Source organism: Oryx dammah, unplaced genomic scaffold (genome assembly GCF_014754425.2).
Source record: "Oryx dammah isolate SB20612 unplaced genomic scaffold, SCBI_Odam_1.1 HiC_scaffold_4, whole genome shotgun sequence".
Lineage (NCBI taxonomy): Eukaryota > Metazoa > Chordata > Mammalia > Artiodactyla > Bovidae > Oryx > Oryx dammah.
Window position 1 is genome coordinate 49,317,962 of NW_024070188.1, and position 72,089 is coordinate 49,390,050.

A 72,089-nucleotide genomic window follows, 5' to 3' on the forward strand; every position below is an offset into this window, starting at 1 on the left:
GGCTTTTACTACCTTCTAAAGAGTTTTTTTCTCTGTGAAGGTGTCTTCAGAGAAGGGGTGCTTCTCAGAGACAGAGAAATCTCCTTAGTCATTGGTATGTATTCTTGTCTCTACTTTCCCTGAATGCCTTAATGTCTGGCAATGTAACAAGCAAATAGTGCTCAATAGATGGCTATTGAACAAAATAATTAATAATTAAATGTAAAATAGAGCTAGTTGATTCCAAAATTCAGGGATAGAACTACAAGAGGGCTTTTTTCTTTTCATCATGGGAAAAACAATCACCTTTATTTTAAATTCTTTTCATTGAAGCAAAAGTATCCCCAGTATAAGGTTAGCAGTCATGAAAAGGAATGGAGTATGATAAAGACCCCGTTTCAGCCATAGGTGGTCCATTCTATCACTCTCCAACTCTTCTGTGGTTCCTAAATATCTCTATTGCACACCATCACTTCCTTTGAAGATTTCCAAGAGAGCAAGAACTCTATTCAGTAGGTTGCTTTGTACTTTAATCTGTAAGCTTTGCCTCTGGAAGTTTTACTTTTCTTACACAGAAAATCACAGCCATTATTAAAAATCACAGAGACGGAGCCAACAAGGGCTTTGATCATGATTACTTTGCCTACAATTGTTACAATGAAAGGAAATACAAAAATTTCACTGGGGCATTTCAGTGCACATCCCATAGCTCAAGGTATCCAAAGTGAGCTTGGCATTGGTTGCCTTGTTGGTACATGAACTATTTTGGCACATTTTTCTTCCTCTGCTGTTGAAACACCAGTCACACACTGCTTGCCCAACTGAGGTAGAACAAGAACCCCATTGCCACATTTGTAGGTAGGATGGTTTCAATCTGGAAGTGCCAAAAAACTCAACATGTTTAAACAATGAGGAACTATGTTGGCACTGGCTGGAATACAGAAGTCCACAGATAGGGTAACTTGAGAAATAGTGTAATTTAGTGGATCCAATTTCTTTGGCCTTAGGGTTCTGTCTCTGAATACTCTGTATGTTGTTAAATGCCCCATCCTTAAGGTGAAATCAAAGTGGCTGCATCACTTCTGGACCTTAAATCTATGCAAGGTAATTTGTTGTTGTTCAGTCCCTCAGTCATGTCTGACTCTTTGTGCCTCCATGGACTGCAGCACACGAGGTTTCCCTGTCCTTCACCATCTCCCGGAGCTTGCTCAAACTCATGTCCATTGAGTCAGTGATGCCCTCCAGCCATCTTGTCCTCTGTCACCCTCTTCTCCTCCTGCTCTCAATCTTTCCCAGCATCAGGGTTTTCTCCAGTGAATCAGCTCTTCACAACAAGTGACCAAATTATTGGAGCTTCAGCTTCAGCATCAGTCCTTCCAATGAATATTCAAGGTTGATTTCCTTTAGGATTGATTAGGGTTGATCTCCTTGCAGTCCAAGGGACTCTCAAGAGTCTTCTCCAACACCACAGTTCAAAAGCATCAATTCTTCAACTCTCACACTTCGTTATAGTCCAACTCTCACATCCATACATGACTACTGGAAAACCCATAGCTTTGACTAGACGGACCTTTGTTGGCAAAGTGATGTGTCTACTTTTTAATATTCTGTCTAGGTTTGCCATAACTTTTCTTCCAAGGAACAAGCATCTTTTAATTTCATGGCTTCAATCACTGTCTGCAGTGATTTTGGGGCCCAAGAAAATAGTCTGTCATTGTTTCCATTACTCCCTATCTATTTGCCATGAAGTGATGGGGACTGCCCTGTTACCACTTTGCCAACAGTATGAAAAGGCAGAGTAGTAATAGAGGAACAAAAATCTGTCCTTTTCCTGTGGTCTCTCTTAAGATAGAAAAGATATTTTCCAGAAGTTTTGCAAACATCATCTCACGGTCACATGTCCAATCTTGAACCAATCTCTTACTCAGGAATTATGCCATCACATTCTGAAACTGACATCATCCCTTGAGTCACGTGACTTCTATACAAAGTAGGGGCACGAAACAGGCATCAAGGAGAAAACTGTCATTGTCAACCACATCATCACTGTGCCAGGACTATATATAACAACTGTTAAGACAATTCTGAAGCTTTAGCGAAAGATGACATTTTTTTCTTTAGAAACTTTTCCAAAATAACAAAAAAGATATGAGTATGGGGGCAATAATCCCATATCACATACTATGAAATATCTGCAAAATATTATAAAATCAGGATCAAAATAAATAAGGAGCTTAAGAGATAACACAGACTTTCTCAGGTCACTGGCAAAATACATATGAACTAAAAATGTGTCACTTTGGGAAGCCTCATCCAAGGATCAAGAGCAAGATTTGGAAGCTGGGGATTGACTACAAAAAAAGCAGGTAATGTGATGGACAGAGATGGAGAGACATAAGAGCCAAAGTGCCCAGCTGAGGGTATCTCATATACACATGAAACAGAACATACAACACAGGCAAAAGCACTCAAGTACAATAGAAGAAAGTTCTTCTGGAGAAATTGACAGAATTGAATCTACAGGTTGAAAGAAAAACCTCAACCCAGAAAAAATAATATGGAATAATCAATACCAAGTTGTATCCTGATAAGATTACTGATCTTCATGAATAACAACATACATATACCTATGGCTGATTCATGTTGATATATGGCAGAAACCAACACAACATTGTAAAGCAATTATCTTCCAATTAAATAAATTATCTTCCAATTAAAAATAAATAAATTTTTAAAATTACAAAAAAGAACAACAAACTAATGTTAAATTTATCCCAAGTAGAAAAATAAGTTTCCAGAAGCAGAAATAATCCAGTTGATGGAAATTATCTGGTGGTCTAGTGGTTAAGACTCCTTGATTTCACTGCAGGAGACATGGTTTCAATCCAGGCTGGGGAATAAAGATCCTGCATGATGTGCAGCATGGTCAAAAATAAATAAATACTTAAAATAAATACTTAAATAACATCTGATCTGTAAAAATCCTTTAAATAATTAAGAAATAATCCACTTGACCCCAGAGGCTTATCTTCAGTAACGATGTGTCATAAATAGCAGATCAGTATCTGCAAACTTCAAAGGGAGATAAAGTATATTCAAGAATTGAAGGAGGTTAAGAAGAAACGGGGATTTTCTTTGGATTGAATGTGGTCAGGAAGCAGGAAGTAGGAGTAATTTGAGACCTGGGTACCTAAAATAATTGTTAAAAGTGAGAAAAAATGAAGCAAAGCTAACATCGTGATTGGTAAAGTGTCGACAATCACTCATGCTTTACAGAATAGGGGGATGTTTGATCATTTTTGTGGTTTGGACTATGTTCAGGTTTTTGTTTGAAGATGGTTTTCTATGAAGTTGTTTATACTGAATGTCATACCCTAGTTGTGAATATCAGGCCAGCTCCTGGGGTTTGGGGGCTGCCACCTCCCACTCTTTTGTCTGTAGTCAAAAGTTGTGTTGTGAATATGAATATTGTGTAATGTCTTGGAAATTCTGGTATTCCTTAGAAACTTGCAAAGAAAATCACTAACTTACAAATCTGACTCTAAGATTTTATTATGCTGCATGTCTGCTGTTCTAACTTTGTGAGTGTGGGATTTGTGCTGCCCTAGTTATAAAAATTGTAATAGTAGTAATAATGACAGCTACCATTTATTGTGTCTAATATGTGCCAGACAGCATATTAACTGATCTATACTTGAATCTCTTTTACTTCTGTTAAAACCCAGTGAGGTAAGTCTAATTATAGATAATTATAAGCTTGGAGAGTGTACATAACTTCCCCAAGGTCACACAAAAAATAAAGTGGCAGAAACACAATACCTTCCATGTCTCTCTAACCTCAAATCCCATGTCATTTCTGTTGTTAAATGTTATAAGGTTTCAGAAGCCTGTTATTTTCTATTATCAAAACAGAACAGGAAATGCTAAAGGCAACAACAGCAGCAATGGAAATAATAGTATAGGAAGTAAATTTCTGTAAAAAACTTTGAGACCTCCTCTTTCCCCAAGATAAATTTTTTTTAATCTCAAATTTACTGGAATACCTGATATTTCCATAATGACTTTCCTTTCATTATCTTGTTCTTTCAGCTGATCCCAAATAATTGCTTTAGAATAACTTTCTTCTTTTCTAGATTTCTTGTCCCACTGATGGGTAAAATTTAGGAAATAAATTTCTCCAAAGCACAGTGAGGAACCCATCCACAGATGATTACAAAGAAAGAAGATCCTGACCTCCGTAACTCAGACAGCCCTCCTCTGCTGGACCCTTTTGGTAACAGACTGAGAAACTGGGATATCAAGACAAAACATGGTGACATTTTTGGCTGACAATTCTTTTAGAAGATTTTTCTTTTATGAGTTGCCCTTGAACTAGAGCATTGCATGAAAGATGCCATCAGGTCAGTAAAATTTCCCAAGAATTAGGTCACCAAGAAAGCTTTATCTTTTACAAAAGTTTACCCACATGCCCATGAAGGGTCATTACTGCTAAGTGACGGATTAGTGGTTAAAACTGCCACAATTTCTCATACAATCTCCCCTGCGTTATATACTAATTTCCTTGGTTGATCATGTCTGATTGTCCTCTAGGATGTTGACAAAAAGGCAAAGGATAGAAAGGGGTTTAGGAGTTACAATAAAAGGAGAAGGGCTTCCCAGGTGGCTCAGTAGTAAAAAATTTGCTTGCCTATGCAAGAGACACAGGAGAGGTGAGTTCAGTCCCTGCGTCAGGAAGCTCCCCTTGAGGACAGCATGGCAACACACTCCAGTATTCCTGCCTGGAGAAGCCCACAGACAGAGGAGCCTGACCGGCTACAGTCCATGCAGTCTCAAATAGTCGGACATGACTGAGCATGCATGTACTCTGCACCATAAACGGGGAACCTGGTTTGGGAGACCCCAGCCTTGCTGGTGTCTGTTTTGGCCTCAGGCAAACCCATCATTTCCAGGAGAAGATGCTCTAGCCTGCGGAAAAGGAGATGATTGACTCCAGACAATGCCTGAATGAGCCTTTTAGTTTGAACAATGCAGAATAAAGAAAAAGAATGGGAAATGAGCTGCTCAAGGCACTGGGTGACCCAATCAATGGGAACAAATAATTATTTGAATTTATTTAATTGATGAACAGAGTCGATATTTATCTGTAAAATTATTACAGAGGGGAAAGTTTGGGGGCTTTTTTTTTTTTTTTTTTTTTTGGTCAAATGTTTAATGCAGCTGTCTCCTATCCCTCTGAGTGCCCTGCGATGGCATTCCTTTCTGGGGCCTGGACAGCCATAGCTCCATTCCGAATCCACTTGACTGTAGAAATCCAGCCCTTTACAAGACTTCCCTCACTGATTATTTCTAGAACCTACAAGGAATGCTTGCAAGTTCTACACACCTGTCCTGGCTTATACCTTACCACAGATCTATCCCTCAATTCTCCAAAGCATGATTTCAACCAGACAATCATGTTTAAGCCCAATCTTAATGCTGATAAAGAGCTTCCCAGGTGGTATTAGTGGTAAAGAAACTGCCTGCCAATGCAGGAGACATGAGAGACTTTGGTTCGATTCCTGGGTGAGGAAAATCTCCTGGAGTAGGAAATGGCAACCCACTCCAGTACTCTTGCCTGGGAAATTCCACAGACAGAGGTTGCCTGGTGGGCTATTGACCCTAGGGTTGCAGAGTCGGAAATGACTGAGCACACACACATACCCTCCAGGGGTCTATATTATGACCCTCTAGAAACCTTTGTTGGGATAGCTCCTCTAGGCCTTCTTGCGCCTGCGCAGACACTGCTCCGGGTTGCTCTTCCCGCCGGCCCTGGCCTCGGGTGTGGGTGGCTCCTCCCAGCTGCTGCCCCTGGCCTCGGGCTCGGGGTGGCTCCTCAGGGTCACCGCCCCTGACCTCCGACGCGGGGTGTCTCCTCCCGGCCGCTGTCCCTGACCTCGAGTAGCCATCATGATCAACAAAACAGTCCGAAATGCAATACTTGGATGCAATCTCAAAAAAGACAGAATGATCTCTGTTCCTCTCCAAGGTAAACCATTCAATATCACAGTAATCCAAGTCTATGCCCCAACCAGTAATGCTGAAGAAGCTGAAGTTGAACGGTTCTATGAAGACCTACAAGACCTTTTAGAACTAACACCCAAAAAAGATGTCCTTTTCATTATAGGGGACTGGAATGCAAAAGTAGGAAGTCAAGAAACACCTGGAGTAACAGGTAAATTGGGCCTTGGAATGTGGAATGAAGCAGGGCAAAGACTAATAGAGTTTTGCCAAGAGAACACACTGGTCATAGCCAATACCTTCTTCCAACAACACAAGAGAAGACTCTACACATGGACATCACCAGATGGTCAACACCGAAATCAGATTGATTATATTCTTTGCAGCCAAAGATGGAGAAGCTGTATACAATCAACAAAAACAAGACCAGGAGCTGACTGTTGCTCAGATCATGAACTCCTTATTACCAAATTCAGACTCTAATTGAAGAAAGTAGGGAAAATCGCTAGACCATTCAGGTATGACCTAAATCAAATCCCTTATGATTATACAGTGGAAGTGAGAAATAGATTTAAGGGCCTAGATCTGATAGACAGAGTGCCTGATGAACTATGGAATGAGGTTCGTGACATTGTACAGGAGACAGGGATCAAGACCATCCCCATGGAAAAGAAATGCAAAAAAAGCAAAATGGCTGTCTGGGGAGGCCTTACAAATAGCTGTGAAAAGGAGAAAGGCAAAAAGCAAAGGAGAAAAGGAGAGATATAAGCATCTGAATGCAGAGTTCCAAAGAATAGCAAGAAGAGATAAGAAAGCCTTCTTCAGTGAACAATGCAAAGAAAATATAGGAAAAGAACAGAATGGGAAAGACTAGAGATCTCTTCCAGAAAATGAAAGATACCAAGGGAACATTTCATGCAAAGATGGGCTCAATAAAGGACAGAAATGGTATGGACCTAACAGAAGCAGAAGATATTAAGAAGAGGTGGCAAGAATACACAGAAGAACTATACAAAAAAGATCTTCACGACCCAGATAATCATGATGATGTGATCACTAATCTAGAGCCAGACAGCTTGGAATGTGAAGTCAAGTGGGCCTTAGAAAGCATCACTATGAACAAAGCTAGTGGAGGTGATGGAATTCCAGTTGAGCTGTTTCAAGTCCTGAGGGATGATGCTGTGAAAGTGCTGCACTCAATATGCCAGCAAATTTGGAAAACTCAACAGTGCCCACAAGACTGGAAAAGGTCAGTTTTCATTTCAATCCCAAAGAAAGCCAAAGCCAAAGAATGCTCAAACTACCGCATAATTGCACTCATCTCACATGCTAGTAAAGTAATGCTCAAAATTCTCCAAGCCAGGTTTCAGCAATATGTGAACCGTGAATTCCCTGATGTTCAAGCTGGTTTTAGAAAAGGCAGAGGAACCAGAGATCAAGTTGCCAACATCCGTTGGATCATGGAAAAAGCAAGAGAGTTCCAGAAAAACATCTATTTCTGATTTATTGACTATGCCAAAGCCTTTGACTGTGTGGATCACAAGAAACTGTGGACAATTCTGAAAGAGATGGGAATACCAGACCACCTGACCTGCCTCTTGAGAAATCTGTATGCAGGTCAGGAAGCAACCGTTAGAACTGGACATGGAACAACAGACTGGTTCCAAATAGGAAAAGGAGTACGTCAAGGCTGTATATTGTCACCCTGCTTATTTACCTTATATGCAGAGTACATCATGAGAAACGCTGGACTGGAAGAAATACAAGCTGGAATCAAGATTGCCGGGAGAAATATCAATCCCCTCAGATATGCAGATGACACCACCCTTATGGCAGAAAGTGAAGAGGAACTAAAAAGCCTCTTGATGAAAGTGAAAGAGGAGAGTGAAAGTTGGCTTAAAGCTCAACATTCAGTAAACAAAGATCATGGTATCTGGTCCCATCACTTCATGGGAAATAGATGGGGAAACAGTGTCAGACTTTATTTTGGGGGGCTCCAAAATCATTGCAGATGGTGACTGCAGCCATGAAATTAAAAGATGCTTACTCCTTGGAAGAAAAGTTATGACCAACCTAGATAGCATATTCAAAAGCAGAGACATTACTTTGCCAACAAAGGTCCATCTAGTCAAGGCTATGGTTTTTCCTGTGGTCATGTATGGATGTGAGAGTTGGACTGTGAAGAAGGCTTAGCGCCGAAGAATTGATGCTTTTGAACAGTGGTGTTGGAGAAGACTCTTGAGAGTCCCTTGGACTGCAAGGAGATCCAACCAGTCCATTCTGAAGGAGATCAACCCTGGGATTTCTTTGGAGGGAATGATGCTGAAGCAGAAACTCCAGTACTTTGGCCACCTCATGAGAAGAGCTGACTCAATGGAAAAGACTCTGATGCTGGGAAGGATTGAGGGAAGGAGGAGAAAGGGATAATGAGGTTGAGATGGCTGGATGGCATCACTGACTCGATGGACATGAGTCTGAGTGATCTCGGGGAGATGGTGATGAACAGGGAGGCCTGGCGTGCTGCGATTCATGGGGTCAAAAAGAGTTGGACACGACTGAGCGACTGAACTGAACTGAACTGAGAAACCTTTGTTGGTGTCTCTCTCCTTAGGCCATGACCTCTCTCCAAGTGCCAGTGGCAACCTGACCCTTTTTCACCCAGTCCAGAGGCTTCCTCTCACTCCCAGGTTCAGAGCAGTGTCTGCTGGGATATAATTCCTCTCCTAAAGGGAGACTTGTCACTGGGATATGCAACTCAGCCCCCTGACTTTTACCACTCAAAAAAATAAAAATTTTTTTTTGCTCATCTATTTTGCTCATAGAGCTAAAATAGATATTTTTCTAATACAAAAAAGGACAATTTTCTCTTAAAATTGAACTCATATATCTGTCTCTAGTAGAAGTTTCAGATTTTTATCCCCCATTCCTGTCAAAGAATATCGAATCTCAGGTATAGCAAGCACTCTGTAAAATGAGGCACAGGAAATATATCGTCAACATTACCATAAAGGTTATCATCTCCATTGTTAAGACAAAAGGCAGCTGATCCTATCAAATTTTCTAAAAAGCAAAAATAAATGTTGATGGCTGTATTTTCCCTAGTATTTTCCTTTCTGGAAAGGAAAATCCTTGTGAAAGATCCTTGGGACCAGAATAATATAGTATTCCTGACATAGAATGAATGAATTATATCAATAAGTTAATAAATAATTTAATAACATGAAGGTGCTTTTTTTTCCTAGTGAAAAATTAAGCACATGTTCAGCCATCTTTAATCAAACAGTAGAAGGCTCTTGTGTGCTCCCACGCACGCTGCAGGAGAACTGGGAGCCGGTCGTGTCTTCTCGATGAAGTCAGCACCACTCAAAGCCACGGTCTTGTGTTTAAAATTCTTACTCAAGAGCTTCTTTCATTACCCAGCCTCTTCTGACTCCTCCATTTGCCAGAAGCCTTTACATTATCAGGGCTTCCCAGGTGGTTCAGGGGTAAAGAATCCTTCTGCCAATGCCCAGGAGACATGGGCTTGATCCCTGGGTTGGGCTGATCCCCTGGAGGAGGGCATGGCAACCCACTCCGGTACTCTTGGGCCTGGAAAATCCCAGGGACAGAGAAGCCTGGCGGGCTACCTCCGTGGGATTGCTAAGTCAGTCACAACTGAGCACACAAGCATGCACTTTACATTATTCAATGATTATCTCTGTACCTCATGTTTCTTTTACTTCTTTATGGAACCAGGCTGGAATTCGGTTTCGCCAATTTCATTCAGTGTGGTGTGCTTGTAATTGATGTCAATGGCTTCTTGGCCATCTACAGTTCTCTTCCCATTCTCCTAAGTTCTATTTCCCTTGTTGAGAGGGTCACTTCTTTCGAGTCATGTGACTCCTTTCACACACACTCTGTCCTTTCACTGCAGGGTTTTGCATCCTGACCTAGTCCCTGGCCAACAAGATGACAGCCTCCTGACTATTCACATGTAACTCCTTTCCTCTTTTTTCTGAAATCCTCCTGCCTTCATCCCGCTCCCAGGGCCACTTTAACTTTCTTGTCTTAACTTTTATGATAGCTAACAGAGTCAATGTATCTGTCTGAAATTTGTCTCTAACAATTTATCATCTGGAGTCATGACCTTTAGCCTTTTGAAGTGATGGAAAATTCCATTTGTGTTAAAATACTACAGCACGGCTTCTGTGAGGTCTCACCCAATTTCTAACCTAAAGGTACCATTGGCTGCATAATCTCATTTTGGTTTTCATGGGTTTGTCTATTAAATTTTGTCTTTCTTTTTTGAAACATCACCCTGATTCGTATCTAGACTGTCTGCTTATCTTATTGCCATCTTTAATGTAGCATTCCCATAAAGTAGTAGGAAGGGAGCTGGGTTTGAGATCAGCAAAACCAGAGTTAAAAATATATCCCTTCAGTTCAGTTCAGTTCAGTTCAGTCGCTCAGTCATGTCCGACTCTGTGACCCCATGAATTGCAGCACGCCAGGCCTCCCTGTTCATCACCAACTCCTGGAGTTCACTCAGATTCACGTCCATCGAGTCCGTGATGCCATCTAGACATCTCATCCTCTGTTGTCCCCTTCTCCTCCTGCCTCCAATCCCTCCCAGCATCAGAGACTTTTCCAATGAGTCAACTCTTCTCATGTGGTGGCCAAAGTACTGGAGCTTCAGCTTTAGCATCATTCCTTCCAAAGAAATCCCAGGGCTGATCTCCTTCAGAATAGACTGGTTGGATCTCTTTGCAGTCCAAGGGACTCTCAACAGTCTTCTCCAACACCACAGTTCAAAAGCATCAATTCTTCAGCGCTCAGCCTTCTTCACAGTCCAACTCTCACATCCATACATGATCACAGGAAAAACCATAGCCTTGACTAGATGGACCTTAGTCGGCAAAGTAATATAATAGCTAAAGTAATAGCTTTTGAATATGCTATCTAGGTTGGTCATAACTTTTCTTCCAAGGAGTAAGCATCTTTTAATTTCATGGCTGCAGTCACCATCTGCAGAGGTTTTGGAGCCCAAAAAAAATAAAGTCTGACACTATATCCCTTAACACTCACATAGTATTAGGTAAGTTCTTTAACCTCCTCTAAGCCTTAGCTTTCTCATCTTTAAAAGGATACTAATACCGACCTCACCTAGTACTTGTAAGGATTGGATGAGATCATGAGTCTGGGTGTAAACTCCTCAGGTCTGGTGATTAGCACTCTACTCATATGAAAGGACGGAGAAGGCAATGGCACCCCACTCCAGTACTCTTGCCTGGAAAATCCCATGGACGGAGGAGCCTGGTAGGCTGCAGTCCATGGGGTCGCTAAGAGTCAGACACGACTGAGCGACTTCACTTTCACTTTTCACTTCCATGCATTGGAGAAGGAAATGGCAACCCACTCCAGTGTTCTTGCCTGGAGAATCTCAGGGATGGGGGAGCCTGGTGGGCTACAGTCCATGGGGTTGCGAAGAGTCGGACACGACTGAGCAACTTCACTTTCACTTTTCACTTTCATCCTCTGGAGAAGGAAATGGCAACACACTCCAGTGTTCTTGCCTGGAGAGTCCCAGGGACGGGGGAACCTGGTGGGCTGCTTTTTATGGCGTCGCACAGAGTCGGACACAACTGAAGCGACTTAGCAGCAGCAGCAGCATATGAAAGGAGCAAGGTTAGTCAAATGATGCTGAAGGTAAAACTTGAATACAATCAGATATTTGCTGTCCCATTATCCTCCCATCCATTGCATTTGGAAAGCCTCTAATACCTTGCTTATCTGAGTGTAATAGCTCTAGAGTTTCTGTGAAAGCAGAAATTAGAGGCAACATACTAGTATGAGGGGGCAGATAAGGGGAGCTACATTTGCATATCTCAGAAGTCTTCTACTATTCATAGCGCAGAACTGATGAGACTGTGAAGTTTACGAGAACCTAAAAGTTCCACTGAATCCCCCACCTCCAACCTATACCAAGTCTTGCCCTGGTTCTGCCGCTGGTTGGGTAGAAAAGAGAGAAGGAGCCATCTCTACTTTGTAAAGACAGCCATTAAACAGACCATCCCATGGAGCCTTTGGACATGGCAGCCAAAAGAATACATTATGTTTGCTCTTGCTGAGCATGTAGGAAATCTTCCCCTATGAATACAGGGAAATTGAGAAGCACACAAAGAATTTTGAGTAAGACCATTTCCCATTTTAAGCCTCATTATATGAGAATATTCCACTCTAGAGAGTAGCAGTACACTCAGTCTTTTAGTTCTTTTGGAGTTTGTAATGTTCTTCCTACCAAAAAGTCTTAATGTACCATTCAGAATAAATTCTCCTCTCTCAGCTTGCATCATAAATTCCAATCATGTTGAGATCTGAAAGGCCTCATCGTCACTCTAATTTTTGAGAATGATCATTTTTACATACTCACTGTGTACCAAGTACTGGGTTAGGTACATAGCCACAAAGATTATATCATGCAGTTGGAGTCATCAAAAGCTTATACTTTAGGTGGACTGGCAAGAAAAATGTAAAAGAAGAAATAAAGAGCATAAATTCAATGTAAGTAGATCAGTGCAGAGGATTAGAGGCAGTAGAGCTCCTTGTGGGGTTTGTGGTTGCAGCACAGCAAGCTAATTCTTCCTCCCATCACCCCTAACACTCTTGGCACCTCCCACAGTATTTGGCCTTCTTCCATTAGAAATGCAATTCTGAACTTTAGCTGGGATCAGACTCCCAGCCTCCCTTGCAGCTAAGTGCAGTCATGTGACTAAGGGCATCCAATAAGATGTGAGTGGTAAATGGTGTGTGCAACTTCCAAGTCACAGTCTTCAAAAGAAGCTTCTTTATCCCCAGTTTTCTCTTTTGCCTTAACCATGGTCTGAAATTGTGCCTTTTACTCCTACTGAAGCTCTCACCATGTGAATGAATAAAGCAACAGGATGGACGATCTCTGAATCATCTCATAGACAAGACTCACCAAGTCATCCCAGACTGCCTGCCAGCCTCTAGATTATTACATAGGAGAGGAAAATAAATCTCTTATTTGAGTTGTTAAAAGCCTTAGTCCCTTTATAATGGTGGCTTAACCTGTACTGAGTAAAAGGGAAGCTTCATGATGGAATGGTTTGAAGGTTGTCTTAGATTTAGATTAAAGGAAAGTGAAAATGAGAGATGCGAGGAAGAAAGAGAATGAGAATTCCCCCTTGAGGCAGAAAAATAAGAACAAAGATGTGGATATTGACATGCTTGTAGAGGGGTTGATGGATTGATCTTGTTGAAGCTAAAGATGCACATACAGGAGGAATAAAAGATAGAGTTTAAGTTTAGTTTGGGGTCAGATTGTGGAAGCACTTGAATAAGTGAAGTAAAATTCTTCACATGGAAAAAAGGATCAATATTTTATTAGAAAATCTGTCTGAAGGGCACTGAATGGCCAGAGGCAGCTGGGAGAGATATTCACCTAGGGGAGTCAAGGAAAGATGGATCTGAACTTGGACAAAAAGGAAGAACTGATTCTAGGGAGACATTTGCTGGCCTTGGAGACTATTTGGATAGGTAGAGGTGAGGTTTTGAGGCTGCATGACTGGAAGACAGTGATATCACACAGGAGGTACTTCAAAAATATACATATAAAGAAAGCTTCAGTTTCTGAAGATAATAGCAGTGCATCCATGAAGAAATATCCAAACATACCAGCAGAAATACAGAATTAAAGCTTTGGGGATCTGTTCAGGTTCAGTTCAGTCACTCAGTCGTGTCAGACTCTTTGCAACCCCATGGAACGCAGCACGCCAGGCCTCCCTGTCCATCACCAACTCCTGGAGTTCACTCAAACTCATGTGCATGGAGTCGGTGATGCCAGCTAGCCATCTCATCCTCTGTCATCCCCTTCTCCTCCTGCCCCCAATCCCTTCCAGCATCAGGGTCTTTTCCAATGAGTCGACTCTTTGCATGAGGTGGCCAAAGTATTGGAGTTTCAGCCTCAACATCAGTCCTTTCAATGAACATCCAGGACTGGTCTCCTTTAGGATGGACTGGTTGGATCTCCTTGCAGTCCAGGGGACTCTCAAGAGTCTTCTCCAACATCACAGTTCAAAAGCATCAATTCTTCAGTGCTCAGCTTTCTTCACAGTCCAACTCTCACATCCATACATAGCTACTGGAGAAACCATAGCCTTGACTAGACAGACCTTTGTTGGCAAAGTAATATCTTTTTAATATGCTATCTAGGTTGGTCATAACTTTCCTTCCAAGGAGTAAGCGTCTTGGAGATATATAATTAGAGGAATCCAAAAGAGAGATGAGGAAGACTAAGGGATTAAGCCTTAAGAAAGAGGATGACAGGGAGGTAGATGGAAAGCAGGGTTACTGAAGTCAACAGAGATTTTTGATGAAAAAAGAGGGAGGGGGCTAATTGACACAGAGTAGGTGACAGGGAAGGTAACGATGGAAAGAAATTAAACTTGGATTCTGTATTCACATTCTCTTTTCCTGTATATCCTCATATCTAGCTTTACTTAAAATCTTTTCCCCCCTAAAGTCTGTTTTTTTTTTAATTTTTCTCTGCTGCCAAGACACTCATCACGTCCTGCCTTGATTTACACAAACTCCTTCTCATTGGCCTCTTTCTCATCAATTCCCTTCTCCAGTCTTTGCCAACTGTGACTGCCAAGTCCATTTTCCTTTCCTGCTGTTCAGACTCTGTTTCTCCCACTCTTCTTTGGCGTCTCTTCACCTTCCAGCCTCCCCACAACTCTGCACCTGCTTACAACTCTTTCTCATCCTTCCTGGGGCCCCCGGCCAGCACCCCACCCCCCCAACTCCTTCCTCTGGCCCTGCCAATGCCTCTGGCATCTTGAGACAGCAGATTCAGGCACTGGTAACTTCAGGCCAACACCCTATGTCATCCTCCCACACAGAGCTCCCCACTTGTGCACATCGATGCAGCTCCTATTTCTGCTGCAAAGAAACCCAGCACATCCACTCCCTTTCTGAAGCTTGCTCGCTCTAATAACTATGCTGCATGCTGCTTTCCCCTAGAGTATACAAAAGACTATTGCTAGTATTGTACAGTTTTCTGTCCCTACTACCTCTAGGGTCATATATTGTTTGTTCTGGAAGAACATGATTTCATTACTGTCAGATGATTTCTTTTCCTTGTAAAGCACTTTATTGGTATTACCTGGGGGTACTGCATAAAAAATACAAATCTCACAATGCCCAACCGGTTGGTCCAAAATCACCGTGAGTTTTATCTCAGGAATACCTAAAACCCTATCTGTCAGAAAAGGGAGAAAATTAATATACAGAAAGGAAGCTGTGATGTTCCTATTGTCCTCAACAAATAGTGCACACCAAAAAAAAAAGTATCCAAGTGAAAAAGAAGCTCAGTGGGCATTGTTGGTAGCTCAGCATAATTCCTCTAAGTGATGAAAACACTCCTCAAGGACATATCTACTGTCATCATATAAAGAGAACGTTTGTATTACTCCCTTTGGACTTTTACTCATGCAAGTTTCACTTAGCAGAGATAGTAATGCACTTTGTTTTTGGTGAAAATACTCACTACAGAACCTAGGGACTCTTATTATTTCAAATAAGATCTATATTTATAAATACATGGACAGGTACGAAAAAATAATAAACTAGTACACATACCTCTAAGAACACGATTGAAATAATTGTTGCTTAGTCCTAAATTTTCTTCCTAACAAGAAAAAAACCTGAACACCTATCATTTATTCAAATGCACGGGGTATTTTCACAAAATGTAGAAGTTGAATATCAAAGAAAGAAGTGTTCCCTTTTGCAATTTATTTCCTTTAAATGGTAAAGAAAAAACCTTGATATTCAACATCCTAGTTCCCTTTTCAACAAGAATCAGAAAAGCTGTCAAAGGCAAACTGTTTTCCATCACATAAATGACTTGATCACAGATAATAAAACTGCACAAAACTCCAAGTCTAAATAACCATGTAAATGGGTTCTATGTTTTTTTGAGACAGATGGTGGATCACAACAGTGATGGGTTATGAATTCCAAAAAGATTGTCTTCCAGAATATAACCAAAAATGACTGGAGAAGATTTAAAATATAAAGTGGAACAACAACAACAAAAAAAAAAAAGCACATCAATTTTCAAGAGATCAAGAAGACAGAAACAGAGAATATATGGATTATATTAGAGTCACTCTGGGAAGAAACCCATTTTGAGTTGAAACATTATGCCTATGTTAACTGAATAAAACTGAAATGCACTTAAACAGGACGAGTAATTCCATGACATACTCAAAATGGTTGAAAACTGCAACCTACTCTGTCTATCAACCACCTTATTATTTGCTGCCGGCCCCAAATTATGCCCAACAGCCCCTGTCATTGTTGTATGAGAGTGAATTAGGAACTATTATGGATAAGAATTAAGGCCCGATTAATGAGATCTTGCATTTCAGTAGGACTCAAAAGAATGCAGATTAATGATTAAACTACCCTATCTAGGAAAGCACCAAAATCATTGTCAAAAGGCCAATAATAAGTGAATTCCAGGAAGGCATGGGCAAATGTGATAAAGCAGAAAAAAAAAATCAGGAGTGCCAGTTTCAACATGGACTCCCTTGATATGTATGCTTAGGCCACTGAGCTACATTTTTTCATATGTATTGTATACACACAATCACCGGTTCCTGCATACATCTCCAATCTCATCTCCCACTACTCATTTTCTCTTTCTGTGCACTTCAGCTCAGTTAACCCTTCTTCAAGATGTGCCATGTTACTTTCTGACTCAGAGGCTTCACAAATACTGTTCCCTCTGCATAGGCTCCCTTCTGCATTAAACAGGGCAACTCCTATGGAGGCTTTATGTCTCCTTTAAATGTCATTTCTCTTACTACAGCTTCACAGAAATTTGCAGGTTTCTTTCAATATATTCATCTCAGTTGTAGTTAGTTTGTAGTTAGTTTTAATGGCTGTCTTGGGTAATTGACCAACTCATAGAGAAGGATCTTATCTTTTGTGGGGGGTACAGTCTGTATTCCTAGTGCCTAGTACAGTATCTGGCCTATAGGAGTAGCCCAATGAATGTCAGTTAATTGACAGGACAAACGAAGGAGTCTCTTGGTGAGAAGGGTGTCATTTGAATGCTGCATAAAATCCAGCTGCTGCATCTGCAGACCAATGCTTTGGGATCCAAGAGGAAGTCCTCTTTTTGGTGTGGAATTGCTTGGGTTCTTTTTACCTCCTGAACCCGGATGCAAACTTCAAGACTTTGTGTGTGTGTGTGAGTGTGTCTGTGTTATTTTGGTGACCAGAAGTAACAGATGCCTGGAATTTAGGAGTAGATGAGGACTAGAAGATGCCTCTGGCCTGCTCTACCTGGAGAGGAAAATGACGGGTCCTATCTATAGTGGTGTTACACCCACATCTCCACTTCAGAGAGTCACAGTGTACATACAGCATGTCGATAGGAAGTCTTGCACGAAAGTTTTCAACTCATTCAACCATGAAAACCTATTTTTCAGAAAACACGTGTCCCCCAGGATAGTCTTACTAAGGCTGCTGTATCAAACAGCCTCTAACCCTTAGTGGCTTAAAAATAACATGGTTTATTTCTCTTTCACACGACACATTTACTGTTCATTGACTGGAGATGCTGCACTGCATGGTCTTCACTCTGGGATCCAAGGTGTCAGAGCAGCCACCTTGTAAGCATTTCTGGTTGTTCTAGCAGAGAAAAGTGAGCTCTGGATGTTTTCACAGTGAAATGTTCTAGACTGAAAATGACATTTGGAATTTGGGCTCATAACTCATGGACCAGGACTAGTCATGTGACCCCACCCAGTCACAAGGGTCTGAGGAGGTACTACCCTCGCACATGGCTGGAAAACAGATAGTCAGAAACATTCACTAAATAGCACTGACAACTAAACCTCCTAACCTGACTGAACACGAATAAGTCATTGAAGTATAGTTGGAAATGACTGCTGTTCATGGTTTTGAAAATAAGAATTGATAGTAATTACTATTGAAGAATGTTTACCATCTATGCTAAAGTTACATGACCATACGTAGTCAGGAATAAGAAATAGGAAGGCTTATTTATTTTCATACTTATCTGGAGGAAAGAGGAATGTCTCTCTCACACACCACACACACAAAACAATTCTTTTTGGACGATTTTATGAAAACAATTTCTTTTCACTTAGTCGCTAGTGGAATTCCTACAACAGATAACAAAATAATTTCCCAGCCAATTCTTCATTGCTTCTCTCAAATACGAATGAGTTATAACAGAAAGCATGGAAAATTCCACAACACAGCCTACGTTTAAGCTACCAGAGGGAGGTTTACCATAAATGTCCATTCACAGAGTCTTCCTCACAGATGTGCAGAGTTAACAAATCCCATTAATTCCAACAAAGTTGACATACAATTCACCTAGACAAAAAATTAAGTGTATTTTGTACTTACTATCATAGCCTCTAAAAATTAATTTCTGATGAAGTCTACCAAATCAAATTATCTAATGTCTTAGTATCTTGGTTGATAGCTGATCACAACTGTATCAGTTAATGACACCGCATGGTTAACGACAAGAAGGCAGTGATGGCATTGAGGTAATTTTGAGATGTTACCACCTGCATGCCAAACTCAACGAAGGCACTTATCAGTAGCCATGCAAAACTCCTTAATTCACTGTTTCTATAAATTACAGGGCATGTTAAATTCTTGTCATTTACTCAGCCATCCCCAAATTCCTTCCAAGTTCTTCTTTATATACTCTCTATATGCAATCATAGTTAAATGGCTTAATACATGTAAAATGCTTTGAGCAATGCTTGGCACATAGTAGCTAAGCACTTACTAACTGACACTTAGTGTCAGTTGTTTTCATATTATTATTATTTTATGTCTTAAAAGTGATGCTTTGCATGTCTCCTGCCCTTCAGGGATGCAAAAATTTGGTTTGCTTTAAGCAAGTTCATTCCAGTGCTCCCAGTGAGGAGAAGGTCTAATATGCAAGGTATCTTCTATATGGTTTTTTTTTCTTGCTGAGGACCAAACAGGCAAATCACCTTAGAAGTGATGAAAGTGATTAAAAATGTATTTAAAAGACTTTGTGTATGTACCTCTAGATAAAGTGATTATCTGAAATGGTAAATGTTGAGAACAAATTTTTAAAATTTTGATAACTGTACCACGAAGATGCACTGATTAAAAAAGCCCCTTCTCATACTGCATTACCTTCAGACTATAATAAATCATGATACTGTTAAAGTATTTAACTATATATTTTATTTTTGTAATAATGAATCTGATATGCTCTAATCTCTGGTTGGTTATACATCTCCATGCATCATTCATTCCATTCACTTAAAGCATCATCTTCATGTCCAGGTATATCTGTTGGTGACTGGTCAAGAGAAGTTGAATCTTTGTATCTCATTGAACTCAGCTCAGACTGTATCTCAGTTGTTGAGGCCTTTGCCCCCCAGAAATCTTTGACTGCCGTCCTGGAAGAAAAAAAATTTTTTTTAATTTTTTGAAATGAAAACTAAAACTTTAGTTTTCTATATATAGAAGTGTCTCCTTGTTGTTGTTGTTCAGTCGCTAAGTTGTGTCTGACTCCACAACCCCATGGACTGTAGCCCACCAGGCTCTTCTGTCCATGGGATAACCCTGGTAAGAATACTGGAATGGCATGTCATTTCCTTGTCTGAGGGATCTTCCCCACCCAGGCATTGAACCCAGGTCTCCTGCATTGGCAGATGGATTCTTTACTGCTAAGCCATCAGAGAAAGGATTTATTTTTATTTTGCAGTGCATCAGCTGCATTGTGATAGTAGATGAGCCCTCAGATATACCAGGGGGTGATACTCATGTACGTATTAGAAATACTCTCAAATGATGAACTAGTAGTTCATAATAACCACATTTTAAAGTTGAGATTATTTTCAACTAGTATGCAGGTCAGGAAGCAACAGTTAGAACTGGACATGGAACAACAGACTGGTTCCAAATAGGAAAAGGAGTACGTCAAGGCTGTATATTGTCACCCTGCTTATTTAACTTATATGCAGAGTACATCATGAGAAATGCTGGGCTGGAAGAAGCACAGGCTGGAATCAAGATTGCCGAGAGCAATATCAATAACCTCAGATATGCAGATGACACCACCCTTACGGCAGAAAGTGAAGAGGAACTAAAGAGCCTCTTCATGAAAATGAAAGAGGAGAGTGAAAAAGTTGGCTTAAAGCTCAACATTCAGAAAACTAAGATCATGGCATCCAGTCCCATAGATGGATGAAACAGTGGATGGGGAAATAGATGGGGAAACAGTAGAAACAGTGTCAGACTTTGTTTTTCTGGGCTCCAAAATCACTGCAGATGGTGACTGCAGCCATGAAATTAAAAGATGCTTACACCTTGGAAGGAAAGTTATGACCAACCTGGACAGCATATTCAAAAGCAGAAACATTATTTTGCCAACAAAGGTCCATCTAGTCAAGGCTATGGTTTTTCCAGTGGTTATGTAAGGATGTGAGAGTTGGACTATAAAGAAAGCTGAGCGCTGAAGAATGTTTTTGAACTGTGGTGTTGGAGAAGACTCTTGAGAGTCCCTTGGACTGCAAGGAGATCCAACCAGTCCATCCTAAAGGAGACCAGTCCTGAGTGTTTATTGGAAGGACTGATGTTGAAGCTGAAACTCCAAAATTTTGGCCACCTGATGCAAAGAGCTGACTCATTGGAAAAGACCCTGATGCTGGGAAAGATTGAGGGCTGGAGGAGAAGGGGATGACAGAGGATGGGATGGTTGGATGGCATCACTGACTCAATAGACATGAGTTTGGGTGGACTCCGGGAGTTGGTGATAGACAGGGAGGCCTGGCATGCTGTGATTCATGGGGTCGCAAGTAGTCGGACATGACTGAGCGACTGAACTGATTTTCATCTAGACAACACAAATATTAATTCAATAAACTTTTTGCTTTAACAACTACTACATAAAATTGTGAAAACTGCATTTAAAAATTTTCTCATGGCTGGGGATCAAGTCATGAGATCAGGTAGCTTGAACCAGGATTGTCTCAGGAGGGATGAAGAGAGTTGGACAGTCTTGAAACCTGCATGAGAAGCATAATGGACAGGGCCTTAGATTCACTGGACAGGGAGGGGCAGACACGCAGATTTTTTAAATCAAGGGTAATGGTTTAGTTGCAGTTCTTCACCTACCAGTTTATAATTATGAAGATCAGTACAAAGATCACAAATATGCAGATAATAACTCCTATGGTCAGCACAAAAACTAGGACTGCATCAGTGTCTGGTTGGCTTGCTCTTTTCATCTGTAATTCTAGAGAAAAAAACACATAGTAATGATTATTACTACTGGGAAAAAAAGAAATGAACATCTAAATGAGAACTTTATATCTGGAAAAATGCTCTAGAAATATACAGGGAGAATTAGTGGAAAGTGTTAATGAACTTTCTCTGCACGTTAGAAATGTTCTTTACAAACATGCAGAAAGGTTCAAATAATCTGACAATAAACATTCTGCATTTCCACCACCTAGACACTACCATCAACATTTTAACTATCCTTCTATTCATGCTTCTATCAATCCACTGATCCACCTTTTTTTTTATGCATTTCAAGATAATTTGCTAATGTCTGCATACTTCTTACAGAATTCAAGAGAATATCATTAACTAGAGTTCAATATTTGTTTATATTTTTTCTTCTGAGGTAAAATGTACGGACCCTGAACTGAACAACAATCTTAAATATGTTATTTAGTTATGGAAAATGCAAACACACATATGTAATTCAAATCCCTAAAAGCACAAAGAATATTACTCTACCCCAGAAAGTTTCCTTGAGCCCCTCCCAGTTAATCCCTGCCCAAACCTTCAGGCACAACTACTGTCCTGATTTTCTTTTCCACATAGATTGGTTCTGCCTGATCTAGAATTTCGTAGGAATGGAAACATTCATTATACTTTCTTTTGTGTAAGGCTTTTTAACTCAGTATAATGTTTTAGAGATTCAACCATAATTGTTGCATGTATCAATAGTTTTTTCTTTTTTATTACTGGGTAGTCCACAGGGTCGCGAAGAGTGGGACACGACTGAGCGACTTCACTTTTACTTTTCAGTTTCATGCATTGGAGAAGGAAATGGCAACCCACTCCAGTGTTCTTGCCTGGAGAATCCCAGGGACGGGGGAGCCTGGTGGGCTGCCGCCTATGGGGTCGCACAGAGTTGGACACGACTGACGCAACTTAGCAGCAGCAGCAGTATGCTTCAATCATTCAGTCTCCTGATGGACACCCACACTGTTTCTGTTTGGGGTTATTATAAATAAACTGCTATGAACATTCTTATACAAGTCATTCTGTGAACACACACTTCCACTTATGGATAAATACCTGTGAGTGGAACTGCTGGGTCATAGGGTAGAGGTATGCTTAGTTTTCTAAAAAATTACAGGATCTTCTCCCAAACTGATCATACTTGTTATACATGGTTTATTAAATTTTTCGTGGATTTTATCTTTTCATTTTTCTAGTGATTCCTTTTAAAGAGCTGAAGTTTTTAAATGTTTTAATGTAAGTTTCAGGTGTACAGTATTATAATTTGATATCTGTATACAGTGACTCCCACCACATGTCTAGTTATCATCCACCACCATAAAGTTGCCTCTCCCCATCATCCATTTCACCTACCCTAAACCCCCTTCCCCTCTGGCAACCAATAATCTGGTTCTCTGTATTCATGAGTGTGTTTCTGTTTATTTTTTTAAATTCAACATACGAGTGAAACCTTTATATCTGTCTTTCTCCATCTGACTTTACTTCACTTGGCAATAACACCTTTCAGGTCCATCCATGTTGTTGCAAATGTCAGGATTTCATTCATTTTCTGGCTAAGCAGTATTCTATTTTGTGTATGTGTATGTATACATATCTCTATCTTGGTTGTTATAAATAATGCTTCAGAGAACATAGAGGTGCATATGTCTTTTTGAATTAGTGTTATGTTCTTCGGATAAATATACAGAAGCGCAAAAGCTGTGTCCTATGGTCGTATTATTCTTAATTTTTTGAAGACTCTCCATACTGCTTTTCATAGTGGCTGTACCAACAGTGTACAAGTCCATATCCTCTTCAACATTTGTTATTTTTTGTCTTTTTTGATAACAACCATTCTAATAGGTATAAGGTAGTATCTGTGGTTTTGATTTGCATTTCCCCAAGTAGTGATGTTGATCATATTTTTATGTATCTGCTGACCATCTGTATGTCTTCTTTGGAAAAAATGTCTATTCAGATCCTCTGCCTGATTTTTATCAGGTTTTTTTTTTTTTAATGTTGATTACTGTGAGTTCCTTATACATTCTGGCCTATTAACCCCTCATCAGAGATACCATGTACAAATGTCTCCTCCCATTCTGTAAGCTGTCTTTTTGTTTTGATGATGGTTTCCTTTGCTGTGCAGAAGCTTTTTAGTTTGAAGTAGTCCCATTGTTTATTTTTGCTTTTGTTTCCCTTGTCTCTGCAGTTAAATCTACAAAAACATCACTAAGACCTATATCAATAAGGTTACTGCCTATGTTTTTTTTCCTAGGAATTTTATGATTTTAGGTCTTAAGTTCAACTCTTTAATCCGTTTTGAGTTTATTTCTGTGTACGGTGTAAGATAGTGACCTTCTTTCATTCTTTTGCATGTGGCTGTCAAATTTTCCCAATACCATTTTTGGAATATGAAGTTTTAAATTTTATGAAGCCTAATTTATCAATATTTCCTTTTATGGTGACTGGTTTTTGTCATATCTAAGAGGGAAGACCTGTCTACTCCTGAATCATACAGATACTCTTCTATGTTTTCTTTTTTAAGCTTGATTATTTTAGCTTTTATTAATACATTTAGGACTGTAACACATCTCTAATTTTTGTATATGTTTTAATATCCAAACACCACTTTTAAATCAGCATTCTCTCCCATATCTGTCTGCTCTTCCTTATTAAGGAGACAAAACAAGTCTACCATATGTATTATAACACTGCTACATTGTAAGCTGATAAAATTGCGATTTATAGCAAATATTACTTACTTTTGAATTATATACCTTTCTTATGGCTCTTCCTGGTCCCTAAATCATAGACTCATAAAAGATTCATGTGGGGAAGGTCCAGAAAGATCATCTGATACAATTTTTATACAGATAAGTAAACCAACATCCAAGGAGATTTAATGATTTGTGAAAACTATGTTTTATGTATTTTAATATTTTAATTTTGATAAGTGCCATTCTAACAGGGGCTTCCCAGGTGGTACTAGCAGTAAAGAATCTGCCTGCCTATGCAGGGGCTGCAAGATTCGCAAGTCTGATCCCTGGGTCAAGAAAATCCCCTGGAGAAGGAAATGGCCACCCACTCCAGTATTCTTGCCTGGAGAATCCCATGGACAGAGAAACCCAGTGGGCTACTGTACATGCAGTCACGAAGAGCTGGACATGACTGCCTGCACACACACACACAACACTCTAACAGACTTGGTCTCCTATTCAGGCAATCTCAACTGCTTGTTCATCTTGATTTTCTTTCTATTCTTTAAATACTATGAAGTATAATTTTCCATTTTTCTTAGTAGTTCAAGAGCTATAAACTCAATTTAGTAATCTCATTAAATACTTCCAAGTATGATAAACAATTTTAAAAAGTTAAAAGTTAGTCACTCAGTCGTGTCCGACTCTTTGTGACCCCACGGACTGTAGCCCACCAGGCTCCTCTGTCCATGGAATTCTCCAGGCAGGAATACAGGAGTGGGTGGCCATTCCCTTCTCCAGGGCATCTTCTCAACCCAGCAATCAAACCCAGGTCTCCTGCATTGCAGGCAGACTACCGAATGAGCCACCAGGGAAGCCAATTTATATCATATTTATATTCTAACATTGTTAAATTTAAAAGTTTTTAACTTTTGATAATTTTAGACTTATAGAAGCAGTGGAATTTTTAAGCTCAACCAAAAAGAAAAAAAAAACAACCTTTTAGGATTAAAACTTGAGGGGAAGAAATGCAAAACTTCTTTCCATTTATCCACTACCCTGAAATACTAGTCAAGAGAGGTGGAAAATGAGAGGTATCAAGATTCTGGTTCATTTTAATGGTAGTCTTCTTGCAAGGGTCCCTTAGAGTACTTTTATGTCTAATAAAAAATAGTTTCCATTTCTGTTGAAATTTTCTAATGAAAACAGACTGAATTTTGATGCTCTTACATTTTAGAAAAACTAAGCTTATGTTTGTATTAGTTTTTGAAGGCCACCATAACAAAATACCACTAACTAGGGGACTTAAAAACAACAGAAATATGTTATCTCACAGTTTTGGAGGATAAATGTTTGAATACCAGGCATTGGTAAGGCCGTGCTCTCGCCAGTGGCTCTGGGAAGGAACCTTCCTTTACTCTTCCAGGCTCTGGGAGCCCCAGATGTTCCTTAGTTTGTGACAGTGTAACTCCAGTTTCTGTGTCCGTCTTCATGGCTGTCTTCTCCCCATGTGTCTTGAGTCTTCACGTGTTCTCCTCCCTCATGTTCTGTGTTTCTGTGTCCAGATTTCCCTCTTCTCATGAGGACACCAGTTAAACTGGGTTAATAGCACACTCTTCTCTAGCATGTAAGATCGTGTCTTAACTGAATTAACTATACCTGCAACAACCCTATTTCCAGACACCATCACACTCTTAAGGTAGACAATTTTGGACTTGAAAATATCTTTTTAGGGGGACATGATTCAATCAAAATAATGCCTAACTATAAAAGACAATTATTGTGGAAGTGAAAAATCTGTCATATGAGGGAATGGATGGGGCATTTTCATTAATTAAACCATATCTACCCTGAAAATATTTTAATCATGTATTTGTTTCGAGCCAGTACCATACTGTGAGGACATTTATAACCAAAACATTTGTCTGATGTCTAAAACAGCCAAAAGGGTCTGTCACAGCAGTATACCCAATTGTCCTTTTTAAAAGCAACTAATAGATACCAACATTTTCTGAAAACATTTTGTCATCTAACCAGTGCATGTGCTAAGATGGCAGAGACACCCCACCAGTCCTGGACAACTATGAGAGAGCAAAGTCAACTTGTCTCACTTGCTGACATTGGGGACCGTGCCCCAGTCCTTAGCTTACACCTGTTGCCTCTGAATCACAGGAAGAGCTAACCACCACTAAGCAATCCTAACAAGGACTAAGCTGGGGGACACGAACTGAGAACAGCTCTCGAAACCTTAATAGCCTGAACTGTGACTCACTGAGATCTTTTTTAGTTGATGATGTTCGGTCCTTTTTTGCCTTTTATTGACATTATTCTTTTAATACCACCTAGTATATCCCAATATAGGACTACGGTTATTAGCTTTCACTATGAAGATTTTTTTTAAGGACCCTGAATAATACATTAAAGAAAGTTTACAGTTTATTTTTTAAAATCACCTCCAAAATACCTCACCTTGTTTCCAGTTAAAGGGCAGTGAAATGGTAGTCACTCAGTTGTGTCCAACTCTTTGCAACCCCATGGACTATAGCCCATCAGGCTCCTCTGTCCATGGAATTCTCTAGGCAAGGATATTGAAGTGGGTAGCCATTTCCTTCTCCAGGGAATCTTCCCAACCCAAAGCTGGGATCAAAGCTGGGTCTCCTGCATTGCAGGCAGTCTTTATCATCTGAGCCACCAGGGAAACTCGCACTACCTTGTAGAAAAGTCTTAATGGTATAAAACTAGAGGTTCCCAAAACATGATCTCTGGACCAACAGCAACTAGGAACTTGTCAGAAATGGAAATTCTTGTCCCAGTCTCACTCAAGATCTACAGATGCAGAAACTACAGGAGCTACCCTAGTGATCTGTGTCTCAACAAGACCACCATGTGATTCTGATGCTCTCTGAAGTTTGAGATATAAGCAAGTCAAAATGTTGCTGGGTACTCACCAGTTGTTGTATAGATTGTGAATCTAATAGATGCTACTATTTCATTATTATCCAATGTCTCACACTCAAAAGCCTTGGGGTGAGTATCCCTGTGAACTTCCAGGATTGCTGAATCATTTGCGAGTATAATGGCTTGCTATTTTAAAAGAAAAAAAAATCAATATTCTTCATGAAAATCTAAGATCAGAAAATAATTTATTTCTTATAACAAAAAAAGAGTCACTTTCTCTCAGTCTAGGACAGTAATTAATTATGCACATGTATTTTAAAATCAGACAGAACAAGTACCAAATTCCTGATGGTGTAAATCAGAAGGAGTTACTCTCTGCATCTCAGCTACAGTTGGTCCTCCATATCTTTGGGCTCCACATCAGTAGATTCAACAAATCATAGATTAAAAATACTCAGAAAAAAAGAATTTCCAGAAAGTTCCAAAAAGCAAAACAGGAATTGGTTGCACAGTAACTCTTGGCATTTATATTGCATTTACAAATACTTAAATAGCATTTTCCAACACAAACCATTGGAAACCTCTGTTACCATGGCAAACCATTAAATATCATGGTAATCCAAGTCTATTCCATGAAAAGTAATGCTGAAGAAACTGAACAGTTCTATGAAGACCTACAAGACCTTCTAGAACTAATACCCCAAAAAGACGTCCTTTTCATTATAGGGGACTAGAATGCAAAAGTAGGAAGTCAAGAAACACCTGGAGTAACAGGCAAATTTGGCCTTGGAGTACAGAATGAAGCAGGGCAAAGGTTAATAGAGTTTTTCCAAGAGAAAGCACTGGTCATAGCAAAACCCATTTCCAACAACACCAGAGAAGACTCTATACATGGATATCACCAGATGGTTGACACCAAAATCTGACTGATAATATTCTTTGCAGCCAAAGATGGAGAAGCTCTATACAGTCAGCAAAAACAAGACTGAGAGATGACTGTGGCTTGGATCGTGAACTCCTTATTACCAAATTCAGATTGAAATTGAAGCCAGTGGAGAAAACCACTAGACCATTCAGGTATGACCTAAATCAAATCCCTTATGATTATACAGTGGAAGTGAGAAATAAATTTAAGGGACTAGATCTGATAGACAGAGTGCCTGATGGACTATGGATGGAGGTACGTGACATTGTACAGGAGACAGGAATCAAGACCATCCCCAAGAAAAAGAAATGCAAAAAAGCAAAATGACTGTCTGAGGAGGCCTTACAAATAGTTGTGAAATGAAGGGAAGTGAAAAGCAAAAGAGAAAAGGAAAGATATACCCATCTGAATGCAGAGTTCCAAATAATAGCAAGGTGAGATAAGAAAGCCTTCCTCAGCAATCAATGCAAAGAAATAGCGGGAAACAACAGAATGGGAAAGACTAGAGATCTCCTCAAGAAAATTAGAGATATCAAGGGAATATTTCATGCAAAGAGGGGTTCAATAAAGAACAGAAATGGCAGGGACCTAACAAAAGCAGAAGATATTAAGAAGAGGTAGCAAGAATACACAGAAAAACTGTACAAAAAAGATCTTCATGACCCAGATAATCATGATGGTGTGATCACTCATCTAGAGCCAGACATCCTGGAATGTAAGGTCAAGTGGGCCTTAGGAAGCATCACTATGAACAAAGCTAGTGGAGGTGATGGAATTCCAGTTGAGCTATTTCAGATCCTGAAAGATGATGCTGTGAAAGTGCTGTACTCAATTTGCCAGCAAATTTGGAAAACTCAGCAGTGGCCACAGGACTGGAAAAGGTCAGTTTTCATTTCAATCCCAAAGAAAGGCAATGCCAAAGAATGCTCAAACTACTGCACAATTGCACTCATCTCACATGCTAGTCAAGTAATGCTCAAAATTCTCCAAGCCAGGCTTCAGCAGTATATGAACCGTGAACTTCCAGATGTTTAAGCTGGTTTTAGAAAAGGCAGAGGAAGCAGAGATCAAATGGCCAACATCTGCTAGATCATGGAAAAAGTAAGAGAGTTCCAGAAAAACATCTATTTCTGCTTTATTGACTATGCCAAAGCCTTTGACTGTGTGGATCACAATAAACTGTGGAAAATTCTGAAAGAGATGGGAATACCAGACCACCTGATCTGCTTCTTGAGAAAGCTGTATGCAGGTCAGGAAGCAACAGTTAGAACTGGACATGGAACAACAGACTGGTTCCAAATAGGAAAAGGAGGACGTCCAGGCTGTATATTGTCACCTTGCTTATTTAACTTATATACAGAGTACATCATAAGAAATGCTGGGCTGGAGGAAGCACAAGCTGTAAACAAGACTGCAGGGAGAAATATCCATAACCTCAGATATGCAGATGACACCATCCTTATGGCAGAAAGTGAAGAAGAACTAAAAAGCCTCTTGATGAAAGTGAAAGAGGAGAGTGAAAAAGTTGGCTTAAAGCTCAATATTCAGAAAACTAAGATCACGGCATCTGGTCCCATCACTTCCTGGCAAAGAGATGGGGAAACAGTGAAAACAGTGACTGACTTTATTTTTCTGGGCTCCAAAATCATTGCAGATGGTGACTGCAGCCACCATGAAATTAAAAGACACTTACACCTTGGAAGGAAAGTTATGACCAACCTAGACAGCATGTTCAAAAGCAGAGACATTACTTTGCCACCAAAGGTCCATCTAGTCAAGGCTATGGTTTTTCCACTGGTCATGTATGGATGTGACAGTTAGACTTTAAAGAAAGCTGAGTGCCGAAGAATTGATGCTTTTGAACTGTGGTGTTGGAAAAGACTCTTGAGAGTCCCTTGGACTGCAAAGAGATCCAACCAGTCCATCCTAAAGGAGACTAGTCCTGGGTGTTCATTGGAAGGACTGATGTTGAAGCTGAAACTCCAATACTTTGGCCACCTGATGCATTGGAAAAGACCCTGATGCCCTGGGAAAGATTCAGGGCAGGAGGAGAAGGGGACAATACAGGATGAGATGGTTGGATTGCATCACTGACTCAATGGACATGGTTTTTGGTAGACTCCGGGAGTTGGTGATGGACAGGGAGGCCTGGTGTGCTGTGGTTCGTGGGGTCGCAAATGGTCGGACACGACTAAGTGACTGAACTGAACGGATATAGCGCTGTACATTATATTATAAATAATCTAGAGGTGATTTAAAATATACAGATGGAAGTATCTGTTATATGCAAATACTATATAATTTGCCATGTTATATAGTGATATAATACCATGGTATTATATACTAATACCAAGTTATATAAGAAAATTGAGTATCTCTGATTCTGGTGTCTGAAGGGGGTCCTGGAATCAATTCCCTGAGGAAACTGAGCAACAATTGTACTTAACTGCAAAATGCGTATAATGATGGGAATTACCTCACAGATTGTTATATGAGTAAAAGAAACTCTAGCAGTTGGTGTATATCTGGCATTTAATAAGCCCTCAACTAATGTTAGCTACTGTTATCATTATACAAGTATTATACATACAAATGAAAACCTTGCTTCCAAAATAGAACACTTTATATAAAATAGATGCTTCTAAGTTCTGATAATAGCTGGCCCTATACATATATAAAGTTTTAGCCCTACTAAGAAATGAAAAACAACTTAAATCCCAATAATAATAAAGTTGTACAATTTTTACTTCATTTTTGCAAACTGCTTTTGAAGAGAAAGTCCTCTGAGAGTCATCAAGCACTGGGAAACAAATCTTATTACTCACTGGAAAGCACCAAATTATATACATTCATTACTCACCTGGTCTGGCCTTAGAAGTCTCCAAATATATTTGAAACGGTTTTCAGGAGATGTATGAACACATGCAAGCCTAACACGTTCAAGGCTTTCTGAAATTGGTCTTCCCCCTGAAAAAAAATTACATACATATATACCAATGGGCCTTGTGAACTGCTTTATACACAATACTACTTTTAAAAGTCACTCCCAATTTGAAAAGTAATTACATGCTGGAAGTTAGTAAACGTATTACTGGAAATTTGACTGTAGAGGAGCAAGAAGTCATCATGGATGCAATGATGAAGTCACGGAAGAGGCAAGTAAACACCATACCTGTCTGTTCCTTTGGCAAAATAAACTATAGAGAAGAGACAGTAAGGGCAAACTACTTAGTGATCTATTAAACTTTGAGATATACTTACTAGTGGCTGCCAATTTTCTGGTTAGGAACAACCCCTCCCCTGTCCACCTCTTTCTGGCTTAGAGATAATGAAACCTCAGACTAGTGAAATTTGATACAGAAAAGCTCTCAAAGTTCCCAATGTAGAGTTTACCAATCTACTGATAGACTGTCACAACCACAAGGTCAAAAGTATTTCTCTGGAGGATAGCTTCAACCAAAACCTGAGTGCAGTAAGGTTCCAGTGTGCTAGAAAGAATGTACGTTCGATTTAGACACGACTGAAAAAATGTAAAGAAAAGTAGAAAGACCTATAACTGTCTGGAGAAGTGGAATTTTAAGTTTTCTTATGATTTCCTTTCAGTAAATCATTTTGATCATCTCCCTCCACTCAAGGCAAACTGAGGTTAAGGATATCTCCCCAGAGTAAACATGGCCTCTCTGTCTCCCTCCAGTATAAAGTCCAACTCACAGCCACAATCTACTGGTCCACGACATTCTTCCACTCGTACGATACACTTGGATTCACCACCAGGGCATCCGCTTGTCAATATAACTTCTCTAATACCAATACCTTTGATAAAAGAAATTGGCAAATGTTAAAAGAAAAAAAAAATTCCAGGGTTATTTTATTTTTCCACCTAGGTCATTTTGAAACTTTTCTCCTAATTTCAGAAATTAAATTCCTAAATTCAAGGTAATAACATTTAGAGATGGCGCAGCAGGTAAAGAATCAACCTGCAATGCAGGAGACCTGGGTTTGATCCCTGAGTCAGAAAGATCCCCTGGAGAAGGGAATGGTTACCCGCTCCAGTATTCTTGCCTGGAGAGGAGCCTGGTGGGCTACAGTCCATGAGTTCAAAATGAGTAGGATACAAGTGAAGTGACTGAGCATGAGCACAAGCACTTTGAATTATTTCATAAAACAACATTTTCCAAAATGAGTCACATGAAACATTAGTTCCTCTGGTTGATAACATAAGAAAAAAGATTCCATGAATAGTTACATTTGGAAATTATACATTAAATTAAAATGAAATGAATCTCCTCAGAATTTTAGAGGACCTTTTAATATGCTAGTAAATGAATGTGCTATTATGTGTAAATTTTCATTGATCAAAGATGCAAAAGTTTTACATGTTAACATTTTTGAGATCTGAATGCATTTTAGAAATGACAGCATGTCAAGAATGACAATATTTTTCCTTTTTAGAGATGTATAAAATGTGCTTATTACACCTAATAAAGCCTACTACTGAAATAGTAGAAAGCAGTAACACACAGGATCTTCCAAATTTATTTGACCATGGAACTTTGGAATGGGGGGAGTTGGATCTTGCAGAGGAAATTACAAAAATTACATTGTAACATAAATGATGCTTTTTAACACCTAGACTGATAAAAATCTCTATATTAAATTTATCAAGATAGACTTAATGACCAGACCTCCATTTTCAAAGTGATAACTCTTGTTAGAATTGCCACACATTTCATAAGAAATCAAGTCTTTACTGACCCATCTCAGATCTCCACTGAGTTTGCCCTACCAACACCAGAAGTGAGAGAGATGATAAAAGCTGGTTCAAAGCTGGTTCAGTGACATGCCGAACATGTCCTGTGATAAGACTGTGCTGTCACAGGCTAAGGAGTAGTCCATCTTGATATTCTTCCTACCAAGTTCCTTCTTTCAGTCCCTGTAAGATGTTAATCATACAACCCATTCTCAAAACAAGGGTAAGCTGAAGTCTAGAGATGGCTTCAGTTCAGTTCAGTCATTCACTCATTTCTGACTCTTTGAGACTCCATGGACTGCAGGATCCCAGGCTTCCCTTCCCATCACAAACTCCCAGAGCTTGCTCAAACTCATGTCCATTGAGTCAGTGATGCAATCCAACCATCTCATCCTCTGTCATCCCCTTCTCCCGCCTTCAATCTTTCCCAATCTTTTCTAATGAGTCAGTTCTTCACATCAGGTGGCCAAAGTATTGGAGCTTCAGCTTCAGCATCGGTCCTTCCAATGAATATTCAGGACTGATTTCCTTTAGGATGGACTGATTTGATCTCCTTGCAGTCCAAGGGTCTCTCAAGAGTCTTCTCCAACACCACAGTTCAAAAGCATCAATTCTTCAGCATTCAGCTTTCTTTATGGTCCAACTTTCATATTCATACATGACTACTGGAAAAACCATAGCTTTGACTAGACAGACATTTGTCAGCAAAGTCATGTCTCTGCTTTTCAATATACTGTCTAGGTTGGTCATAGTTGGGGTTCCCTTGTGGCTCAGCTAGTAAAGAATCTGCCTGCAAGGCGGGAGACCTGGGTTTGATCCATGGGTTGGGAAGATACCCTCAAGAAGGGAAAGGTTACCCACTTCAATATTCTGGCCTGGATAATTCCATGGACTGTCCATGGGATTGCAGAGTCAGACATGACTGAGGAACTTTCACTTTCACTCTCTAGGTTGGTCATAGCTTTTCTTCCAAGGAGCAAGCATCTTTTAATTCATGGCTGCCGTCATGTGTAGTAATTTTGGAGCCCAAGAAAATAAAGTCTGTCACTCTTTCCATTGTTTCCCCGTATATTTGCCATGAAGTGATGGGACCCTATGCCATGATCTTAGTTTTTCAAATGTTGAGTTTTAAGCCAGTTTTTTCATTCTCCTCTTTCACTTTCATTAAGAAGCAAGTCTTTAGTTTCTTGCTTTCAGCCACAACCATGGTGTCATCTGCATATGTGAAGTTATTGATACTTGTCTCTACAATCCTGGTTCCAGCTTATGCATCATCCAGCCCAGCATTTCACATGATAGATTCTGCTTATAAGTTAAATTAGCAAGGTGACAATATACAGCCTTGATGTACTGCTTTCCCAATTTGGAACCAGTCCTTTGTTTCATGTCCGGGTCTAACTGTTGCTTTTGACCTGCAAACAGGTTTCTCAGGAGGCAGGTAAGGTGGTCTAGTATTCCCATCTCTTTTAAGACTTATTCAACACAGTCGCAGAGAAGGCAATGGCACCCCACTCCAGCACTCTTGCCTGGAAAATCCCATGGACAGTCCCACGGAGGAGCCTGGTAGGCTGCGGTCCATGAGGTCGCTAAGAGTCAGACACCACTGAGCGACTTCACTTTCACTTTTCCCTTTCATGCACTGGAGAAGGAAATGGCAACCCACTCCAGTGTTCTTGCCTGGAGAATCCCAAGGACAGAGGAGGCTAGTGGGCTGCCGTCTATGGGGTCGCACAGAGTTGGACACGACTGAATTGACTTAGCAGCAGCAATAGCAGCAATACAGTCAAAGGCTTTGGCATAGTCAATGAAGCAGATGTAGATGTTTTTCTGGAATTCTCTTGCTTTTTCTATGATCCAACGGATGTTGGCAATTTGATCTCTGGTTCCTTTGCCTTTTCTAAATCCAGCTTGAACATCTGGAAGTTCTTGGTTCACGTACTGCTGAAGCCTAGCTTAGATAATTTTGAGCATTTCTTTGTTAGCATGTGAAAGTGAAGTCACTCAGTTGTGTCCGACTCTTTGTGACCCCATGGACTACAGCCTACCAGGCTCCTCCATCCATGGGATTCACCAGGCAAGAATACTGGAGTGGGTTGCCATTTCCTTCCCCAGGGGATCTTCCTGACCTAGGGATCAAACCCAGGTCTCCTACATTGCAGGCAGACGCTTTAACCTCTAAGCCACCAGGGAAGCTGCTAGTGTATGAGAGAAGTGCAACTGTGCAATAGTTTGAACATTCTTTGGCATTGGAATGAAAACTGACCTTTTCCAGTCCTGTGGCCATTGCTGAGTTTTCCAAATTTGCTGGCAAATTGAGTACAGCAGAAATAAATGTTTTTCTGGAACTCTCATGCTTTTTCCATGATCCAGCAGATGTTGGCAATTTGATCTCTGGTTCCTCTGCCTTTCCTAAAACCAGCTTGAACATCTGGAAGTTCATGGTTCGTGTATTGCTGAAGCCTGGCTTGGAGAATTTTGAGCATTACTTTACTAGCATGTGGGATGAGTGCAAATGTGCGGTAGTTTGAGCATTCTTTGGCATTGCCTTTTTTGGGATTGAAATGAGAACTGACCTTTTCCAGTCCTGTGGCCACTGCTGAGTTTTCCAAATTTGCTGGCATATTGAGTGTAGCAGTTTCACAGCATCAGCTTTCAGGATTTGAAATAGCTCAACTGGAATTCCATCACCTCAACTAGCTTTGTTCATAGTGATGCTTTCTAAGGCCAACTTGACTTTACATTCCAGGATGTCTGGCTCTAGGTGAGTGATCACACCATTGTGATTATCTTGGTTGTGAAGATCTTTTTTGTACAGTTTTTCTGTGTATTCTTGCCACCTCTTCTTAATATCTTCTGCTTCTGTTAGGTCCATACCATTTCTGTCCTTTATTGAGCCCATCTTTGCATGAAATGTTCCCTTGGTATCTCTATATGCAGGTCAGGAAGGAACAGTTAGAACTGGACATGGAACAACAGACTGGTTCCAAATAGGAAAAGGAGGACGTCAAGGCTGTATACTGTCACCCTGCTTATTTAACGTATATGCAGAGTACATCATGGGAAACGCTGGGCTGGAAGAAGCACAAGCTGGAATCAAGATTGCAGGGAGAAATATCAATAACCTCAGATATGCAGATGACACCACCCTTATGGCAGAAAGTGAAGAGGAACTAAAAAGCCTCTTGATGAAAATGAAAGAGGAGAATGAAAAAGTTGGCTAAAGCTCAACATTCAGAAAATGAAGATCATGGCATCTGGTCCCATCACTTCATGGGAAATAGATGGGGAAACAGTGGAAACAGTGTCAGACTTTATTTTTTAGGTCTCCAAAATCACTGCGGATGGTGATTGCAGCCATGAATTAAAAGACGCTTACTCCTTGGAAGAAAAGTTATGACCAACCTAGATAGCATATTCAAAAGCAGAGACATTACTTTGCCAACAAAGGTCTATCTAATCAAGGCTATGGTTTTTCCAGTAGTCATGTATGGAAGTGAGAGTTGGACTGTGAAGAAAACTGAGTGCCAAAGAATTGATGCCTTTGAACTGTGGTGTTGGAGAAGACTCTTGAGAGTCCCTTGGACTGCAAGGAGATCCAACCAGTCCATTCTGAAGGAGATCAGCCCTGGGATTTCTTTGGAGGGAATGATGCTGAAGGTGAAATTCCAGTACTTTGGCCACCTTATGGGAAGAGTTGACTCACTGGAAAAGATTCTGATGCTGGGAGCGATTGGGGGCAGGAGGAGAAGGGGACAACAGAGGATGAGGTGGCTGGATGGCATCACTGACTCAATGGACGTGAGTCTGAGTGAACTCCGGGAGTTGGTGATCGACAGGGAGGCCTGGCATGCTGCGATTCATGGGCTCGCAAAGAGTCGGACCTGAGTGACTGAACTGAGCTGAACTGAGTACAGCACTTTCACAGCATCAGCTTTTAGGATCTGAAGTAGCTCGGTTGGAATTCCATCACCTCCACTAGCTTTGTTCATAGTGATGCTTCCTAAGGTCCATTTGACTTTGCACTCCAGGATGTCTGGCTCTAGGTGAGTGATCACACCACTGTGGTTATCTGAGTCATTAAGATCTTTTTTGTATAGTTCTTCTGTGTATTCTTTCTACCTCTTCTTAATATCTTCTGCTTCTGTTAGGTCCGTATCATTTCTGTCCTTTATTGTGCCCATCTTTGCATGAAATGTTCCCTTGGTATCTCTAATTCTCTTGAAGAGATATCTAGTTTTTCCTGTTCTCTCATTTTCTTCTATTTCTTTGCACTGATCACTGAGGAAGGCTTTCTTATCTCTTCTTGCTACTCGTTGGAACTCTGCATTCAGATGGGTATATCTTCCCTTTTTTCCTTTGCCTTTTGCTTCTCTTCTTTTCTCAGCTATTTTTAAGGCCTCCTCAGACAACCATTTTACCTTTTTGCATTTCTTTTTCTTGGGGATGGCTTATCACTCTCCTGGACAATGTCGTGAACCTCCATCCACAGTTCTTAAGGCACTCTATCTATCAGATCTAGTCCCTTAAATCTATTTCTCACTTCTGTATAGTCATAAGGGATTTGATTTAGGTCATACCTGAATGGTCTAGTGGTTTTCCCTACTTTCTTCAATTTAAGTCTGAATTTTGCAATAAAGAGTTCATGATCTGAGCCAAAGTCAGCTCCCGGTCTTGTTTTGGCTAATTGTATAGAGCTTGGCTTATAATACAAGAGATGGCTTATAATCTGTTGATTTATCATATAAGAGATAGCTTATAAGAGTATGTTTCAGTCTTCGGAGTGCATGCAAAACACCTGAGATATACTAACGTGCAAATTATGATGCAGGAAGTAGGTCTGCAGTAGGTCCTGAGGTTCTGAATTTCTCACAAGCTCTCAGGCTATGCTGATGTAGCTAGCCTGTGGACAAACTTTGAGAAGCAAACAAGAGAGTCCTCCATACGAGATAAGGAGAGGGAAGGTTGGATGGGGAAAGGTCTCTTTTGATTAAATGAGATTCTTAAGAATGGCTGCAGAATGGCTCCACTTAAATTTATGAATAGTACTTCTTTAGGGGATAGTCTTATTCTGAAATGCATAAATATTTTCCAAGCAGGTATTTTATGTATGTATTTATTTAGCCAAATAGAGTTCATTACAATGATGTGTATAGATGTGACATGTAAGTCAATACTTAAAAATATGCTTGTGTGTTCCAAGAAAACAAGACTTTTTGAATGCTAAAATATTGTTTTGGGAGTTCAACATTATTGTCACTAAAGCATTTTTTCTTTTAAATAATTTTTACAGATTGAAAATATTTTTAATAAATATTATAGATGTGAAATATTGCCTTTTATGGTTTATTTTTAGAACTTACCACCATCTGACATATTACATGTCTTACATTATGTATCTCTTTGACTCTACTAAAAAATATATTCCTAAAGGCAGAGAGTTTTCACTGCTTTGTTCACTGCTGTATTCTAACACCTATAATAATACCTGGCACATAGTAGGCAAAAACTTAAAAAGCAGAAAACAAAAACTAACTTGTTGAATGTGTGTTAGACACTCAGTTGAGTCCGAGTCTTTGCAATCCCAGGGACTGTATGTAGCCCACCAGCCTATGGGATTCTCCAGGCAAGAATACAGGAGTGGGTTGCCATGCCCTCCTCCAGGGGATCTTCCTAACCCAGAGATCCAACCTGGGTCTCCCACACTGCAGACGGATCCTTTATCATCTGAGCCACTAGGGAAGCCCAAATTTATTGAATAAAGATAGATAATTTCTGAAGTACATCTTTAAAGAGTAGGACAATAGCAATTATTAGAATTGTCATAAAAATCATTCTCTGTGAGAATTTCACAAGTAAGCAGAATAAAAATATAAATTGTAAATGAATAAATACAAGATTATTACATAGATTCCTCTCATCTCTGACTCTGACTGACCAAGAAATTAAGGTAAAAAACAGGTTTAAAACTATCTCAAGAGACAGGAAGTAGAATAATTGTTGCAAGGGATTGGGGTAAGTGGGAAATTAGTGTTTAACTGGTACAGAGGTTTCAGTTTGGGATGATGAAAAATTTGGGAGTGGATAGCAATAATGACTGCATGACAATATGAATGTACTTAATGTAACTAAAACATACATTTTAAAAATGGCTGAAAGTGTAAATTTTGTTAAGTTTATTTTAGCATCATTTTTAAAACCTTATCTCAAATAAAAGCAATTTAGCTATAATTTTTGACCAAAAAAATAAAAACCATACATAATGTTTTGATCTGTATCTGCATGGACTTTAATTTCTTCCACTCTGGTTTTTGTTCTTCCCTTCTGTCACTATCTTTTTCCAAGGCAGACTCTATTTAGAATAAACTTAATTACATTGTGAATTATCTACTGTCTTCTTAGTATATTAGTCTACAGTGGTGCTCAAAAGATGGTCTTTGAAAAAGCAGCTTCAGCTTCAATTGTGAACTTAACTTTAGAAATATAAATTCTTAGACCTCATTGAAGGCCTAAGTGAGTCAGAGATTTTGAAGTAGGACTCACAATCCATGTTTTAACAAGCCCTTCAGGCACTCATGGTGAACAGTTTTGAGTCTGAGGTGGTGCGATGGTAAAGAATTCACCAGCCAATGCAGGAGATGTAGCAGATGCAGGTTCGATCCCTGGGTTGGGAAGATCCCCTGGAGAAGGAAATGGCAACCCACTCCAGTATTCTTGCTTCAGAAATCCCATGGACAGAGGAGCCTGGTGGGCTATAGTGTATGGGATCACAAAAGAGTCCGACACAACTAAGCACTCACGGTCTTATTACAGCACATGTAGTCTTAATTCAATACTTATTTAAGAGATTTTACATCCAATTTCTATCCAAGGAATGATCAAAACAAATCACAGTCTTTGAATATTATTTTCCCCACAAAGCCAATACCTCTGTTTTCTAAGACATGACATATAAAATGGAAAACTGTAAAATTTAGAATAGACTATTTAAAAAAGCAAATCTTTTGATAGATTTGTCAACACAGTATGTGGAAGACATCTGTGAGATGTATCAGAAGACCTTTAATCTTCCAAACCTCTGAGATAAAGTTTTACTCTTCTGAAAGCAGTTTATGTGCTCACCTCCCCCCGACAAAATAATAATATGTATATATTACAGAGCTGGCCTAAAATACGATTTAGAGGTTATAAACTGAAAATATCCTCCCTTAGAAAGGAATCGGTTTGAGTTTTGTGTGTAGATCACAATTACAAAGAGAAGCATGATAGTACACTTTGTCCCCCCATCCCCACTACAATGTTATTTATCTGCTCTATGTTACTTACCACATGTAACGGTGCACATCCCAAATTCTACTTCTTTGACTATCGTCCTATTTGAAACTAAAAATAAATGCAAAAATACATTATTTAATCATAGGGAAAGTTTTCTAGGTGAAAAACTCTTACTTGGAGATGGAGGATATAAGCACTAATCATTTGAGAAGCAGTCATTTAAAAACATTATATTAAATCAGAAAAGCAATGCCATTACTAGTACATTTTCTATTACTGTTTAAATCAAAAGAAAGCTAAACCTTTAAAGAATTAAATTAGGAAATAACTTACAAAGATTTATATTTAAACCTATACATAATTTTTAAAATAATGCTTTTCATCAGTTTAATATATGGTGAGTTAAAAGTTATATAGAAGGTCAGAAAAATTACAAACCAAAAAAAAGCCTGCCAAATATAGGGCCTAATTGTTTTCTATTCTCTACTTTCCAGAAAATTTTGAATGTATTATTTCTATCCAAAAAGAAGCCTTCATGCTAAGTATTCATTAAAATTATGTTATAAATTGGTTCTACTCATTCTCAGGTTAAGACGGTAAGTTATTCCTAAGAATTTATTTCAACATTTTATTTAGCAGGGAGATCAAGGAATATACAAGTATTTGAGTAGTTAAAAATTATTGGTTTTAAATCTCATGTTTCTCTTTTTCTAATTGTTCTGCAATTTGACATGAATTCTACTAGCTGTATATAATCAATTCTTGCTAACTCAGACTAGGACTAAAATCTCAATAAAAATAAATATTAAATGAGGTGCTAGAAGGTAATTTTTAAAAGGCATGATGTTGTGAGGCAACGACATTTATTACATGAGAAAATGCATCAAAATTGGAGTCCAAATTGCTACTTCTAACACTAATTAGCTATTCTGAGTTTGGACAAATTCCTTAAACTGAGTCAGGACTAATTAACCTCTCTATAAAATTTGGAAAGGAGAACCTATATCACTGATATTATTGTAAAAATTAAATGTGATAACATATATGCAGCATTCTGTATATCGTTTAGCCTTCTAAACATGCCTAAGATATAACCTCACTCACATTTCATTCATTCATTTGTAATTACTAATTCTATGTAAGTCTAGGATTTTTTTCCATTTTGCTTATTATAATTTTTCATAAGCACTTCTATACTTACAAGCACCAAATACAGTGCCTTGAATATACAGTAAACAAATTTATACTTGATGAATATACAAGGAAATTAATATTGACTTTGTGAAATTGGACTATCATGATGATCGATTCTGAATTGACATTTTTGCTTGAAATGCCTGGATACATTCTGCTGGTAAATTAGGAAATACAAATTAAAAGCCAAATCTTAAAAACAGAAAACAAGAGTATGCAAATGAATACTAGACTACCTTAAATATAACCTCTTTCCAAAAAAGATAATTAATCACCTCTGCTATGCTGCTTTAGGAAAGTTGCTAATACTTAAGTACTTCTAACTTTAGAAAAAAAATGAGATTCAGTCTAATAGTCTCTAAAGTTCCTTTTGTCTTTGTTTATTGAATGTCCAGTAGGGCATTCAATGACTTTCTTTTTTGGTGGAAATGCTATAGCAGTGGGTCTGGGAAATTTTATGTATCTTGACTTGGGTGGTATTTGTCAAAATTTCCCATTATATACCTGTGAATAAAAAGTACGGTCAGTTAAGTCTCATGTAACTTGTTAAACAGTAAGACCCACTGAAGCTAACTGATTGGTTGGTGTCATGTGTTATTAGTGATCTGTCACAGAACTCTGTCCTGTTCAACATTTTTATGAATGATTTGGAAAATACTGAACCACACTGACTCAATCTGGGGATCATGCAAAACTAGGACGGACAAAAAAAAATTTGAAGATAAATCTGGATTTAAAACTGACAGGGTGGAATAATGGGCAAATGTAACAAAAGGAAATGTCAGAGGATTAAAAACTTCTGCACATACAGCTGAAAAGTCAACTGTTCCCAAAATACTATACAGGCTATCTTAATTTGATAGAAAAGGTGAAAATGAGTGAAGAGTTCACTGGGAGTCAAGAGAGTGATAAAGCTTTCCTAAAAATCTACTGAGTCTTTGACCATGCAGATAAAAGCTTGGCATCCACAATGATGTAATGATCCTGATCTTTTTTGTTCTGGCCAGATCCTAAAATGTTCTCTTCAATTCTGGATAGCACACTTTAACTGTTGGTATATACCATCAAAAATCAATTTTAATTTTTGAGGCAACTTTCTGTTTTTAGTTTTTAGTTTCAGTTTTTAGTCTGTTTTTAGTTTTTCTATATTTTGAAACATTTTGTTATTTTATCATCCATAATGATAGATTTCATTATTGCTCATCAATTATTCCCAACTGTATTTAAAAAGAAAAGACTAAATAAAATGGAAGAATGGTGGGGCTGTCTGGGAAAGATGACATAACTGAAATAAATCACAGCTATTACATCATCCTTTGTTTTCTTGTTACTTTGTCCAATGTATTGTATAATCTCTCAGGAAGATATAAAAGAAGTCTAAAGGCACCTTTCTCGTAGTCTATTTTCAGCTTTCATTGGACAGAGTTAAGATTTTTGAATTTTTCTTTTTGTTTGTCTATAATGGCAGAGAAGAAAAGTGACAGAGGAATACCATTCACAGTTATTGGATGAATTAGAAGATAAACGCAAAGAGAGCAACACTTTAGATGCTAATAGTGAAGTTGACTCCATAAGCAAAGTGAGAGATGGTATCTTAAATATTCTAGATGAATTTTCTCTTCACTCAAGAATCAGTGAATGAATATTATATTTTGAAGGATGAGAAGGATATATGCTATTCTCATCTAGTTGGTCTTTCAACAGGAAGAACTTGATTCTAAAATATTTGGGGAAAATAAGCCAGACCATATTATTTTGTTAAAAAGGATATGGAGAGTATTCTTTTTAGATTTATAAATGCCAATTAGAATGATTAGTCCAATGAATTTTATTCATTTCTATGTAATCTGTTTTCTTTGATCACCTTTATATACACACCTGCCATCATGATTTGTTCATTTACAAGTCTTATCAAGTAAATGTTGGGAAAGAATACTCTCCCTATCTTTGAAATTATGGAACAAACAAGATGGCAGTCTTCTTTTGAACAAAATATGTGCCTTCATAGATTTCAAAAGTACTGTATTTTGGCAATCCCAGTGCAAAAAGAAACCAAAGTAATGATAAACTAGAATCTGTTAGAGATGTACTTGAAATCTGGAATCAGTATTTACAGAATGGATACATTCCAGATTCATGCATAACAGCTGATGAGCATTCAGCTGCATTCAGAGTACTTTGCCCAATTAGGGTATGTATTCCTTCAAAACCAAAAATATAGAATAAAAATTTGGAGCTTTCCAGGTTTAAATTTTTATTATTACAAACAACTTATAATCTCAAATAAGTTGTTTTCACTATCCCTTTACTCGTACGTTTGCAAGTCATTTGTAAATACCTTATATATAAACATAAATATATACATAAATGATGATGATTGCTTTTACTGGTCTGCTGAGGGTTAAAATGGACTTTGCCAAATTTTAATTAATGATTCTGGAAATTTTTAGATCTCAGATATCTTGGATTAAGTTCTGGATTCTCATTCTCCCCAGAAAAAAAATAGCTGCACATAGAATTGTATATATTAAATGGTACAAGGGCTCCCTGAAGTTCAGAGGATGAAATGGAGAAACTGAGAGAATAACTTGCCTACATTTGAACTGAAATCTAAGGCATTATAACTCCATCACCTGCCTACACTATAGCATTTTACAACTATCCCTTAGCCAGTTTAATATTGTTAACTCAATTACTTTTAAAACAAAAGCAACTATGCTTCAAAACGTTCTTTTCTACCCTAGACCTCTTTTCACATTTCCAAAGTAGAGGACCTCTCCAAGCTCTCCTACATGTAACCTTATCAAGGTAATACAAACCTCAATTACACCACTAACCTCAGATAGTCAATTTCTTTATGTCACTGAGGGTCACTGTGATCAGGATATAAAAGAATGACTGATAAATACATCACCTACTTGATATGTATAGGAGGCAGGAGACTGCCAAAGATATTAAAAAGAATTTCAACTGGGTCATTTATAGAGGGAAGAGAATCATTCTCCTTTAGATGACTGCAAACCTGCAACTGACCTTTTACCTACCAGCATGTGAGCTAACTAATCAATATCCCAGCTTGTCAAGTTTTATTGCTTAATGGGCCAGGAGAATAAGGCAAATTTATGTATCAAATATAGGCTAGTCTTCTTTCGCTAAAATGTATATCATTTAACAAAGCCTCTAGTTGAATCCCTTGATAGGTGTTTTCTACTGCCACTCTTCCTTTGTGATTCGAAGTTGAACTTATAACACCATCACACTGTAGAGGGGCTGGATGAAACTAACAGAGGTTTTCTAGGCTATTCTGTCAGCTCCTTGATCTATCTAGATGTGTCACAATGAAGGGAATTTGGAATTCCCTTGAGTTCCAATCCAAAGGGCAAATGTGAAAAGGAAGACTTCAGGCAATCTGCACTAAAAAAAAAAAAAAAAAAAAACTACAGAGGGAAGGTCCCTGGTGACTCAGATAGTAAAAACTCTGCCTGTAATGCAGGAGAGGAGACCTGAGTTCCATCCCTAGAGCAAGAAGATGCCCTGGAGAAGGAAATGACAACCTACTCCAGTATTCTTGCCTGGAGAATTCCATGGACAGAGGAGTCTGGTGGGCTACAGTCCATGGAGTCGCAAACAGTTGGACACGACTGAGCAACACACACACACACACACACACACACACACACACAGACGGGAAAGAAAATCAGAACTGCAAGTGGGTGGAAGGTTACTTTGTGACTCCTACCCTTAGAAAATTAAGCATCTATTCCCTTGTCCAGAGCAATATTTAACAATATTTCTGTAGCAATTTCTATATACATGCTTATCTTGCTGAGGTTTTGGAGAATAAGCACATCCTTTTTTGCAAGGCCATTAAGTTTGCAATAATGTTTACATTTTGGGGCTGCTTTCGAGAAAGCTGTCGAGAGTTAACAGACGTTAACTTGGGTAATTCTCATCTTCCTCAAAAAGCAGGGAAGGCTTTGCCTTCAACAGGTGCCTCTGGGTCCCCGCCAAAGAGCCTCTCACCCTCACTATCATCCTCGGTCTCAGCCTGGGGCTCGTCCTCCGCCTCGCTGTCATTCTCGGGCTCCTCATCGCCCTCCGGCTCGCCCTCGCCTTCGCGGGCCAAGTTGGGATCTTGGATCGCGGTGACGTTAATCCCGCACGTTGACTGGAGGCCCGCCAGGAGCAGCCAGCCGACTGTCAGCAGCAGCCTAGCAGAGCAGCCCGCGCCCCCGGATCTCATGGTTCTAGGCCCGGACGGCTGCCCAAGGCGCAGTCGCAGCCGCCCGCTCCTGACGAGTGGTGCGTAAAAAAGAGGAGCCGCCAGACTCCGAACGCCTGCGCCGTGCCCCAGCAACCACTGGGGCGTCACGGGTCGTCACCATCTCCCACAGCCCGTAGAACACGTGCAAGGCTTCCAGCATGGCGCCCCCTGGGCCACTTCCGGCGGCGCTCGGGCCACGCCCCACCCCTTCCAGCGTTCCAGGACGTGCTGCTTCACTGGGCGGGGCCACGCTCTCACTCTTCCTCAGTTAGCAAGCTTAGCCAAGCGCCCTGGGTGATTTTTCTTACTCACCGTGTGTATTTTTGAAAGGTGATGTCTCCTTTCTAAACCAGACTCACTAGAACCCTCGAGTATGCTCCCTGTGACTTGGCTTCAGATTCCTTATGCACAGTATCCAATTCAGTGTGTATCAAGAATGATTCATCTTGTTAAGCCTTGTCAAGTAGGTTGCCCCAATCTTAATCCGTAAGAGCAGGCGAGGCTTGATTTGTAGAGGATATAGGGGCTACACTTTCACACTCTGATCCGAACACTCTTGTTAATGCACCTCAAGCATGTACTCATGTCTCAAGATTTTGTGCAGTGCTGTCAGCTCCACATGGGACTTCACTGAGCTAGAATGCCAGGTGGCGTGGGAAAGGAGGGGAGGGGAAGGATGTAAGTATTGTCAAGCTAGTTTTCTCCATTCTGTATTCGGAGAGCTGATGTTTTTGGAGCCAAATATCGGACTTAACCTATGTTCCTTGTGAATGTCTGTCTTTGTGCTTTTGGCCTATTTTAAAAATCTCGTTGAGATTCTTTTAGGGGCTGATTTTGTTACCTTAATATATTTATCCCAAGTTTGATTTGGAAAATGTTTCCTTCAGATCAGTAACGAAAATGTTTTAAAGGGCAACAGGCTAATAATAGAGCACTATATTGAAAAGCAGAGACATTACTTTGTTAACAAAGGTCTGTCTAGTCAAGGCTATGGTTTTTCCAGTGGTCATGTATGGATGTGAGAGTTGGACTATAAAGAAAGCTGAGTGCTGAAGAATTGATGCTTTTGAACTGTGTTGTTGGAGAAGACTCTTGAGAGTCCCTTGGACTGCAAGGAGATCCAACTAGTCCATCTTAAAGGAAATCAGTCCTGAATATTCATTGGAGGGACCGATGCTAAAGCTGAAACTCCGATACTTAGGGCCACCAGATGCAAAGAGCTGACTCATTTGAAAAGACCCTGATGCTGGGAAATATTGAGAGCAGGAGGAGAAGGGGCTGACAGAGGATGGTTGGATGGCATCACCGACTCAATGGACATGGGTTTGGGTGGACTCTGGCAGTTGGAGATGGACAGGGAGGCCTGGAGTGCTGCGGTTCATGGGGTCGCAAAGACTCGGAAACAACTGAGTGACTAAACTGAATTGAACTGAAGTCAGTTTCTGACAGTGATCCACTAATCCGCATGTTGATTTAATCCAAGGAGTCGTGTCTTTTACTAAGATTGAATCGGACTGGAAGCAAGAATACCTTGACATTCCCACTTGAATCAGTAGAAAACATTAAGAGGTGTAACTTCCCCACTACTCTCCTGATGGTATTTAGTATCAGTGTGTCCAGTTTTGTCATAGAAAGAAATGAAATCCATTAGGTTCCTTCAGTTGATGATTTAATTTCAAGAAATCAGCTCTAATTAAGACCTCTTTAAGAGATTAAATGACTTTTCTGAGTCCAAAAGAAGCTTAGAAAGAATCTAAGGGTCCAAGTTCCACATTTTTAGGTGAAGAGATTAGAAACTGAAGAGATTAAATGACTTATCCAAGATCATCCAGAAAATTATTTGCAATGCAGAGCTTCATATTACATTTCCTGAATGCTCATTCAGTGCTTAGTGATTTTGTATAGTTTAAAATTAACAATAAAGAAACAGGCAGAGGAGTAGTCCTAGAGTTCAAGCACTGAAAACAAATTAGGGTTAAAATTTTTTTAATCTTGTTAAATTCATTATTTCACATTTGGTTTGCTCTAGTGGCTACAATGTGGTATTAAGAAGTGTTGATGAAGAGATAGTTTGATGGATTTCTATCTGGGATTTGAAACAAAGCTCTTTTGGTTATGTTTCTATGTGATGTTATCTCCTACCTTGAGATTTAATCTCTAAATTGCTGTGACACATGCGCTGAAGAGTAATCACTACAGACTGAACTTAAGACATAAACTGACTTTTAGAACATATATACATCCAGATGTACGGATGTGAGAGTTGGACCATAAAGAAGGCTGAGTGCTGAAGAATTGATGCTTTTGAACTGTGGTGCTGGAGAAAACTCTTCAGATTCCCTTGGACAGCAAGAAGATTGAACTAATAAATGCTAAAGGAAATCAGTCCTGAATATTCATTGGAAGGACTGATGCTGAAGCTCCAATACTTTGGTCACTTGATGTGAGGAGCCAACTCACTGGAAAAGACCCTGATACTGAGAAGGACTGGGGACAGGAAGAGAAGGGGATGACAGAGGATGAGATGGTTGAAAGGCATCATTGACTCAATAGACATGAGTTTGAACAAACACCAGGAGATAGTGAAGGACAGGAAAGCCTAGTGTGCTGCAGCCCTTGGGGTCTCAAAGAGTCAGACACAACTGAGCAACAGACAACAACACTACATCCAGCCTCAGCAAACTAACAGCTAAGAAAGTATCTGAGATACCTACTAAGAGGATCTTCAGCCCCACTTATTTGTGCCAAAAGTAAATTACTTTAAACAAAAAAGAAATTTTTATTTGAATTTTTCTTTAAAAAATGCTTCTAGTTTTGAAAATAGACAAGAACTGCTAACAATGGTTAGTATTAAAGTTCAAATTGATATTAGTAAGGAGTCCATGATAATGTTTTGTATAATTTAAAATACGATAAAATATTATAGCACCTCGCAAGATTATGAGGGAAGTTAGAAATGAGAAGACGATCTTGAGACACAAAGGTGTTTGTTTCATGGGCAAATGAGTAACTATACTATTTTACATTCCTACCAGCAATGTGTGAGTGATCCAGTTTTTCTGCATCCGCACCAGCATTAGTGAAGAGAAATGAAGTTGCTCAGTCGAGTCTGACTCTTTGTGACCCCGTGGACTGTAGCCTACTATGCTCCTCCATCCATGGGATTTTTCAGGCAAGAGTACTGGAGTGGGTTGCCATTTCCTTCTCCAGAGGATCTTCCGGACCTAGGAATCGAACCCAGTTCTCCTGCACTCTAGGCAGACGCTTACCATCTGAGCCACCAGGAAACTGCACCAGCATTCAGTTCAGTTCAGGTCAGTTTAGTTACTCAGTCGTGTCTGACTCTCTGTGACCCCATGAATTGCAGCACACTGGGCCTCCCTGTCCATCACCAACTCCCGGACTTCACTCAAACTCACGTCCATAGAGTCGGTGATGCCATTCAGCCATTTCATTCTTGTCGTCCCCTTTCCCTCCTGCCCCCAATCCCTCCCAGCATCCGAGTCTTTTCCAATGAGTCAGCTCTTCGCATGAGGTGGCCAAAGAACTAGAGTTTCAGCTTTAGCATCATTCCTTCCAAAGAACACCCAGGGCTGATCTCTTTTAGAATGGACTGGTTGAATCTCCTTGCAGTCCAAGGGACTCTCAAGAGTCTTCTCCAACACCACAGTTCAAAAGCATCAATTCTTTGGCGCTCAGCTTTCTTCACAGTCCAACTCTCACATCCATACATGACCACTGGAAAAACCATAGCCTTGACTAGACAGACCTTTGTTGGCAAAGTAACGTCTCTGCTTTTGAATATGCTATCTAGGTTGGTCATAACTTTTCTTCCAAGGAGTAAGTGTCTTTTAATTTCATGGCTGCAGTCACCATCTGCAGTGATCTTGGAGCCCCAAAAAATAAAGTCTGACTCTGTTTCCACTGTTTCCCCATCTGTCTCCCATGAAGTGATGGGACCAGATGCCATGATCTTCATTTTCTTAATGTTGAGCTTTAAGCCAACTTTTTTATTCTCCTCTTTCATCAAGAATCTTTTTAGTTCCTCTTCACTTTCTGCCATAAGGGTGGTATCATCTGCATATCTGAGGTTATGGATATTTATCCCAGCAATCTTGAGTCCAGCTTGTGCTTCTTCCAGTCCAGCGTTTCTCATGATGTACTCTGTATATAAGTTACATAAACAGGGTGACAGTATACAGCCTTGACGTACTCCTTTTCCTATTTGGAACCAGTCTGTTGTTCCATGTCCAGTTCTAACTGTTGCTTCCTGACCTGTATATAGGTTTCTCAAGAGGCAGGTCAGGTGGTCTGGTATTCCCATCTCTTGAAGAATTTTCCACAGTTTATTGTGACCCACACAGTCAAAGGCTTTGGCATAGTCAATAAAGGAGAAATAGATGTTTTTCTGGAACTCTCTTGCTTTTTTGATGATCCAGCAGATGTTGGCAATTTGATCTCTGGTTCCTCTGCCTTTTCTAAAACCAGCTTGAACATCTGGAAGTTCCCGGTTCACGTATTGCTGAAGCCTGGCTTGAAGAATTTAGAGCATTACTTTACTAGCGTGTGAAATGAGTGCAATTGTGCGGTAGTTTGAGCATTCTTTGGCATTGCCTTTCTTTGAGATTGGAATGAAAACTGACCAGTTCTGTGGCCACTGCTGAGTTTTCCAAATTTTCTGGCATATTGAGTGCAGCACTTTCACAACATTATCTTTCAGGATTTGAAACAGCTCAACTGGAATTCCATCACCTCCACTAGCTTTGTTCATAGTGATGCTTTCTAAGGCCCACTTGACTTCACATTCCAGGATGTCTGGCTCTAGGTGAGTGTGAGTGATCACATCATCATGATTATCTGGGTTGTGAAGATCTTTTTTGTACAGTTCTTCTGTGTATTCTTGCCACCTCTTCTTAATATCTTCTGCTTCTGTTAGGTCCATACCATTTCTGTCATTTATCGAGCCCATCTTTGCATGATATGTTCCCTTGGTATCTCTAATTTTCTTGAAGAGATCTCTAGTCTTTCCTATTCTGTTATTTTCCTCTATTTCTTTACATTGATCGCTGAGGAAGGCTTTCTTATCTCTCCTTGCTATTCTTTGGAACTCTGCATTCAGATGCTTATATCTTTCTATTTCTCCTTTGCTTTTCACTTCTCTTCTTTTCACAGCTATTTGTAAGGCCTCCTCAGACAGCCATTTTGCTTTTTTGCATTTCTTTTTCGTGGGGATGGTCTTGATCCCTGTCTCCTGTACAATGTCTCAAACCTCAGTCCATAGTTCATCGGGCACTCTATCTATCAGATCTAGTCCCTTAAATCTATTTCTCACTTCCACTGTATAATCATAAGGGATTTGATTTAGGTCATACCTGAATGGTGTAGTGGTTTTCCCTACTTTCTTCAATTTAAGTCTGAGTAAGGAGGTCATGATCTGAGCCACAGTCAGCTCCTGGTCTTGTTTTTGCTGATTGTATAGAGCTTCTCCATCTTTGGCTGCAAAGAACATAATCAATTTGATTTCGGTGTTGACCATCTGGTGATGTCCATGTGTAGAGTCTTCTCTTGTGTTGTTGGAAGAGGGTGTTTGCTATGACCAGTGCATTCTTTTGGCAAAATTCTATTAGTCTTTGCCCTGCTTCATTCCACATTCCAAGGCCAAATTTTCCTGTTACTTCAGGTGTTTCTTGACTTCCTACTTTTGCATTCCAGTCCCCTATAATGAAAAGGACATCTTTTTTTTTATGTTAGTTCTAGAAGGTCTTGTAGGTTTTTATAGTACCATTCAACTTCAGCTTCTTCAGCATTACTGGTTGGGGCATAGACTTGGATTACTGTGATATTGAATGTTTTGCCTTGGAAACGAACAGAGATCATTCTGTCTGACTTTTTGAGATTGCATCCAAGTACTGCATTTCGGACTCTTTTGTTGACCATGATGGCTACTCTATTTCTTCTAAGGGATTCCTGCCCATAGTAGTAAATATAATGGTCATCTGAGTTAAGTTCACCCATTCCTGTCCATTTTAGTTCGCTGATTCCAAGAATGTTGACATTCACTCTTGCCATCTCTTTTTTGACCACTTCCAATTTGCCTTGATTCATGGACCTGACATTCCAGGTTCCTAAACAATATTACTCTTTACGGCATCGGACCTTGCTTCTATCACCAGTCACATCCACAGCTAGGTATTGTTTTTGCTTTGGCTCCATCCCTTCATTCTTTCTGGAGTTATTTCTCCACTGATCTCCAGTAGCATATTGGGCAATTCCTCTTTCAGTATCCTATCATTTTGCCTTATCATACTGTTCATGGGGTTCTCAAGGCAAGACTACTGAAGTGGTTTGCCATTCCTTTCTCCAGTGGACCACATTCTGTCAGACCTCTCCACCATGACCAGCCCATCGTGGGTGGCCCCATGGACATGGCTTAGTTTCATTGAGTTAGACAAGGCTGTGGTCCTAGTGTGATTAGATTGACTAATTTTCTGTGACTATGGTTTCAGTGTCTCTGCCCTCTGATGCTCTCTTGCAACACCTACTGTCTTACTTGGGTTTCTCTTACCTTGGGCGTGGGGTATCTCTTCACGGCTGCTCCAGCAAAGCACAGCCACTGCTCCTTACCTTGGACAAGGGGTATCTCCTCACCACCGCCCCTCCTGACCTTGAAGATAGAACAGCTCCTCTAGGTCCTCCAGCGCCCACGCAGCCACTGCTCCTCAGACGCGCGGGGTAGCTCCTCTTGGCTGTTCCTGTGCCGTCGCAGCCTGGCACTCTTGGCCGCTGCCCCTGACCTCGGACGTGGGGTAACTCCTCTTGGCCGCCGCCCCTCGGGCATGGGATCCTTCCAGCTTCTGCCCTTGACCTTGGACTTATTAGGTATTGTCAATTAAAAAATATTTAAAAAAATTTTTTTTACCTATTTTGATAAGTGTATTATGTGTTCTCGCTACTAGTCCCCTGTTGGATATGTGGTATGAAAATGTTTTCTCTGAATATGTAGCTTGTCCTTTCAATCTCTTCATGGAGTCCTACACAGGGTGAAAGCTATAACTTTAAGGAAGACCAGTTAAACAATTTTCCATTTATTGATCTGGCTGTTGCTGTCAAGTCTAGGAACTCTTTGTCTAGCCCTGTCCTGAAGATTTTCTCCTATTTTTTTTACAGTTTGTATTTAAGTCTATGACCTATTTTGAGTCAATTTTTGTATAAGTACTAAGTCTTAGATTTCTTGTTTGTTTTGGTTTGGTTTTGAAAGGGGCAGGGTTTGCCTTTGGATATCAGTTATTCCAGGTTAGTCTGTTTAAAAAGACTGTTCTTCCTCCTCTGAATAGCATTGACTCTTCTGTCAAAGATTGATTGGCCATATTTGCAGGTCTGTTTCTTGAGTTATTTGTTCTGTTCCACTGATCTATGTGTCTCCCTCTGTCAACAATACAGAGTCCTGATACTGTAGCTATGTAATACATCTTGAAGTGGCATAGATTGTTCTCCACAACTCCTTTTCTTTTCCAAAAAAAAATGTTTTTTAGCTTTTCTAATTCCTTTACCTTTTCATATAAATTCTAAAATAATTTATCTATAGCTACAAAAAAATGTTGATGATTTTCATAGGAATTATATTAAACCTGTTTATCAGTTTGAGAACTGACATTTTCACTATGTGAATCTGCCAATCATGCTCATGATTTTTTTCCAATTATTATTTATTTATGTGATAGTTTTTACCATGTGTGTTTTACACATTTTGTTAGATTTATACCTTAGCATTTTTCTATTTTGGGGTGATTTTAAATGGTATTTTATTTTAAATTAAGTATGCAGAAATACAATTGACTTTTGTATGTTTATCTTGTATCCAATGTACTTTCTAAATTCACTTATTAGTTCTAGATTTTGTGCAGCTTTTTTTTTAATTTTCCACACAATCATGTCATATGTAAATAAGAGGACAGTTTTATTTCTTCCTTTCCAATATGAATGCCTTTTATTTCCTTTCATTGTCTTCCTACACTGCCCAGAACTTCCATCAAAAGGTTAAATAAAAGTGGTGAGAACAGACCTCTTTGCCTTTTTTCCAGCTTTGGAAGGAAAGTGCAAAATTAGCTATTGGTTTTTGCAGATGTTCTTTAACAAGTTGAGGAAGTCATCCTTATTCCTACTTCTTTGTGAGTTATATCATGAACAGATGTTGAATTTTGTTAAATGTTTTTTCTGCATCAGTTGATATGATCATGTGCTTTTTCTTCTTTTTAGTTTGTTTATATGATGGATTGGGCTTCCCTGGTGGCTCAGACAGTAAAGCATTTGCCTGCAATGCGGGAGACCAGGGTTCGATTCCTGGGTTGGGAAGATCCCCTGGAGAAGGAAATGGCAATCCACTCCAGCACTCTTGCCTGGAAAATCCCCCTCCGTCCATGGGGTCGCAAAGAGTCGGACATGACTGAGCGACTTCACTTTCACTTTCATTATATGATAGATTACGTTGATTGATCTTTGAATTTTGACCCAGTTTTGCATCCTTGGAATAAATCTACTGGATCATAATGTATAATTCTTTTTTATATAATGTTAAATCCTATCTGCTAGTATTTTGTTAAATATTTTAAAGTTGAATTCTTTTGGGATGTTGGTCTCTAGTTTTCTTTTTCTGTACTAGTTTTTGTTTTGGGGAGGATATCAGGGTAAAACTGGTTTCACCAAGTGAATTGCAAAGTATTCCCTTTCTATTTTCTGGAAGAGATTCTGTAGAATTTCTATTAATTCTTTAAACATGTGGAAGAATTCTCCAGTGAACCCATTTAGGCCTCTAATTTCTTTTGAGAGAATTTTTAAATTACAAAATCAATTTTCTTAATAATTGTAAGGCTGTTCATATGATCTGTCCCATGTTGGGTGAGTTTTAGCAGTTTGTGTTTTTGAGGAATTGGTCCATTTTGTCTAAGTTGTCAGATTTATAGGTGTAGAGTTCTTTGTAGAACTCCCTTATCTTTTTGGTGCCTGAAGTGTCTGTAATGACACTCCTTGTTTTATTCCTGATATTGATAATTTGTATCTTCTCTTTTTTTCTTTCCCAGACTTGCTAGAGGTTCGTCAATTTTATTGATCTTTTCAAAGAGAGACCTTTTTGTTTCATTAATTTTCCCTAATTTCTTTTTTTTTTTACAGTATTTCAAATCTGATATTTATTTTTTCATTGATTATATAAAAAATTCCACAAAAGTTCATAATGTGAGCCAAATCTTTACAAAACAAAATCTTGAACCATTTTATTTGGACAAGACATTCAAACTCTTCATTGACATTTGGTAAATTATGGGTAATCTATCATTGAAGGTATTACTTTTATTTTTATTTTTTTAATTTTATTTTTACTTTATTTTACTTTACAATACTGTATTGGTTTTGCCATACATTGACATGAATCAGCCACGGGTGTAAACAAGCTCCCAATCCTGAATCCCCTTCCCACCTCCCACCCCATATCATCTCTCTGGACCATCCCCATGCACCAGCCCCAAGCATCCTGTATCCTGTATCGAACATAGACTGGCACTTTGTTTCTTACATGATAGTATACATGTTTCAATCTAATTTCATTGAGTTTTATTCATATGTTATTTCTTTCCTTCTGCTTGCTTTTGGTTTATTTTTCACTACTTTTTCTAGTTTCTTTTTTTTTAATTGAAGGATATTTGCTCTACAGTATTGCATTGGTTACTACTAAACATCAACATGAGTCAGTCATCAGTTCAGTTCAGTTCAGTCGCTCAGTCGTGTCCGACTCTTTGCGACCCCGTGAACCGCAGCACACCAGGCCTCCCTGTCCATCACCAACTCCTGGAGTCTACCCAAACCCATGTCCACTGAGTCAGTGATGCCATCCAACCATCTCATCTTCTGTTGGCCCCCTCTCCTCCTGCCTTCAATCTTTCCCAGCATCAGGGTCTTTTCAAATGAGTCAGTTCTTTGCATCAGGTGGCCAAAGTATTGGAGTTTCAGCTTCAACATCAGTCCTTCCAATGAACACCCAGGACTGATCTCCTTTAGGATGGACTGGTTGGATCTCCTTGCCATCCAAGGGACTCTCAAGAGTCTTCTCCAACACCACAGTTCAAAAGCACTCTTCAGTGCTCAGCTTTCTTTATAGTCCAACTCTCACATCCATTCGTGACTACTGGAAAAACCATAGCCTTGACTAGATGGACCTTTGTGGACAAAGTAATGTCTCTGCTTTTTAATATGCTGTCTAGGTTGGTCATAACTATCCTTCCAATGAGTAAGCGTCTTTTAATTTCATGGCTGCAATCACCATCCGCAGTGATTTTGGAGCCCAAAAAAATAAAGTCAGCCACTGTTTCCACTGTTTCTCCATCTATTTGCCATGAAGTGATGGGACCAGATGCCATGACCTTAGTTTTCTGGATGTTGAGCTTTAAGCCCACTTTTTCACTCTCCTCTTTCACTTTCCTCAAGAGGCTCTTTAGTTTCTCTTCACTTTCTGCCATAAGGGTGGTGCCATCTGCATCTGAGGTTATTGATATTTCTTCTGGCAATCTTGACCAGCTTTTGCTTCCTCCAGCCCAGAATTTCTCATGATGTACTCTGCATGTAAGTTAAATAAGCAGGGTGACAATATACAGCCTTGACATACTCCTTTTCCTATTTGGAACCAGTCTGTCATAGGTTTACCTATGTCCCCTCACACTTGAACGTCCCCTCCTCCCTCCCTAGCCCACTACTCTAAGGAACTCAAACCAGGTCTTGATAAGACTTCTTATTCTAGGTTCTTGAGGTGCAAGCTTAGGTTATTTATTTAAGAATTTTCCTCTTATCTATTGTAAGCATTTCGTGCTATAAATATTCATCTCAGCTTTAGGTTTGTCCCAGAAATTTTGATATATTGTATTTTAATTTAATTTAAATTATTTTTTACTTTCCTTAAGATTTTTCTCTTTGACTTATGGGTTATTTAATAGCATAATGTTCAGTTTCCATGTATTTGAACCTTTTCCTGTAATCTCTCTGTTATTGAGTCCTAATTTTATTCCACTGTGGTCAGAGAACACACTGTATGATTTCACTTCTCTTAAATTTGTTGAGGTTTGTTCTGTGGCCCAGGATATGGTTTATTTTGGTATGTACCGTTGACACTTGGTGATAATCTGTATTAAAGGACAGAAATGGTATGGACCTAACAGAAGCAGAAGATATTAAGAAGAGGTGACAAGAATACACAGAAGAACTGTACAAAAAAGATCTTCACAACCCAGATAATCATGATGGTGTGATCACTCACACTCACCTAGAACCAGACATCCTGGAATGTGAAGTCAAGTGGGCCTTAGGAAACATCACATGAACAAAGCTAGTGGAGGTGATGGAATTCCAGTTGAGCTATCTCAAATCCTAAAAGCTGATGCTGAGAAAGTGCTGCACTCAATATGCCAGCAAATTTGGAAAACTCAACAGTGGCCACAGGACTGGAAAATGTCAGTTTTCATTCCAATCCAAAAGAAAAGCAGTGCCAAAGAATGCTCAAACTATCACACAGTTGCGCTCATCTCACACACTAGCAAAGTAATGCTCAAAATTCTATAAGCTAGGCTTCAACAGTACGTGAACCATGAACTTCCAGATACTCAAACAGAATTTAGAAAAGGCAGAGGAACCAGAGATCAAATTGCCAACATCTGCTGGATCATCGAAAAAGCAAGAGAGTTCCAGAAAAACATCTACTTCTGCTTTATTGACTATGCCAAAGCCTGTGACTGTGTGGATCACAACAAACTGTGGAAAATTCTGAAAGAGATGGGAATACCAGACCACCTAACCTGCCTCTTGAGAAACCTGTATGCAGGTCAGGAAGCAACAGTTAGAACTGGACATGGAACAACAGACTGGTTCCAAATAGGAAAACGAGTATGTCAAGGCTGTATATTGTCACCCCGCTTATTTAACTTATACACAGAGTACATCATGAGAAATTCTGGGCTGGAGGAAACACAAGCTGGAATCAAGATTGCTGGGATAAATATCCATAACCTCAGATATGCAGATGACACCACCCTTATGGCAGAAAGTGAAGAGAAACTAAAGAGCCTCTTGATGAAAATGAAAGAGCAGAGTGGAAAAGTGGGCTTAAAACTCAACATTCAGAAAACTAAGATCATGGCATCTGGTCCCATCACTCATGGCAAATAGATGGGGAAACGGTGGAAACAGTGACATACTTTATATTTTGGGGCTCCAAAATCACTGCAGATGGTGACTGAAGCCATGAAATCAAAAGATGCTTGCTTCTTGGAAAAAAAGCTGTGACCAGCTTAGACAGCTTATTAAAAAGCAGAAACATTACTTTGTCAACAAAAGTCCATCTAGTCAAAGCTATTTTTCCAGTAGTCAAGTATGGATGTGAGAGTTGGACTGTAAAGAAAGCTGAGCACCAAAGAACTGATGCTTTTGAACTGTGGTGTTGGAGAATACTCTTGAGAGTCCCTTGGACTGCAAGGAGATCCAACCAGTCCATTCTGAAGGAAATCAGTGCTGAATATTCACTGGAAGGACTGATGCGGAAGCTGAAACTCCAATACTTTGGCCACCTGATGTGAAGAATTGACTCATTTGAAAAGACCCTGTTTGTGGGAAAGATTGAAGGCAGGAGAAGGGGCTGACAGAGGATGAGATGGTTGGATGGCATCAGTGACTCAATGGGCATGAGTTTGAGTAAACTCCGGGACTTGGTGGTGGACAAGGAGGCCTGGCATGCTGCAGTCTTTGGGGTTGCAAAGAGTCAGACACGACTGAGTAACTGAACTGAACTGAACTAAACACCCAGTCATGATTTAAAAAACAAACAAACCCCTGAACAAACTAGGAATAGAGAACTCTCAACTTAATATAGAATATCTGCAAACATTCTACAGCTAACACATAATTAAATGGTGAAAAACGAAATACTTTCTCATTAAGATAAGGGAGAAGGCAAAAATTTCTGCTTTCACCACTCCTTATCAACACTGTATTGGAAGTCCTAGTTCATGAAGTAAAATAAGGAATAGAATATAAAAGTATAAAGATTGGGAAAGAAGGGGAAAAACTCATGATTTTTATAGATATATAAGATTTTTATAAATACATATATATAGAAAGAAGACACGATTATATAGAAGTGTGAAAGAATAAACAACAAAAAATACTTTGGAACTAATAAGCAATTATAGCAAGGTGGCAGGAGACAAAGTTAATATATAGAAGTCATTGCTTTCTTATATGCCAGCAATGAAAATTGGAATATGAAATAAAAACACAAATATCATATATATAAGCACCAAAGAAACCCACTTAAGTATATATCTAAGACAATATGTGATAAATTACAAAACTCTGATAGAGAAAGTGAGGAATATCTACATATATAGAGATATGACTAAGAGAGACTCCATGAACACAAATAGGAAGACTCAATATTTTCAACTTGTCAGTTCTTTCTAACTTGATCTGTAAATTTAAGATAATCACAATCACAATTCTAGTTTATGCATGTTAATAACTTAAGTCTAAAGTTTCCATCGAAAGATGAAAGAATCAAAGTAGCCAGCACTATATTTAAAGGAGAAGAACAAAGTCGAGGACACTATCTGACTTTGAGATTTAATATAAAGCTACAGTAATCAAGACAATGTGATATTGTCCTCCTCATGCCAAAATTAAAAAAAAAAATGATAAGCAGTTCAATAAAACAGCAGAGAGCCGAGAAATAGACCCAAACAAATACAGTCAATGGATCTTTGAGAGGAGCGAGCAAAGGCAATCCAGTAGAGAAAGGATAACATTTTCAACAAATGGTGCTATAATAACAGATCCCTGGATTCGGAAGATCCCCTGGAGAAGGGTAAGGCTACCAACTCCAGTATTCTGGCCTGGAGAATTCCATGGATTGTATAGTCCATGCGGTCACAAAGAGTCGGACATGACTTTCACAATAACAGATGATCACATGCAAAAAATCAATGCAAATTGGACTTATATTTAAACGTAAAATCAAACTATAAAACTAGAAGATCACAGAAAATTTAGGGGACCTTGGGGTTGGCAGTCATTTCTTAGATACAATACCGTTCTGAAAGCTTCATCCATGAAAGAAAAAATAGATAAGTTGACTTCATTAAAAAAACATATGCTTTGTGAAAGATATATTAAGAGAATGCAAAGCCCAGCCACAGTCTGGGAGAAAATATTTGCAAAACACATATCTGTTAAAGGACTGGTATCTAAAACATACAAAGAATTCTTATAGCTCAATAATAAGACAATCTTTTTTAAAATGGGCAAAAGATTTGAATATGCAGCAAATAAGCATATGAAAAGCTGCTCAACACCAAATATCATTAGAGAATTGTGAATTAAAACAACAATAATACATCACTCAGTTCAGTTCAGTTCAGTTGCTCAGTCATGTCCAACTCTTTGCGATCCCATGAATCACAGCACTCTAGGCCTCCCTGTCCATCACCAACTCCCAGAGTTCACTCAGACTCACGTCCATTGAGTCAGTGATGCCATCCAGCCATCTCATCCTCAGTCATCCCTTTCTCCTCCTGTCCCCAATCCCTCCCAGCATCAGAGTCTTTTCCAATGAGTCAACTCTTCGCATGAGGTGGCCAAAGTATTGGAGTTTCAGCTTTAGCATCAGTCCTTCCAATGAATACCCAGGACTGATCTCCTTCCGAATGGACTGGTTGGATCTCCTTGCAGTCCAAGGGACTCTCAAGAGTCTTCTCCAACACCACAGTTCAAAAGCATCAATTCTTCAGTGCTTAGCTTTCTTCACAGTCCATCTCTCACATCCATACATGACACATACTTAAAATTTAAAACATCAAATGCTGGTAAGGATTTGATAACTCTCATGACATGAGCTCTCACTCATTGCTAGGGGAATTGCAAAGAAGATGGTTTGGAAGTATTTCTAAAACTAAAAATAGTTTTACCATCTGATCAAACAAGGAACACTTTAGCTCCTTGATGTTTACTCAGAATGAGTCAAAAACCTAAGACTACACAAGAACATGCACACGTATCTATAGCAGCTTTATTCATAACTGCTAATACGTAGAAGCGACAAAGAGATGAATGGATAAATTGTGATACACTTATGCAACAAAACATTATTCAGCAATTTTAAAGAAATTTAAAATTTAAATTTAAAAATTTAAAGAGCTATCAAATCATGAAAAGACATTGAGCATCCTTAAAAGCATATGGCTCAGTGAAAGAAGCCAATCTGAAAAGGCTACATACTGTATGATTCCAACTACATAGCATTCTGGAAAAGGCAAAACTATGTAGATAGTAAAAAAGTGAATGGTGCTGGAGGTTAAGGTAGGGAGAAATGAATAGATGGAGTACAGGTGATTTTTAGGGCAAGGAAGCTGTTCTATATGGTATTGTAATAGTAGATGTTGTCATTATTTGTCAAAACCCACAGAATATACAATACAAAGAGTGAATCCTAATGTAAACTATGGACTTTGGTTCATAATAATGTATCAACATTGGCTCATCAATTATTTTAATAAATGTACCACACTAATGCAAGTTGTTAGTAATGGGGAAACTGGGGACAGGGGAAAGAGCAGAGGTTTCCATTTGCCATACAGGAACCCTCTCCTTTCTGCTCAGTTTTTCTGTAAACCTAAAACAGCTCTAAAAATAAAACATATTAATTGTTTTAATTTTAAAAAGGAGCAAGAAAGAGAGCTGAAGCGGGGGAAACAGTGCACATAAGGCTATATTGCCCAAGCTTTTTTCAACCTGTTCATGGTGGGGAGTAACCATCCAGGCTTTAGCTACCTCCAGCCCTACTCACATCACAGAGCACAATGAATCAACACATCTGCAGCCCATTTATGGCTTAGGCTACAGAACACCTGTTGGGAAATTTTGCTCTAAGAAATCAAGAGAGAAAAAGTGAATTTTAATGGTAGTTTTAATTATATTCTTTGTGAACAATCATGAGCTGTATACTGATTAATTAGCAAGTTGGAAATAATTATTTCTATTGTTGCCATGATATGGTGAAATTGGAATGCTCTAACAATGCAGGTTTCAAAATAAATTGATATAGACCTTCCCCAAAACAGCATAGCTGTAAGTTTTCAAAACCCTATAATATTACATATACTTGAATCCAGTAATTTGTTATTGGTAATTTATGCTATGGAAATGAATTTAATGGATTAAATTATTGTACAAAGATCTTTATTATTATGTTATTTATAATAACAAAACATGAAAACCAAAAACTCTCTGAATATCCATATAATAGGAGAATGATTGAATAATCTTTGTTCATCAGCTCAATGGGATATGATGCAGCCATTACAAATCATGATTAGGAATTTTCATTATCGTTTAAATTGCTGTTAATAAGCATGATTACAATTAGCTCAACATAACACTAAAAACAAATGAATACAAAAGCCTCAAATATTACTTTCTTTCCTTTTAACCTCCACAAGTTTGTCCATGCTTGCTCCTTGGACAAACTTGGAATAAATGAATCAGTGTACAAATACAATTATGTAAACATCATATGCGAATATACAGATTCTGGCAAGGCACTGAAATTAAAAAGCCATATGGTGAGATTTAGCATTTCCTTTTAAAATTTTTCAATTTCTACCATTGTTTGTATAATAAATAATTTATCCTTCAATGATGAGCAGTGCTATGCTTCTTTTAATTCAGTAGGAATTTAAATAAGAGACCTGAATGATCATTCTTGAACAGTCATCATGGCAGTGTCTACACTGTCAGAAAAATTTGAGAATTTAGGTACTTATCCAGATAATTTAACATTCTGAACTTCCCCCTCTCTAGCTCACCCCATCTTCCCCCCAGATAATCACTTTTTTAAAAATCACAAAACACTGAAACATTTTTTTCCTTTGATAAAACTGTGTCAACTCATAACTCACTTTGCTGGTTACAGTCTGTTACAGCAGTGCTTCTCAAAATTTAATTGCGTACAAATCGCCTGGGGATGTTGTTACAAGGCAGACTGATTTGGCAGATATGGGGCGGGGCCTGAGGGTTTTCATTTCTAGCTCCCAGGTGATGCCTGTACTGCTGGTCCAAAGACCATACTTCAGTAACAAGTCATATAGCACTTGAGTAATTTGCTTATTTAGTGAATCCCAGTAATTTATGTACTTGTATATGTGTGTGTGTATGTGTGTGCCCAGTTGCTCTGTCAAGTCTCTTTGTGACCCCATGGACTAGGGCCCACCAGCTCCTCTGTCCACAGAATTTTCCAGGCAAGAATATTGGATAGAGGGGGTTGTCATTTCCTCCTCCAGGGGATCTTCCCAACCCAGGGATCAAACTAGAATCTCTTGCATCTACTGCATTGACAGGCAGATTCTTAACGCTGTGCCACCTGGAAGTCCAGGATGCATATGCATATAAATGTGCACATATGCATACCTATGGATGCATATGCAAATAAATGTACACATATATGCATATATGTGGGTGCACATGCATATAAATGTGCATATGGATGCATATGCATATAAATGTGCACATATGCACACCTACCTACACATATTCAAAGTGTTCAGTCAGGTTTGGCCATCACCATCAAGCAAATTTTAGAAACACCCAATTTATACTGTAATTTATGCTCTATAGACAGCCTAGTAGCCTTAGTTTTCTCACTTTTGAAACAAAGAGAATAAACAGTGGGATACCTACTGTTTCTAGATTCTGTGGAAAAATAAAAGAAATGTTATAGAGTTAGATCATTCTTGGCAGAGGCTTGACTCGTTTGGTGATAAAAGCAAAATCTGGTTGTAAATATTCAAAAAGCATCAGCAGAATCTTGTAACTCTTACTAATGAAATTGACATCTAACGCTCTTCTTTCTCATAAACTATGCTCAATAAATAGTTGTCCAGTGAAGCCACATGAACAAATACATGAACACCTACAGCTGTATCTTTGTGAGGCATCCCATGCAGCAGTTTTCAGATACAGGCCAAAAACTTTATCTCTCTTTTTTTTTATTATGTTCTCACATGATAACCTGATCGGTTTCAACAAGGATGAACATACTCAGTTTGTGGAAAATGTTAAATTGGTGAGATGCTGTTTTCTATGACATAGTGCTCGAATTGATAATATCTTCCAGAGTCCATGAGTAACTCTCAACAAATTATATTTTCCAGACACTGTTCTCAGCAAAAATTATGCTGAGAGGTCAGGGGCCCTCAGTAGGGTGGAAAGAGGGGACATCTGAAATACCCTTCTCACTTCTTCCTTTGCATAGATAATGCATTGCATTCCCCTACTGAATAGGAATTGTTGCCATAGTAATGTTTTAAAAACACTCCTCCTAGATCAATATTAGATCCGCAGAAAGTGTCTCAGATATGCTATGCGATTTGTGAGTCTAAAGCTATACTCTCACTCTTATTTATCTGCTCAACTGCGGAATAAAGATTTGAGCCATTCCTCATGACTGGTCAGTTCTGTGATGTGAAAAATGTCAGTCGACCAACAGGGTGTCATGTGAATGTTTGCTAAGCAGAGGACTATGCCAGGTGCTTAAAAAAAAAAAAAAAACCACAACAAAGTCAAGTGCAGGAGCTGTGGCTCTCTGATCTAGAAAAATGCAGTGCCAAATGTACCAGGGGATCCCAACTGTCCCCGAAAATGCACACTCTGATATCTGCCATATTATATTTTAGAGTTCACCTAAAACAATTAAATGTCTTTCTTTTTCAAGGTCCTCTTCACCTTCAGCTTCCCATCACCATTGCCAATCTGTCCACATAAATGTCACATAAGTATACACACCCCCTGCACAAAGTATGAGAAATGAGTTTCAATTCTTTATATTACAGAATGTTTAGAAACATTCAGATGGTTTAGAATCAAAAGCTAGAAGATAAAAAAATACACCAATTACGTGTCTGCTTCCTTTTGTAATAAAGCTATACTTACGTAGGCAGTGATTATTATCCCAAGATGTAGACGTTTATTCCAAAAGGGCCCATTATCTTCAAGTGCTGTTGCACAAAGCTCCTCATGTTATCCCAATAATGAATGTGCTTCTGAGGAGTTGGAGAAGAAGAGGTCGAGGTTCCAGCTACAGCCCTGCTTCCAGCCGTGTGACCCTGAGCAAGTCATTTCACCTTTCCTGAGCCTGGCTGGCTTCCCATGGATCAAAAAGATGGAAGTTGCATTTCACAATCTTTGAGTCCTCCTCTAATGGTAAAACACTGTGGCTCCATGAAGCAGAGTAAAATATGGGATGCCCTCATCGTCTTTTGGTTTGCTGCTCCATTTCTGTAGTTCCTGCTGATATAGTGCAGTACCAAGTATCTGTTCTTACAGAGACTTGGCAGTAAACACAACCTGTCTGTCAAAAAGATTTAATTCAGTGTTTCCCCAGTCATGCATATTACAGGAATAAATTCAGGGATTCACTTTGGGAGCTACCAACTTCAGAGACGACACTCATTATTTCAAATGTTAAATGTATTTATACATATATGTATATATACATATATGTTATATAAAATATTATCAAGTGAGCATTATGAAGTAATTGATCAAATTGCTTTAATTTTCTATAGTTGTAAATGTAGAAATAAAAATCAAGTCCCACTACATATGGCTTCTAGCCATCAGTCCTATATTATTTCCCCATTGTGGACTTGATTGAAATTGCATGTAGTTTACTGACCTGTAAAATAAGATTCAGCCTTTAAAATGCAAGCTATTTTCAATACAAATCACTCTTTGTTTGACTAGTTGTGACAGTCACTTTTAGTTACATGAAAAGTGCTCAAAGTGTAGGTTGGAATGCTAAATTATAAACATCACTTGGCATAGACTTGACTGTGCCACTAAGTGAATTCTTGGTTATCTGCTGCTGCTAAGTCACTTCAGTCGTATCCGACTCTGTGCGACCCCATAGACAGCAGCCCGACAGGCTCTCCCGTCCCTGGGATTCTCCAGGCAAGAATGCTGGAGTGGGTTGCCATTTCCTTGGTTATCTGCATTGTGGCAAATTGCCATCTGCCCAGGTAATTGAAAATTGACTATTTTCATTAGTTTGAAATTTCTCTTGGCCTGCTCCTTTTCTTCCAATCATCTCTGGCCACTGACACTTTCCTCACCAGGATCTATTTCTTTAGTTGGAAAACTTCAGAAACAGTATTGTGTGGGACTCCTAGAGAGCTAGATGTTAGAGAGTTCTGTCAGATGTTATATAAAAAGCATATTCAGGATGTTTCTATTTGCTCAGATTAAATGGCATGAATAGTCATGACAACTTCCATAATCAAACAGCTGTATACTACTCCAGGACTGTCAGGCAGCATGGTAGAAGGAGCTGATGTGAGCAGACTGCCTCCCTGCATTCCTGTCATTATACACAGCTCCCCAAACAAATGCTGGATAACATAGGACAACACCACCCCAATACAAGCCAACCACAAAAAGAAAGGTAAAAATGTAGGAAACAGATCCCAAGAAAGAAGCCAAAGCCAGAGCAGTGTGCAGTGTCAGTGTGATGCAGCTGTAGCCCAAAAGGATCAAATGAGATAGGGACCTTGGGGACACCTACTCCAAGACAGGAAGTTCAACCTGGATGCCCTGAGGCTGGAAAACTAACTGAACCTTGGAAATGGGTATCAGAGCCCTGAGCATTGCCTGCTTTAGGGAAAGGGGCCAGGAAAACTCCACACTAGTCTGAATAAGCCTTGAGGAAGGTTGCTGTCCTCCTGGGGCTTTGGGTTGGAAAACAGTCACTAGAAATAAAAACTCAAGTTTGAGTGTGCAATTTGGATTTAGACTACCTGCATGGTGGCGAAGCCTCAGGCTGAGAAACAAGCTTACTGTTGGCCCAGGGCTATTGGAATTCTAGGGCCCAGAGGAAGGAGTTCCCAACCGAGGGTGTCTGGGAAGTTTTCCTAGTAATGATGTTTGAGCCAGTGCTTGAAGGATAAACAGAATTCTAATAGGCAGAATTGGGGCAGGTCAGTCCCCATGGAGACCTCTCTGGGCAGAGGCAGAGGAGGGAGCCCTCTGGTGTAAGGTGAGGAGTTGGCAAAGTGGGTAGAAGGAGAAAAGCTGCTGGATGTGTAGATTAGGACACTCTAGGGTCCAAGGTTTTCAGTGTAAAAGTATATGTATGGCTGAGCCCCTTTGCTATTCACTTGAAACTATCACAACATTGTTAACTGGCTATACTCCAGTACAAGATAAAAAGGGTTTGTGTTTTTTTTTTTTAATAACAGTATATTGTGTTCAAGTTGATTGCAGCTGTCATCTTGTTTAAGGCAAGTAACCAAGTCTTGTTCCTTTCTGCTGTATAGTGAGCATTGTGATTAATGACTGATATTAATGAGGGAAAAGGTTATTTAACACCGGCTGATCTCTCTCTGAGTTTTTTTGAGGCGAATTATTGCCTATCATTGGGTGAACAAGCCCTTGGTGCTACAACTCCCCATGCAGCTTGATGTAGAGAAGACCAAATGAGGGGCAGCTAAGTCTTGGGGCACTGGTTCTTGTCATTTTCAGTTTGGGGCTCACATTTTCAACCATCATTTGTCTGCTGTGTTTCTTTCAAGCATACACAACCTATCACTGAATCTCAGCTTCCACTGCCTTGGGAGATCACTACCTATCTCCTTATATCTTTCCTGGGATCTTCCCTAGGGTGTATTTTATATAGTTTCCATAGCTTATTGCTATTGTTCAGTTGCTAAGTCAACTCTTTGCTACCCCATGGACTGCAGCATGCCAGGCTTCCTTGTCCTTTGCTATTTCCTGGAGCTTGCTCAAACTCATGTCTATTGAGTTGATGACGCCATCCAACCATGTCATCCTCTGTCACCCCCTTCTCCTTCTGCCCTCAGTTTTTCCCAGCATTGGGGTCTTTGCCAATGAGTCATAGCTTATACTTAAAAACAAATCATTTAAAAAAAGAACATTGAAAGGACATAGTACTTCTCTTACATGATAGAGTGGGTGTCACATGGAAAGAAATTTTATTTGATTGGAATAGGTCACACATAGACAAGCTTTTTTTAATGAAGAGTCAAATAGGAAATATCTTCGTTTCTCACATCTTCATTGTTGTTGGTGGTGGGGTTTTTTTTTTGTTTTTTTTTGCTTTTGCAATACTTAAAAATGATGTAAAAAATCAGTCTTAGCTCATAGGCCTAAAATGGGCCCCACCAGCTATAGTTTGCCAAGCCCCGATAAAGATTAATCCAAGGAATACAACAGTTTTGGCATTTAATTACAGTGAAGTCCAGAGCTAGCATGAGTGAATGCCTGAGACCCCGAGGGATGACTATTGGAGTGCTGTGACCAGCTAACAGAGAATGCTAAAAACCCAAGACCATGCTCGCCTGGATAACCAGAACATCCATCAGAAGGAAATCATTTTCAAAGTGAAATCATGCTTGCATGACGAACAGCAAAATATCAGTCCTAACAGATGTGTAGGAGGCAATGGAAAGTCAAAACCACAGAAGAGTAGATTATTAAAAGTAAATGAAGCTAAGTGACAGAGAGGATGTATAAAAGAACTGGAATGGAAGCTGAAGAAAGCGTCTACATGAAAATGAAACCAACATTCTCTGTCACCCTTCAGTCTCAAGACCATCTGACCACCTCTAGTCTAATTATCCCTTATAAACTTATATCTAAAATATAAAGCTCTTTTTCTGGACAAAGGGGGAAGAGAGGTGAGAAAGAATAAGGGGGAGAATGAAAGGAGAGGAAAGAAGGGTGAAGAGATGGGGGAAGAACAAAAACATACCATCTCATAAACCTTTAAATACATCGAAGATGACCACTGGCATTTGTCTCAGCCCTGAAGATGCTGACAGCAACAACAACAGGATATTGCCTGTTTTTCTTTCTCTTCACTTATTTCCCACAAGGAAAGTGAAAGTGAAAGTTGGTCTCTCAGTCGTGTCTAACACTTTGCGATCCCATGAACTGTAGCCTGCCAGGCTCTCTGTCCATGAAATTCTCCAGGCAAGAAAATTGGAGTGGGTCGCCAATTCCTTCTCCAGGGGATCTCCCCCACCCAGGGATTGAACCCAGATTTCCTGCATTGCAGGTGGATTCTTTGCCATTAGAACCATCAGGGAATCCCACAAGGAGGTGGCAGCTTATTCTTCAGGACTGGTCACAAGGCCACACTAGGCTGCAAGGAGATCAGGAAATAGCTAAGCACATTGTCTCCTCTGATTAATCAGGAGCAAAGGGACACTGAGGTTGGGATAGGCTAAGATGGCCCTTGTCACATACAGCTAATGTGACCATCACCTCATTGTGGTGAGCAAATATTTTTCTCCCAAGCCAGGGATCTGAAACCACAGGAAATTTAAGAAGTATTCAGAACCACAGGTATGTGACTGGACAAAGTATTTTGGCAGATGGACATTAGTAAACACTAGAGCATTAAACAGAAATGAAGGTACATAAAATGCACTTCTCTTTTAAGCCACTCAAAGGAATGTGACAATAACCTTGAAAGAACAGCAGTAGTCTGGAACTTAACAAAACATAATTTATTAGAGGAGCTCTTTTGAAATGAAAACAATTTTAAAAGTGCTGCTGGACTGGGAGAACATATTCCCAATGCACATCCCTGACAAAGGACCTGTATCTAGATTATCTAAAGAAATCAACTCCTTGGACTGTAGCCTGCCAGGCTCCTCTGTCCATGGAATTCTCCAGGAAAGAATCCTGGAGTGGGTAGCCTTTCCCCTCTCCAGGGGATCTTCCTGACCCAGGAATCGAACCTGGGTCTCTTGCATTGTAGGCAGATTCTTTATCATTTGAGCCACCAGGGAAGCCCAAAGAATTCTCAGAACTCAATAATTAAAAAAAAAAAAAAAGGCAAAATGTTCAATTTTTAAATGGGCAAAAGATTGGAATAGGGCCCCATCCACAAGGTCATGTTAGCTTCCATTCCCCACTGAATACTCTGCCCAAACTCCATCAATTAGAACTCCAAAGGACAATGACTTGGTTGCCTAGAGCCAATAAAACTTCCATTTTTGAGCTCCTCCCCTCCCCAAAACTTCCAGGCATACTTAGATGGGTATATATGGCCTCCAGTCTTCCTTGGGGCAGGTGTTCCTTGGCCCAGCCCCAAACATCTTTCACTTTAAAGCGGCTGAGTTCAGGGTCAAGGACAGAGTGGGCTCAGGGAGTGCAGACAGAGGCAGTGATTCTGCACCAGTAATCAGGCTTCGCATTTACTTTTGGTTTCAAGCAGCCACTGGTGCAGCCTGACCAAATTAACTTGTAATGGCTTTAGTCTGCCTAAAACTCTATTCTCATTGTGGACACCATTTACTGCAGCTTCAGGGATTCATTAACTCAGTAGCTATAGGCATATTGTCTGGTTTCTGGCCACAGGACTTGCTGCCCCATGGTTACTATATTTCTTCTTCTTCCCACCCAGAGTCAAGTTAGTACACAAAGCACCATTCAAGGGGTCTGTCTGATTTCTACCTCTCTTCTCTCAGCCTCTAAAATAACTCTACACTATAACTCTCTATGTTAACAGTAGACAGCAGAGGACAGTGAGGGACTCTTACACATCTTGCTGCCCAATTGGATAAGAGTATTTGCCGCTGGAATCCAGGGAATCCTTTCACTTTCCTGAACCTGGCCCATGTGGTTCTCTTCCTTTCCTTTCCAGGAGGCCATGTCTTTGTCAGCATCTTATGTTGCTGTAGTTGTTCAGTTGCTAAGTTGTGTCCTGGACTGTAGTTCTCCAGGTTCCTCTGTCCATGAGACTTTCGGAGTGGGTTGCCATTTCCTTCCCCGGGAGATCTTCCCCACCCAGGGATTGAACCCACATCTCCTGCATTGGCTGGTGAGTTCTTTACCACTGACCTACCAGGGAAGCTCCAGCATCTTATACTCTCTCCAAAAACTGTCAAGAACTATGAAAGGTCTGAGATTTTATTCTACTTGCAAACTAATAAGGTAGCCTGCCACAGCGTCAGGCTTCCCAGGTGGCACAGTGGTAAAGAATCTGCCTGCCAACGCAGAAGACTCAAGAGGTGTGGGTTAGATCCCTGCAGGAAGATCCCTGGAGTAGGCAATGGGAACCCACTCCAGTATTCTTGCCTGGAAAGTTCCAGGGACAGAGGAGCCTGGCGGGCTACAGTCCATAGGGTTGCAAAGAGTTGGACACAACTGTGCACGCACACGCACCCATGGATGCCGGCAGAAGACGCAAGACTCCAGGTGCCACAAGCTGAATGTTTGTGTTCCCCCCACTAAGTTCCTATGTTGACGCCTAATCCCGAACAAAGGGTCCTTAGGAGGTGATAAGGTCATGAGAGCAGACTCCTCAGAAATAGGATTAGTACCCTTATAAAGCATGCCCCACAGACTTCTCTCCCCTTCTGACCTGGGAGGACACAGCAACCATCTGCAGGACCATCTATAAACAAGAAAAAGAGCTCTCTAGACACACATATTCTGGAGCTTTGGTCTTGGACTCCGCAGCCCCCAGAACTATAGGAAATAAATTCCTGCTGGTTATAAGCCACTCAGTCCATGGTATTTTTTCATAGCAGCCTGGGACTGAGATACGTGGCTCAGAGACAGAATTCCTTAATACAGTAGTTCCCTTTTACCCACTGGGATACAGTCCTAGACTACCAGTGGATACTTGAAACTGCAGAGAGTACCCAACCCTATTTACATATACTATGTTTCTTCTTACACATACATACCTACGGTAAGGTTTAATTTATAAATTAGGCACAGTAAGAGGTTAGCAATAATAACTTATAAGATAGAAAAACTATATACTGAAATAAAAGTTATCTGTATATGGTCTCCCTTTCTCTCAAAATATCAAGTCCAAATTCCGTGCCTTTTCCGTCTTAACATTTATCATGTACTGTGGTCATAACGTTTGCAGTTTGATATACGACAACAAAACTAGCAAGACTTTTCTTTTTCCTGCTTCACAGCTTTCACCTTTTCACCTCAAGGAAATACTTGATGGCTTCTCTTTGGCATATCTGAATTGCCAGCATCACTACTCTTGGACTTTGGGCTCTTATTAAATAAAACAAGGATCAGTTGAACACAAGCACTGTGATACCCTGAACTGTGGGCCTGATAACCCAGACAGCTACTCAGTGACTAAAGAGCAAGATACCCTGGACAAAGGGATGATTCATATCCCAGGCTGATGCAGCAATATTTCATCACATTACTCAGAATGACATGCAATTTAAAACTTTTAAATGTTTATTTCTGAAATTTTCCATTTAATATTTTCAGACTGCAGTTAGCTGCTGGAAACTTAAAGCTTGGGCTTCCCAGGTGGCACTAGTGGTAAAGAACCCACCTGCCAATGCAGAAGACATAAGAGACCAGGGTTCAATCCCTGGGCCAGGAAGATCTCCTGGGGGAGGGCATGGCAACCCATCCCAGTATTCTTGTCTAGAGAATCCCATGAACAGAGGTGCCTGGAGGGCTCCAGTCCATAGAATGGCAAAAAAATCGGACAGGATTGAAGTGATTTAGCGCACACACATGCACGCAACTGAAATCATGGAAAGTGAGACCTTAGATAAGACGGGAATACTGTACTCTCAGCACAGCAAATGGCATGAGCTCCACGCCTGCGTCACTTCACCTTGCCTCTCTCGTCTAGTGGGAGCATTGTAGAGGGGCCCAGTGAATGCCATGTGCACACACTGGGTG

The 72,089-nt window shown here is 39.6% G+C and overlaps 1 protein-coding gene across 1 annotated transcript; it reads right to left on the reverse strand.

The window, feature by feature from the left end:
* Window positions 1-19,312: 19,312 nt before the first annotated feature.
* Window positions 19,313-45,287, reverse strand: SPACA1 (sperm acrosome associated 1). Its single transcript, XM_040238816.1, has 6 exons — window positions 45,068-45,287; window positions 31,540-31,641; window positions 30,689-30,795; window positions 26,954-27,089; window positions 21,190-21,310; window positions 19,313-19,469 (listed from the first exon to the last, which is right to left on the reverse strand). The coding sequence occupies exons 1-6, from the start codon at window positions 45,285-45,287 to the stop codon at window positions 19,313-19,315; spliced, it is 843 nt and encodes a 280-aa protein (XP_040094750.1).
* Between the last annotated feature and the right edge of the window lie 26,802 nt (window positions 45,288-72,089).

Excerpts from the sequence above, each read along its gene's own strand:
- SPACA1 (XM_040238816.1), bottom strand. The coding sequence starts at position 45,287 with ATGAGATCCGGGGGCGCGGGCTGCTCTGCTAGGCTGCTGCTGACAGTC. Across the intron at positions 27,090-30,688 it reads GACTTCTAAGGCCAGACCAG|CAAGCCATTATACTCGCAAA; the intron begins GTGAGTAATGAA and ends CTTTTAAAATAG. Across the intron at positions 19,470-21,189 it reads ATCTTCATAATTATAAACTG|GACGGCAGTCAAAGATTTCT; the intron begins GTAGGTGAAGAA and ends TTTTTCTTCCAG.